This window comes from Corylus avellana, chromosome 4, assembly GCF_965113065.1.
Source record: "Corylus avellana chromosome 4, dhCorAvel1.hap1.2, whole genome shotgun sequence".
NCBI classification, from domain to species: Eukaryota; Viridiplantae; Streptophyta; class Magnoliopsida; order Fagales; family Betulaceae; genus Corylus; species Corylus avellana.
In genome coordinates, this window is record NC_142493.1 from 2,614,001 (window position 1) to 2,686,089 (window position 72,089).

The 72,089-nt window shown below is 35.9% G+C and overlaps 5 protein-coding genes and 2 pseudogenes across 6 annotated transcripts; 5 read left to right on the forward strand and 2 right to left on the reverse strand.

The window, feature by feature from the left end:
• Window positions 1-3,152: 3,152 nt before the first annotated feature.
• LOC132177213 (SUMO-conjugating enzyme SCE1-like) lies at window positions 3,153-7,549 on the reverse strand (annotated as a pseudogene).
• Window positions 7,550-14,795: 7,246 nt separating this feature from the next.
• Window positions 14,796-16,420, forward strand: LOC132179253 (scopoletin glucosyltransferase-like). Its single transcript, XM_059591934.2, has 2 exons — window positions 14,796-15,965; window positions 16,169-16,420. Exons 1-2 carry the CDS (start codon window positions 14,799-14,801, stop codon window positions 16,418-16,420), a joined length of 1,419 nt encoding a protein of 472 aa, XP_059447917.1. The 5' UTR covers window positions 14,796-14,798.
• A 5,529-nt stretch (window positions 16,421-21,949) lies between these two features.
• Window positions 21,950-23,793, forward strand: LOC132178958 (scopoletin glucosyltransferase-like). Of its 2 annotated transcripts, XM_059591544.2 has the most exons (3): window positions 21,950-22,543; window positions 22,676-23,343; window positions 23,429-23,793. In XM_059591544.2, exons 1-3 carry the CDS (start codon window positions 22,132-22,134, stop codon window positions 23,693-23,695), a joined length of 1,347 nt encoding a protein of 448 aa, XP_059447527.2. In that variant the 5' UTR covers window positions 21,950-22,131; the 3' UTR covers window positions 23,696-23,793. The 2 variants fall into 2 exon arrangements, with proteins under 2 accessions (XP_059447527.2, XP_088371434.1); XM_088515308.1 differs by having other exon boundaries at window positions 21,950-23,343.
• A 4,732-nt stretch (window positions 23,794-28,525) lies between these two features.
• LOC132179252 (scopoletin glucosyltransferase) lies at window positions 28,526-37,268 on the forward strand. The gene is made up of 2 exons (XM_059591933.2): window positions 28,526-28,926; window positions 35,810-37,268. The coding sequence occupies exons 1-2, from the start codon at window positions 28,670-28,672 to the stop codon at window positions 37,017-37,019; spliced, it is 1,467 nt and encodes a 488-aa protein (XP_059447916.2). The 5' UTR covers window positions 28,526-28,669; the 3' UTR covers window positions 37,020-37,268.
• A 14,136-nt stretch (window positions 37,269-51,404) lies between these two features.
• LOC132179594 (scopoletin glucosyltransferase-like) lies at window positions 51,405-53,077 on the forward strand. Its single transcript, XM_059592333.2, has one exon. It carries the CDS (start codon window positions 51,474-51,476, stop codon window positions 52,929-52,931), a length of 1,458 nt encoding a protein of 485 aa, XP_059448316.1. The 5' UTR covers window positions 51,405-51,473; the 3' UTR covers window positions 52,932-53,077.
• A 3,125-nt stretch (window positions 53,078-56,202) lies between these two features.
• On the forward strand, window positions 56,203-57,972 carry LOC132179663 (scopoletin glucosyltransferase-like). Its single transcript, XM_059592418.2, has one exon. The coding sequence runs from the start codon at window positions 56,315-56,317 to the stop codon at window positions 57,794-57,796; it is 1,482 nt and encodes a 493-aa protein (XP_059448401.1). The 5' UTR covers window positions 56,203-56,314; the 3' UTR covers window positions 57,797-57,972.
• A 529-nt stretch (window positions 57,973-58,501) lies between these two features.
• On the reverse strand, window positions 58,502-63,235 carry LOC148586140 (uncharacterized; annotated as a pseudogene).
• Between the last annotated feature and the right edge of the window lie 8,854 nt (window positions 63,236-72,089).

Sequence of the window (72,089 nt, forward strand, 5' to 3'; positions counted from 1 at the left end):
ATTTCGGTCTCTCTTCGACGTGCGTGTGGCGGTTCGACACTCGCGTTTTTGTAATCAATTAAAAAATCAAACCATGTTTTAGTGTATAGGAATGTGTGTATGAAAGAAGAAGGAAAATGAAATGGGTCTGCGAAGAATAAGAAGAAGTTACAGAAAAGTGAATAAAAAAGTTAAAAGAAAGAAATGGAAGAGTTAGAAGAAGTGAGGATCATCAAACGTTTGATAGGGATGGGGCCTAGATCTCAAGGCAAACGAGGCAATGTCTGGAATAGCCTTGGAAAATGAAAAAGGAAAAGCTAAAAAAGTTGGACTAAGGGTACTCTTACAATTTACAAAAATGCCATTAAGTTTTACTTTAATTTTTATCTTTTGTTAATTAATATTTGACCTCTTATTTAATTTAAGTACAACATACTTTAACAGTTTTACAAATAATTATTTATCACACACTTATACGAGCGCGCTCACGAGTTTAGCTAAGTCGAGTCAAGCCGAGCTTCTTCATTTAATATTCGAGCCAGGATTTGTGTTCATGAAACCCTTCATTTAATATTCGAGTCGAGCAAGAGCCGAGCTTATGTGAGCTGAGCCCGAACTTGCTGCCCTAGTCGCACGTGATCATTGTTCTGTCAGTCAAAGCGGCTTTGACTCACGGAATGGCCGAATTGCAAATGTTTGGCAAGTTCAGGGGGGGGGGGGGAGGTGGATTGCAAAAATTGAAACATTGGAGGTCGAATTGAAAATGACCCCAAACTTTGGTAGGGTAAAGTGTAATTTTTCCTTAAAATAAATGGTCCACACCATAACAACAAATAAAATAAATAAATATAAAGGGTGGCCAAAGGGTGAGCATCTCCAAAGAATAGGCAAATGATCTATAATAGTTAAATTTGACTATTATGAATTATTTTTTGTGTTGAGTAGAGTTGATACTTTAACATTTTTTTCTTATAGTGTGAACAGTAAATAGGCTCTTTTGTCTATTCACTATTCACACTACAAAAGTTTTTTATTATTTTCTCTCTCCATTTTTTTTTTTTTTTTTTTCACTCTATCTCCCGTTCTTTCTTTTACACTCTCAACCACATAAAAAAAATATTTAAAGAAAATAAAGAGTAAAATAGAGAATATGTTGGAGTATATATAAAAAATGAATACCTTAAGTAGAAATTTATACTTTTAAAGTAGCTATTTGACTACTCCTACCGAAAGTGCTCCAAATGGGTAGCTGTTGCCGACTAAACCTTTTCCTTTGTGTGGTTCATCCGCACAGGAGGGGCAATTCAGCCACTCCTAAACCGATCAATGAGAGCGACCGAACCATCCCCTAGAGACAACCCTAGCACCCTTCGGCCACTCCTTATTTCTTGTTTTTATTTGTTGTTACGATCTAGGCAATGAACGGTCCAAATAAAATGTGGTATTAAATTATTAATCTGAGTCCCAAGTGCAAATTATTAATCTGGGTTGTGAAAAAAGAAAAAGAGTTATGGAGAAGAAGAAAAAGAGTGGCTGCCTGAAGGGTTTGAGAAGAGAATGAAAGGAAAGGGAGTAATCATAAGAGATTGGGCGCCCCAAGTGTTGATTCTTGACCGTGAAGAAATTGGAGGGCTTGTGACTCATTGTGGGTGGAATTCCATATTGGAAGGGGTGGCTGCAGGAGTGCCCATGGTTACATGGTCAGTGTCTGCTGTGCAGTTTTACAATGAGAAATTGGTAACTCGTGTTCTCAAAATTACCAACTATATCTGTAGGGTATGAAATTTTATAAAACAATTAGGGGTATAAACGTTATTATCTCACTTTTAATGTTTAAAATCTGAAGAATGGGTTCAAATTGAATGCAATTGAAAGTTTGTGGGTTCAAATTGAGAGGTTTTAAAGTTTAGAAAGACTTGTCAAATCGCATGGTAATTTAGAGGTTTAAAGTGAAGTTACCCCAAAAATTTTATTTTCTTAATGTCTAAAAATAGCATGTAGTTTAATGGTTCAAGTTAATGAGACAAATGGGGTGATGTTCAAATTATCATGAGTAATGATGGAAAGCACGCCTGGCGTGCATCAACAGTGATGCACGCCAGGCACAAAATTTTTTTTTTTTATTATTTTATTATTATTTTATTATTTTTTTTTTTTAAAAAAAAAAAAAAAAAAAAATTTTTTGCACTGGCGTGCGTGGGCGTGCCACGCACGCCGCGTGCTTTGCATCATTACTCAATTATCATAGGGTGATTTATTAAAATCCCAAGAAAATCCCCCACCTAGCTGCACGTCATCTTGAGGAATTGCTAAGAGCTTTGATTATTTTTATTTTTATTTTTTATTTTTGAAAACCTAGTCCAAGAAACTCCATTATAATCCCATGGCTTACTTTACATTAAATTGGCATTTTTTAATCACAAATCAAATTATTAAGGCCTACACCAGAAGGAAAAAAAGAAAAAGAAAAAAGGCCTTGCTTTCTGACAAATATGACGTTTCTGTTTTCTGATAAGTGACAAAACTGACTTTTGAAGTTAAAAAAAATTCTAAAACATAATTTAACAAAAGTATATCAAAGCTGAAACACAAACATCAAGCTAAAATGAGCAAACACACGCAGAAATGGATAGAATAGAGTGGAATAGACCAGAATGTTGAGTAAAATTGTGACGTCACACATTGCTTGGGTATGGAGATGAGGATGTGCTTAAATGTATACTACACTCTTAATGACAACAACGCATTTTAAAGCCGTGATGGTTATGATCCCAGCAGAACTCTGCAGTTAAGCGTGCTTCTGCTGGAGTAGTACCAGGATGGGTGACCTCCTGGGAAGTCTAGTTTGGGGGAGCCAAAAGCGGACAATATTGTGTGTCATTGGGGTGGGATGTTACAAAAATAAAACAAGGAAATCAAGTGTTTCAATTTACTTGCCAGTGACAAAACTGACTATTGAAGTTTTTTATCCATTTCAGCCAAAATGGAATGCAATAACAGCAACTCCACTATAAGATATGCATTTAAGGAACTAACCTATAGCTATGTGTAAAAGACAGCTGAGAATCCCTCTAATGAGGTTGTCCGATCATAGAAAGAGATTTAAGCATGTAATTAATCTGGAACCAGTTAAATATATAATTTAACCATATCCAGCAAAAGCAAGCATAAAGCTAGACAAGAAGGGGAAACTGCTTGGCCTGCTGCCGCACCCTTCTTCTGTACTCAGTTAGTTCCTGCAAAACGGGACCACAGAAGCAACAATTCCACATTAACAAGACTCAAAATTTTGGACAAGAAGTCTAGAATTAGAGATTTGTGGTTGGAAAAACCTGGATCAAGAGCTGGTAGCCATCGGCCTGTGCTGGATCAGCAGGGTTGGGTTGGTCCAGTAAATCCTGAATACCCACTAGAATTTGTTTTACAGTAATCCAGGGTCTCCACCCCTGAAAACAATATCAAGAGATCATCAGTCAACTGCAATTTTTCTTAGTCAAATGTGTGCACTAAGAAACACAATCTGCAAATACATGCAATGGCAATGTTGAGTACTTACACTCTCCTCATTCAGGATTGACAAACACACAGTTCCAGAGGGGTAGACATTTGGGTGGAAGAAACCTCGTGGAAACTTGCACACTGGGGCCTTCTAGGATAGTCTTCACTGAATTGGATGGTAAGAGGAAAGTAGCTCCCTTCCCAATCAGTCTGCAATGTCAGGAAGATAGACGCATTTATAAAAAAAAATGAGGCATCAAACCAAAGCAATTACACAATAAGATTATATCGGCCTTATACTTCAAACAAATTAAATCTTCTAGATTCCTAAAAGCTAGAAGAGCCTTTACTTTGCTTTCACTTAGCATTTGAAATAACCTTTAAATCCATAGAAATGGAAAATCATTAAATCACATAGCCTCAGACAAAAGGAAAACCTGATAATTACCATTAACAACCTCAACATTCAAAGTAAAAAAAATGTATCAATAGAAATGTTTGTCACATAATTACATCACCTCTAGTTCCTTATCTCAACCCTAGTACCTCTGCAAAAAGTCCTCATATAACTTCCTGTCATGTACTAAATAATCTCAAACAGTTCCATTATATTGTCGAGAACACCATGATGTCCAGCTTCTGAAACATATCCAGTCCCAGTTTTACCGACTTACTGAAACTCCCAACCACCAAACCCAAGCTTACTTTGGAAACTCTTCAGATAGTAATGGTACTAGAGCTTGCTGGTAGAAATCCACCTTCCAAAAAAGCAAATGAATCCTATTTTAAATAAAAACGGTGTAAACAAATTAAAGAGTTTTAGTTTAAGAATGATTTGAATTGATTCCCAAGAATGTTATGGGAGCTCTGTATTGGTATTTATAGAACGTGTACATCATATTGACAGTTGTTACAAATATACAATTGTTATCTAATCGTATCTTCATCACTTGAATTTGGTTTATCTTCATCTTGAGTTTGAACTGCTGCCTTTTGATCTGCATTTTTCTTCTTGCTGTTGCTGCTACGGTGGTGATCCTTATTAGGATCAGGTGGTTCGTTATCCATCGTATTGGATATTGTCTCAATACACCCCTCAACATCAAACGGGAGGTTAAGAGAAGTGGCCGTTGGCGATGGTTTAGTAAGTGTATCGGCAATCTGGTCCTTTGAGGAAATAAATCGAATAGTTAGCACCCGAGAGGAGACTTGATCTCGCACAAAGTGATAATCAATGGAAATGTGCTTCCTTCATGCATGGAATAGAGGATTTTCCGTGTGGTAGGCTGCACCTATGTTGTCACACCAGAGCACCGGTGATTGAGGAAGGGAAACCTCAACGGCCATGCATCCAGCCTCAGTGCTGAAGTGGGAAACGGTTTTTGTTTAGAAGAACTCCATGAAATGAGATTATGCCAAAGAATAAACAATAACCGCTGGTTGAGCAAAGGTCATCTAGGAAACCAGCTTAGTCTGCATTAGAAAAGGCTTGAAGATGACATGTGGAGTTTCGACGGTTGCATGAAGAAACCATGAATGATTCACAGTTTGTTTTAAATAATGCAAAATGCATTTTTGTGCACTCCAACTAAGTGTTGTTGGGCGATGCATGAATTGGCATTCTGTCCTACAGCGAATGCAATGTCAAGCATTGTGATTGCAACATAGTGAAGAAATCCAACGACACTATTATAGAGTGTCTCATCAAAAAAATATTCACTCGTGAATTGAGAGAGTGATGTTGATGATGACATGAGAGAAGAAACCCCCTTAGCACCAAGCATGTTACTTTGACGCAGCACCTTGGTGATGTAGCTGCGTTGGGATGGAAAAAGGCCTTGCTGATCAAATAACGCCTCAACACCAAGGAAATAATGAAGAGTCCCCAGATCCTTCAAGGCAATTTCCTTCTATAGATTGCAAATAAGCTAAGATTGACAAAGAATCGGGCCCAGTTAAAAATATATAAACATAGATTAAAATGTATATCGGAGACCAGCCATTGTTGTACACAACTAGAGAGGTGTCTAATTTAGAGCCCAAGAAATCCCAATTCCAAAAGTTGAGTGCTCAGCTGTGAAAACCAAGCCTGAGGAACTTGTTTAAGGCCATAAAGTGCCTGCTGTAAATACAGGATCAGGGAAAGATGGGTGAGCAAAGCCCGGGGATGAGTCATGAAAACATTTTCTTCAATGACTCCATGAAGAAAAGCATTCTTGACATCAAGTTGACGAATGAGCCAGTTTGAAAAAATGGCAAGGGACAATACCAATTGAATAGGAACCGGTTTAACAACAGGACTATAGGTCTCCTCATAATCATCCTTCTTGTTGATGAAAACCATCAGCACTTCATTTTATTCGAAAAACCCACTTACAACCCACCAAATTCATGTTAGGCCGTGGAGGCACAAGATTCCAAGTTCCATTTTGCATGAGGGCCACAAATTCTTCATTCATGGCCTGTCGCCATTCAGAATGCTTGGAAGCTGAAAAAAAACAAAAGAGGTGGGCTCAATGGAGGAGGGACCTGAAGTGGAGACAGTGAGAGCCTTTGGCTTAGGGTACTGTATGAAGCCATCAAACATTGGCTTTGGTTTGACGTTCTTATTTCAAGCTCTGGTGTGCATTGGATGCACTGGTGCAGTTGGAACAACTGGACAATGATCAAGAGGGGACTCTGGACATGATCCAAGGAACGAATCATGAGAAATAGCAGGTAAGGTGTTTTGAAGAAAAACCACAAAGAAACAGAGGATAGAAAAGGAGGAAGAAAAAAAAAATTGACATTTAGTAGGCGCGCTACGATACCATAAAGGGTTTTAGTTTAAGAATGATTTGAATTGATTCCTATGAATGTTATTGGTTTTTATAAAACGTGTACATCACATTTTTTATAAAGTTGCCTGATTACCTATAAAAAAAAATAATAATAATAAAAAATAAAAAAAAAACAATTTTTATCTAATCATAGCTTCATCATTTGAATTTGGTTTAACTTCATCTTGAGTTTGAATTGTTGCCTTCTTATCTGCATTTATCTTCTTGCTATTGCTGCTACGGTGGTGATTCTTATCAGGATCAGGTGGTTCGTTATGCATCCTATTGAATATTGTCTCAATAAAAATGAATACCCATTATCATGGAATCAACAAAAACCCTTGTTTAACTATTTGGGTCGGCTACAAAAATTATGCTTCACAAATCAAATCTATCCAAAAGCGTGTATTTTCTCACATCAGAGGCCATCATGCTATTGCCATCCAATCTCCATTAGTACTCGACCCACATCCATATATCCTTTTGCAAGCTAGATTACCTAAAGCATATCACTCCCATGTCCTTGTTATATATGTGTGCATTTACTAATCTTTGTCCCACAAGACAAGTTCACCAAACCAACTCTCTTGCGATCATGTCAAAACACCATAGGATGTAATTCAAAATTAAGAATTAGAAGGAACATTGCACTTAGTGAAAGCTCAAAAAATTAAAACTAACAAAAAGCAACGGACGAAAGGTGGACAAGAAATCAAATATTATATCATCACCAATATAAGCACCCAGTAAATAAAGAAATTTCACAACCCTTTCTTTACAATTTGCATTAATGGGATATTCGTCAAACTTGCAAAGTTCCCAAATTGCACAATAGCATCAAGAAGAAAATAAATAAAGGGACTCGCCCCAGGCTTGCCAGGGATGATACACTGCCAGATCATGAAATTCGCAGACCCGTCTGCAGCGGTCTCCGGCTTCGCCACAAAGCCCTAACGATGAATGAATTGAACGAATGAGTAGATACCAAAAAAAAAAAAAGTAAGGAAGAAAGTCAAGGGAGCGTACAGACATGGGGTGATTCTTACGGATTTTCGCTCCTTGAAAGGACGGCCACGCACAATACTTCTAGACATTCTCTCCCTCTGTTAAGGGATTAACTTCTCAAGTTTATCTTGAGAAATGAATCATAAGAAAACAGTGGCTGATCACTTAACGAAACAAAGCTCTCAGATAACGCACTCAACTCCAACATGCAAGAGGAAAGGGGTATATATATATATATAGAATCACCAAGTGCTCAGTGTTGGCGTCTCCAGAGATGAGATACTGATTCTGCCTTTTCATAAAAGCAGTACCCCTACAGCGATGAGAGAGAGATAATGGAAGTGGGTGTTTACAGGTGCATGATAGCTTGCATATGTGATGAGAGTTTTCCATTATCGGCTTTGCGACAAACTACATAATTAAATCTATATAGCTGGCTCTGCAGAGATGGAGAGAGAGAAGCTGTCTCTCTCTCTTATCTTTCTTATCTTTATTTTCTCTTATTATTATTATTATTATTATTATTATTTATTAATGAAATTTTAATTAAAAAAGAAGAAGTTAAATACCTAATACTCTTAGGGTTTCATTTCTTTATTTTTTTTTCCTTCATATGGTTTGATTTTTATCACAGGAAGTCCATGTGCTTTTGATAAAAACCAAATTGGCCATTCCATTCATTGACCGTTAGTTGACTTAACGGAAGTCCACGCCAATGACACGTGGACCAATTAAAAATTTTTCACTTGGCATAAGTGGCCACTTCATTAGTGATGACGTAGCCACCTAATTAAATTTTTTATTAAACAAAATTAAAAAAAAATATATATAATTTTTCCAAAAAAAAATAAAAAAAAATGTGGGGCCACCCCCACGGTGCCAAAGGGGTGGCCGAGCCACCCCCTTGGTGCCTAAGGGGGTGGCCGAACCACCCTTAGTGGGTACCGAGCCACCCTTATGGAGCGAAGGGGGTGGTTTCGGCGGCCACCCCCATGGCCAAAGGGGGTGGCTTGGCCACCCTGAAATGGCCTGTAGCCACCCCCAATTATTGTTCTTTTTTTTGAATTTATTATTATTATTATTATTTTTAAATTAGGTGGCACTGATGATGTGGCCACTTATGACATGTGTCAAATTTTAATTGGTCTACGTGTCAGTGACATGAACTTCTGTTAAGTCAGCTAATAGTTAATGGACGGAAGGATCAATTTGATCTTTATCAAAACCACATATACCTCTTGTGATGAAAATCAAACCCTAGAAATAAAAGAAAAAAAAATAAAGAAATGAAACTCTAAGTCGGTTTGTAGTATTTAACCAAAAAAAAAAAAAAAAAAAGACAGCCGGAAGATAAAAACCAAAATTAAAACAAAAAAACAAAGAAAACGCCAGGAGTACAATGAAGAAAAAAAAAATAATAAAAAAAGATTCTTAGAAAAGAGTGAAAGGAAGAAGACAATACTAGTTGGAATAGGATCTTCTCCATTTCATTTGAAATGGAAATGAGCCATTTATATAAAATAGCGGGATTAAATTGTCTAATTTTTTTAAATTGAGGAAAATTTTATCCTAATTTTATCACCCTTTTGCTTAAATAGATACTCTCCATTTTATTTTTTTTCCCCATAATTATACCAAAATCAATAGTTTTGTGGAGTAACGTGAACGGTGGCCTTCTACCACTACAAAAAAAACTGGATTTAGTGACGGTTTGGATAATGTCGGTTTAAAAACCAACACTACAAGGTGTCAGTTTCTGTTCAACTGTTATCATTTTTAATTTAGTGTCGGTTGAACAGTAACTAACACTAATAATAGTGTCAGTTTACTGTTCAACCGACACCATTTTTAATTTAGTGTCGGTTGAGCAAAAATCGACACTAATAATAGTGTTGGTTTACTATTCAGCCGACACCAATTTCAAATTTTGAATTTTAAACACAAATTCAACCCAAATATATTTGAATCTCTAATTTGAACACAATCTTTTTTGGGTTTAAAAGTTTAACACACTATCATCACATTTCACGTTTTTTTTTTTATTTTTGACTGGATCTAGTACTGATCACCTTTTTTTTCCTGCATTTTTCTATAGGCTGCCGTTCATTGGGTGCATGTTTCTTCAACATTTTTTCCAAGCCAAAGCAATCAAGAGGACACTGGATGTTTGTGAATTTAAGCGCATTCTAGAAGTGAAGCTTTGTGCTATCTCCTTGGAATCCATGGTTGATTTTGTGCGTGCCATTTTTGGATTGCCAGCCGCAAGAGCCAAAATCACACGAAGAAGAAGCCCAACAGAGAGATTGATGCTGGCGTCAACAGAGAGAGAGATCGAGAAAAGAGAGGGAGAAGAAGGAGAAACGAAGAAAAAGAAGAAGAAGCAGATCTAGATCTGATTGACATTAAAATGAAAAATAATAATAATAAAAATAAAATAAAATGTAAAAATTTAAATAAGAAATCAACAAATAAGTAGAAAAAATAATATATATATCGGAATTTTATAAATTAATGATTTTTTTAAAAAAACCATCACTAATTAAAAGGTGTCGGTTTGGATAAACCATCACTAATTAGTGTCAGTTTTGCCTAAACCAACATCTTTTCCCGATTTTCTTACCTTTGTTTAGCTACTCTTTAGAACTGTCACTACAAAACCGTCATTACTTTTGTAATGACAATTTTTAACCCTAAATCATCACAAAAAACCATCACTTGGCTTCATTATTTTGTGCAAAAAAAGTCACAACATTCCTAAAATGGAGTGACTTGTTGCACATAGCCTGTCCCCACAATATCATTTTGGATGCCGGGTCCCTCACATGACAAGAAATTTCAGTCGCAAATTATTATGATGTCTGAAAAGCCGTGTTATGGGATGGATGTCCTCTGTCTTAATCGGCGGTGAGGGTAACTTTTATTTATTTATTTTTTGTGGCAATTTTTTTTTTTTTTTGGTCTTATATATGATTAATATAAGAATACAAATTTCTTTTAAATTAATTTGGAAAAATTCTTTTTCAATCTATTCTTTCAAATGATTAGTGTTATATATAAAGACTGTTAAAATATTAAAAAAAAATATGTGAGAGATGACACTTAATATTTATTACACTAAATTAAAGAAAACTTCTTTCAAATCAATTTAGAAAAAATTTATGTCTTCTTCTTCAATGCTTTAAACAAATGTAAAGTTTACGTTACATTTGACCTAAAGACAATGAAAGTTCTTGTCTTTTTTTCTTCTTCTTTTTTTTTTTTTTTTTTTTTTTTTTTTTTTTTTTGTGAGTGTAGTGTTTTTTCTTGAAATGGATTTGGGTGTTCTTTTTATTCTGCTTGGTATCTTTAGTGTTGGAATTCGGGAATGAGAATTTTAGAGTTTAGAAAAGATTGTAAAGATAATAGCAAATAATTTGGTGTTTTTTTGTTTTTCAGTTTTTATGTTTTACACTGATGTGTCATTCCCTTATTAAAGGGCCCAAAAAATCTAGTTTATGTCATGTTCTTATAAAAGTTAGTATCTAAATAGTTTTTCTCATTTTTTTTTTCTACATTGAATTTTCAGACTAAAACTCCATTTAATAGCATGAATTTCGTCCAAAATAATAAAATCTATTGACTTGTGGGTTAAAAAACATATGGGTATTTAAAATCAATGAAAGAAATTATCTTTTGAACAAAATACGTGGCCGGTTTTTTTTTTTTTTTTTTTTTTTTTTTTTTTTTTAAAAAAGACGCAAAATTGGTTCAAAATATTATATTTTACACAATCAAAAGAGTAATTATAGATAGCCTACTTGTGTTCTACTTTTGTCATACTAAGAATGATGTAGCTATTAAAATTATCATTAAGCTTGTGATTGATTATTATTAAATTTTGATCAAATGGTGATTTTAATAGTCACATCATTCTTAATAAGATACAAGTAAGACACAAGTAGTCCTTATAGAATTACTCAAATCAAAGATTAAACTCCAAAACCACAAAAACATAATTAAATATTAAACTTCAAAAGAATTCATCTTTAGTCATTTTTGTGAAGATTTTCTTTCAAAAATTCGAACAAATTGTACCAACGTAAAAATTTGAAACCCTAAAACAAAAATCTCATAACAGAAAAATAAAATTTGGAGTGCAAAAATAAAAAATAAGTTACTTCGAGGATTCATGGGGCAAACCAGTACAGTGCTGTCACGAGCTGAAGGAAACAAGGCTTAGAGAGGAGAGCTATGTCAAGGGCTGAAAGAGACAAAGCTCTAGGAAGGAATGCAAGTTGATAAAGCAAAAGGACACGTGGCACAAGCTGAAGAAGAAGTGGATGAATGCTGAACAGTTGGATTGTAGTTTGAGGAAGTTGAGCAGAGGTGTCATGTGTCAATCTTCTGGAACCGGATCCTCTCCAATCCATTGTGGACTGGAGAGTGTCTAGTTATTGGCTAAGATCTCACTAGAAAGATCCTAAAATCATAAATGGGACATCTGTCCCATTAATATAAATAATAATAAAATATTACTTATATTTTAAACATAATTAAAAATAAAATAATAAAAAATATAATAAATAAAATAAAAAAGTAAGGAGTGGCTGGCCACCCCTGAGGGGCAAAAAAAAAAAAAAAAAACAAAATAAAAGTAGAATCAAGGGAGTTTTGAGGGTGGTTAAGCTATTCCAAAAGTCATCTTTGGGGATAGTCGAATCACCCTCGTAGTCCAAAAGAAGTAATCAACCACCCTTTTATGGGATTTTAGGGATGGTCGAATCCCTTTCAAGGCTGCGAGCCACCTCCAAAATGACATTTTTTGGGTGTGGTTCAGCCACCTCCTTAAAGTGTTCAACTCTTGAGAAGATGGTCACCAACCCCCCCCCCCCCCCCCCCATATTTTTCTTTCTCTTTTAATTTTGTTAGACTTTTAATTTTATTTTGTTTTTGTTTTTGGAAAAACAATTAGTATGTATCTATTATTATTATTTGTTTCTAAGAGTAATACTACATACCATATTTTCTATAATACTTAAGAGGTAATCCCAATTCACCCTTTGACATTATTATTATTATTATTATTATTATTTAACAAAAATTGATCCGACTATTGGTAGCAACTCTCGCGTTATCTCTCATTGGCGTTCCATTTTTAGCCCAATACCGTATACATTATCTAAATTGCATGAGACTCTTTTAACTGTTAAAAGCATGAGATCAAATTTCTTAATTCCACTTTTCCTCATAGTAAGTTTAAGAAAAATGCTATAAACCTCATTTTTTATCTCATAGTACTAACTTGTCAATCTTAATTAATTTTAAGTTGATTGAGAATAACACGTCAACAATATAAAATAAAAATATAGTTTCTAACCTTGCTCTAGAGCTAACGCACTTAAAGTATTCTTAGCAGCTTCACCAAATCACTGGAGATCAGTCAAGCCATGACAAAAGTGAATTGTTTTTTTGGACAAAGACAGAAGATGCTGTTTTAGACGACAAAAAATGATGCCAATTTCTTCCAGGCTTCCATAGATCTACAGTGGAACCAAACACTTCTAGAAGAATTAAAGCTTCCCTACTCGTGAACCATGTTACCTTTTTTTGTCTGTACGTAGTCGGCAAAAGAATTGACCCATACTCAAAAGAGATCTCTGCCAATGCCATTCATCTCTCTCTATCTTTTTTTTTTTTTTTTTTTTTCAAATCTACGGACCCTACAGGCTACACAGGCTACTGATACAATGATAAATTTAAAGAAAATATGATTAAAGCCGAATAAGGGATGAAGGAGAGATGCAAAGTTACTGTGTTTTCCAGGAATTTGGTATCACAGTATAATGACTCTGATGTATTTAATTTGAGGGGTATCCTTTATGCAAGTATGTGGAGGAATTGAAATTTCTGATGGGGGGAAATGATAGAAAAATTATGTGAAATTTCCATTCACGACAAGTACTTTTCTGTCAAAATGTCAAGTGGTATAATACTTTCCTCTGCAGTGTTAGCCTGTTAAAGGGAGTCAAGATTTCATTATGATTAGAGCATCTCCAGCAACAAGGTTAAGCTAGCTTTTAAGTTAAATAAATATAAAAGTTTACTGAAGCACCTGTCAGCAATTTTTTATGATTTCAAACGGTCTTATTTTATTATTCTTTATCTCCTCTCTTTTCCTTTCTCTCGCTGGTTCATCTTCTCACCGAAATACATTCATCCCTCAGCACACAAATTTTTTTTTCCTCTTCTTCTCTCCATTTTTTAGCTTCATTAGAGTGGACGACGCCGGTGGGGCCTAGGCGTTGAGCACCCTCTCAGAACCACATCATTAAAACCGCACCTCCACCAAGCCATGGGTATCGTTCACCATGAACAAGAAAATGGAGTTAAAGAGAGATGCAGGCTTGGTTTTGTAGCCCATATCTCCAACCCACCACGCCAAGAGAGACGAGAGATGGTCTAATCTAATTTAATTTGATCCCCCATTTTGTGGTCCGATCTGATTTCCAGGTGTTGATTTGTCGGTTTGGTTTTGCTAAGAGAGAAGAGAAAAAGAGGGGAAGATTTGATTTACAGTTGTTGATGGTTTTGCTGAGAGAGAGAGGAGAGAGAGAGAGAGAGAGACAAGAGATATTTTCCCTGATTTGCTGGTTTTCCAGAGAGAGAAGTGAGAGAAAAAAAAAAAGAGAAAAAAATTAAAAAACAATATTTAAATAAAATAAATTGTAAAATAGACAGTTTGCTAGAGTTCATTGCGAAAAAAAATAGTAGCTAAACTAAAAATTTGATTTTAAGTGGCTAAAATAGCCATCAACTGCTGGAAATGCTCTTATAAGATCAAAAGACAAAGTAAAAATCAAAACCAAATTGAAAATGAATTGTTCTATTTCAATTAAATATTTATTGTGTAAGGAGGAAACTTTTTGGATAATCCTCTTAATACACACTAACCGTGAAATATATGAGATGATTCATTATTAGTCTCTAATCTTAAAGTAAACATATCTTAATCTTAAACTGTTCAAAATAAGCATTTTGTCTGAGAATCGAACGATTGGACATCAATTGTTCGCTGTCAAATGAAACAATACGTACCCACCAAAAATTATTAACAATGGCCGATCGAGGCTCCCGATGAAAAGAAAAAGAAAACAACCCATGATTTATGTGATCTGGAGGGTAAGGGATCACTCCATTTGTCACGAAATTACCTCCATGCATGTTAGTACAATACAATATTCTTCTTCCTCATGTTTATATAAATAAATAAATAAAACTAAAACCTTGCAAGTCAAAAGGCAGTCGGTTAAGAAAGATTCGCTATATTTGTTCCATGTGACATTTTTTTTTTTGTTTTGTTGCGTTTTTTCTGGGCTATTCCATGCGACATTGATTCACTACCACTCGTTACTCATGATATCCGACAAAAAGATCCGCTATACATTTTAGTGTTTGTACGAGAAATCTGTTGAGATGAATATAACGCATAAAGATTAATCCGAAGAATTTCCGGGTGGGATGGGCAGCGAAAATTCTCAGCTTGGCATACTCTTCTTCCCTTTCATGGCCCCTGGCCACATAATACCAATGACGAACATGGCTAAGCTATTCGCAGCGCGTGGCGTGAAGGCAACCATTGTCACCACCCCTCTCAACGTGCCTTTCGTCTCCAGAACGATTGAAAGAATCGAAACTTGCGGCGGCGCCACCGCCAAGGTTGATATCCAAACGATCAAGTTCCCGGTTGAAAAGGCCGGCCTGCCAGAAGGATGCGAAAACTTCGAATTCCTGCCTTCCGAAATGTTGAGCAGTTTCCTCAAAGCCCTTGCAGTGCTTCAAGAACCATTGGAGCAGCTACTCCATGACGCTGATTGCCTCGTCGCTGACATGTTCTATCCATGGGCAACCGATGCTGCCGCTAAATTTGGAATCCCAAGGCTTGTTTTCAATGGAACCAGTTTTTTCTCCATCACTGCGATGGAGAGTATGACGCAATATTATTCCGAACCTTTTCTCATTCCTAATTTTCCTGGAGAGATAAAGTTGACGAGTATGCAAGTACCGAGCTTCATTCGGGAAGAGGTTGAAACTGACATGACCAATGTGTTGAAAGAAGCTGCAGAAGCAGGCATGAGGAGCTATGGGATTGTTGTAAACAGCTTCTATGAGCTGGAGCCAGCTTATGCAGATCATTACAGAAACGTTTTGGGAAAGAAGGCATGGCATATAGGGCCGGTTTCAGTATGCAACAAGGAAGGTCAAGATAAAGAATCCTCTGTTGATGAACATGAATGCCTCAAGTGGCTTAATACAAAGAAACCCAATTCAGTTGTTTATGTATGTTTTGGAAGTATGGCTTACTTCAATGATTCTCAACTGATGGAGATTGCAATGGGTCTTGAGGCTTCTGGGCAGCAATTCATTTGGGTTGTGAGGAAAGAAAAGAATGGTAGTGGAGGAAAAGAAGAGTGGCTGCCTCAAGGATTTGAGAAGAGAATGGAAGGAAAAGGTCTAATTATAAGAGGTTGGGCACCCCAAATTTTGATTCTTGATCATGAAGCAGTTGGAGGATTTGTGACTCATTGTGGCTGGAATTCAACTTTGGAAGGAGTCACTGCTGGGGTTCCCATGGTCACATGGCCTGGGTTTGCCGACCAGTTTTTCAATGAGAAGTTGGTGACTCAGGTACCATCGTTAAATCATCACTTATCTCAACAGCTTAAACTCTCACGTGTAATATTTAATTTAATGTAGGGTGAATGACGGAGACAGAATTTCAAACTCATGATCTATCTGTTCTAATACCATGCATGTTAAATCACAGTTTATTATATAAGCTAAATTTATAGAAAATGATGAAATTAATTATTTAATTTATATTGTAATAGGTACTGAAAATTGGAGTTGATGTTGGTGCTGAGCGATGCGTTGATGGAGTTGATGAAGTGGGGGAAGAAAGTATCAAGAAGGAGGCAATAGAGAAGGCAGTGAAGCGAATTATGGTGGGTGAAAAGGCAGATGAAATGAGAAGCCAAGCCAAGGCACTCGGAGAGATGGCAAGGAGGGCTGTGGAAGAAGAGGGGTCATCTTATTCTGATTTGAATTCTTTGATTGGAGAATTAAAGTCACGTTGCCCTTGAAATGCAAGCAAATTAACAATGATATGCCTTTTATTTTAATTATCCTTTACAACAATTTATCCTTGTTGGTGTTTGTTTGTTGTGTTTGCTTGTTATACAATCCTCATTTGGTAGATATTGTCCTAAGATATTGGGATTAATATTCCATTTTAATTTCTAAGCTATTTGGCTAATTAAATTGTCGTATTTTTTCTTTTTTCGGAGCAAAGGAAAGTACATTCCATTGTGGACAAAATTCCTAACAATTTTATTGTTCAGATTGTTAGTAATTTAGATAATAAATGTGATGAAATTTTTATGGGGTCCACCTGCTTAAACAGGTCTCGGCCGCCCACTTGCTGGGAAAAGTGGGAGCCTCAAAACAAACCAGATCTTGTGGATTGGTAGGTTTTTATTGCTATCTGTCAGTACAGTTCAAGTAGGGTACGTAGTTGGAATGTGAGCGTGGAGCCCAACATGTTTTGTGCAATGCCACATTGGACTAGCTAATTATATGCCTTTGTCAGCGGTCTTATTCACTTGGAAAATGTTGGGGGTAGTATAATTTTTATTGCAAAATTAATTATAAGTTGATGTTCGTGTTAGGTTATAATTGGTGAAATAATTAATAGTGCATGGTTGACCAGATTTTTTACATAATTATTTTATTTTATTTAATTGTCGACTATTACGTCACTTTCTAAAAGACTTTATAGTAAAATTTGTAGTACCACTAGCACTATTCTATTTACTTTCTTGACATAGTATGGGCTAAAGTAGAATAAGATGCCCATGATTTTACGTATCTTTAAAGCATGTTAATGTAGGTGAGAATATGTATGACATTTTGTAAAATATGTGAGAATTTAATATTTTAAAGATACATATCAATTTAATAATAGACTGAATTGAAGGAATTCTTTCAAATCTTAGTATTTGGTTAGATTTTCCATTTTGTTGATTGGGTCTAATCTTGAAGGACTTGAATAGCATTGAGAAAATCGTCTTCAATTATTATTCCAATAAAGAGACTAAAAGTCTATGGAGTGTGTTTCGAGGCTATAGGGTATTTCAGCTACCCCAAAAGATGATTTTAGGGGGTCGCCAAACTACCTCTTTGGGTTGAGAGAGTGATCGAATTATCCTTCATCCTTAAAAAAGGTGATTGACCACCCCTATATGAAATTTGAAATTGACCATCTTTTGGGAGTAACCAAACACCTTCCGAGTTTTGAGGGTGGTTAAGCTATTCCTAAAGTCATCTTTTGGGATAGTCAAATCACCCTCGTAGTCCAAAAGAAGTAGTCAACCACCATTTTTTGGGATTCTAGGGATGGTTGAATCCCCTTCAAGGTTGTGAGCCACCTCTGAAATGATCTTTTTGGGGGTGTGATTTAGCCACCCCCTTAAAGTGTTCGACTAGGTCTGAGTATCGGTCAAAATGGTCCGGTTTTGGCTCTTATCGATTATTAACCAATAATTTTCGGTTAAACGGTTTATTAACCGATATCGAACCAATACGAATTTTAACCGAAATTATCGGTTATAATGGTACACGGTTAAATGGTTCGGTTAATCCGGTTAACCGATTTAACCGTGGGCTTTATATTGATTTATTTTGTTTGGCCAAAAATGAGTTTTTTTTTTTTTTTTTACTTTTGAGAGCCCAAATACTTTTTGTTGGACTAAAATAACTTATTAAAAATGAGTTGTTTTAGGGCCCAAATACTTTTTGTTGGGACCCAAATATTTGTTTTTGGGCTAAAAATTGAAGTTTTTTTATATTGATCTACCACAACTTTTATTTTATTTTATTTTATTTTTATTTTATTTTTATTTTTTTTATATATATTATAAAATACATATTTCCAAAGCAAATGGACTAATTAACAATGCTAATTAGACTAACAAAACTAGTTAATGAAAAATGCTTTCACCAAAGGCAAAGAAATCTCATCCAATGCCATCACTAAAAAAAGTTCAAACTTACCCAAACTCAAATTAAGATAAGGTTACAGAGGTATATATATAATCCCAAAACTACGTCGTTTTGGCATCCCTACTTAACGGTTTATATCGGTTAAAAGGTTAACCGATATGAAATTTCTAACCGGACCGAACTGAACCGATAAGCATTCTGGTATAAAAATTTAACCGATAAGGATATCGGTATATCGGTTACGGTTAATATCGGTTTGGTCGAAACCGGTACATGGCCGGTAATCGGTAACCGGTTAATTTGCCCACCCCTTTGTTCGACCCTTAAGAAGATGGTTCGATCACCCCTTCAACCTCACCTCCCCCCCCCCCCCCCCCCCCCCCAAGTTTTCTTTCTCTCTTAATTTTTGTTAGACTTTTATTTTTTTTGGAAAAAACAATTAGTGTGGATCTATTATTATTATTATTATTATTTTTTCAAGAGTAATACTAGATACCATATTTTCTACAATACTTAAGAGGTAATCCCAATTCACCCTTGATATTATTTTTTTTAACAAAAATTGATCCAATTATTGGTAGAAACTGTCACGTTATCTCTCATTAGCTTTCCATTTTTAGCCCAATACCAAATACATTATCGAAATTGCATGAGATTCTTTTTTTTTTTTTGAAGAAATAACATTCATTCTCATATATCAATCAAAGAAAGAGCAGATTTCTCTTTCAAAATTACATCATAGATGTATTCTGGAGTTTCCTCCAACCAAATCTTATTCGTGAAAAATTGTTTGGCCACATTTGCTAGATTATGGGCCGCTACATTAGCATCTCTATGAACAAAACTACACTTCCATTCCCCAAACCATTGTAGGACTCTCTGTGAGTCTGTTGTTATATGACCAAAGCGAGACATATTAATCTCCGTATCATAGATCGCATTGGTCACTACTTGGGCATCTCCTCTAGTATTATCTTTTGTATCCCCAAGTCCATACAAAAACAAGCAGCAAAGTATGCACCCATTGCTTCGGCTGAGCTGGAATCGGGGGCACCTGCTCGCGTCAGACTTCGTGCTGCAGGAGTGTTGCCCATATGATCACGAACAATGATTCCAATACCCATTCTCTCCTTGCTCACATCTAAGCTAGCATCCCAATCTACTTTTATCCAACCTGCTTGTGGGGTAGTCCAGCATCGAGTTGTCTCCACCAACTCATTTGGTGGCACCATAGCTCAGAGTCGGTTTATGGTCTGAAACTCTTCCACGGCCACCCTTGTGTTACGAACTACAATGTTTGGATGAGTAAACGTACCTCCATGTACCACTTCATTTCTTCGAAATCATATTTGTCTAGCAATAGCAACAAAATTGGTTAAAGCCTCCTTTCCATGGTTGGTGAATATACCCTCAGCTACTTGAATGAACTTTAGGCCTTGTAAGGTGCTCTTCTGAAAACAGCGGTCACTCGCTCCCCAAATATCCCTTGCTACAGGACATCCCCACAAAACAAAGAGCCGTTTTTGCGAACTCAATTTCTAATGGTGCTGTGATTCCATCAAGAACTTCCACTGAGAACAAACTTCCTTCGAACACCCCGAGCCTTCCCTCCAAGACTCTCTCTCTCTCTCTATCCCATACATGCTGAAACTCTATGAGAAAAAGGTTTTCACCAAGATTTTGAACGAAAGAGTTCCTGTATGTCTCCATCCCCTTATCAAAGTTGACCTAATTAATAATCTCCTTGCTAACAATCCGATCAGCGACAAGTTTCTCGACGAGACAATCCTTTCCCGTCCTCACGATCCTCAACATCAAACTCTAGACCTTCCCCTTTAGACAGCGAGAGATTCTCCCATAATTTCGCTAAATCCTCCGCCATAGCACCGAACAAACAGAACCTCCATGACAAAAGAAAAACAAATCGGAATACCTCCACCATCCCAAGAGACTTGGAAACTTTTTTCTTCTCCTCTAGGTTTTTCTAGAGAGAAAACCCTTATCAAATATGGGCTTGTTTCAGTTGAGTAGCAAGAAATGCATGAGATTCAATCATTCAAATAACCGTTAAAAGCATGAGATCAAATTTCTTAATTATGTTTTTCCTCCATTTAAGAAAAATGCTATAAACCACATTTTTATCTCATAATACTAACATGTCAATCATAATTAATTTTAAGTTGATTGAGAATAAGTTAAATAACACGTCAACAATATAAAATAAAAATATAGTTTCTAACCTTGTTTAAGTAGAAAATTAGTAAACCCTCTTACCTTTTTTTCTAGAGCTAAAGCACTTAGATTAGATATTCTTAGCGGCTTCACCGAATCACTAAAGATCGGTCAAGTCATGAGAAAAGTGATTTGTTTTTTTGACAAAGACACAAGATGCTGTTTTAGAGACGACAAAAAATGATGCCAGTTCCTTTCGGGCTTCCATAGATTTACTGTGGAACAAAACTCTTCTAGAAGAAAGCTTCACTCCTCGTGCACCATGTTACCTTTCTTTGTCTGTCAGTCCGCAAAATAATTGATAGTAGACGCCCATACTCAAAAGATATGTCTGCCATTCATCTCTCTCCCATTTATTTCTTTTTCGAATCTAGCTACTGATACAATGATAAATTTAAAGAAAATATGATTAAAGCCGAATAAGGGATGAAGGAGAGATGCAAAGTTACTGTGTTTTCCAGGAATTTGGTATCACAGGATAATGACTGATGAATTTAATTTGAGGGGTATCCTTTATGCAAGTATGTGGAGGGAAAAAAAAAAATTATATTATGGCCCCATTCTATAATCGTGTGTCAAAATTAGAGACTTTGCGTTTTTCTCCAAAAAAAAAAAAAAAAATCCATTTTTTTAGTTTTTTGTTTTGTTTAATTTTTTCAATAATTTAATTTTTTTTTTCAAATGATTATTATAATTTTAGAGAGAAAAATGTAAAAGTGTCTAATTTGAGAGTCCAATGTCATTTTCTAGAGTTTGGAGGTGTAAATGAAAATATAATAAAAGTTTGGAGATCTTTAAAATAAATGGTCCACACCATAACAACAAATAAAATATAGAAATATAAAGGGTCTGTAGCCAAAGGGTAAGCATCTCCAACAGCAAATGATCCATAATAGTTAAATTTTACTATTATGAATTATTTATTTGTGTCGAGTGGAGTTGATACTTTAACATTTTTTTCTTATAGTGTGAATAATAAATAGCCTCTTTGGACTATTTACTGTTCACACTACAAAAGTTTTTTTTTTATTTTTTATTTTCTCTCTCGCTTTCTTTCTTCCACTCTATCTCCTGTGCTTTCTTTCTCACTCTCAACCATATAAAATTTTTCTTTTTATAAAAATAAAGAGTAAAATAGAGAATATGTTAGAATGTATATAAAAAATGAATACCTTAAATAGAAATTTATACTTTTTCAATAGATATTTTAAGTACTCATACTGAAAGTACTTCAAGGGGTAGCTGTTGCTCACTAAACCTCTTCCTTTAATTTGTGTGGTTCATCCACGAGGGGATAAAGACCACTTCCCTAAATTTGCTCTTTGTGACATTTTTTGTTTTTTTGTTTTTGCTTTCTTTCTGGACTGCTCCATGCGACATTGATTCAGCACTGCCACTCGTTACTGATCATGATATCCGCCAAGACAGGAAGATTCGCTTAAAGAATCTGAGGAATTATGGGTTACATATATTCAGCTCAACAGAAAAAATATAGTCAAGCCCAAGTTCTTCATTTCCAGCTAGCTTTCCTCGTTATCATCAATCATCATCTTTGTGAGTTATGGGTAGCGAAAATTCTCAGCTTCACATACTCTTCTTCCCTTTCATGGCCCCTGGCCACATGATACCAATGACGAACATGGCTAAGCTATTCGCAGCGCGTGGCGTGAAGGCAACCATTGTCACCACCCCTCTCAACGTGCCTTTCGTCTCCAGAACGATTGAAAGAATCGAAACTCACGGCAGCGCCACCGCCAAGGTTGATATCCAAACGATCAAGTTCCCGGTTGAAAAGGCCGGCCTGCCAGAAGGATGTGAGAACTCCACCTCGCTGACTTCCCACGAAATGGTGAAGATTTTCATGAAATCCCTTTCGATGCTTCAACAACCATTGGAGCAGCTACTCCATGACGCTGATTGCCTCGTTGCTGACATGTTCTTTCCATGGGCAACCGATGCTGCCGCTAAATTTGGTATCCCAAGGCTTGTTTTCAATGGACACAGTTTTTTCTCCACGACTGCTTGGGAGAGTGTGACGCGATATGAACCTCACAAGAAGGTTTTATATGATTCCGAACCTTTTCTCATTCCTAATTTTCCTGCAGAGATAAAGTTGACGAGCATGCAACTGCCGAGTTTGTTTGGGGAAGAGGTTGAAACTGACTTCACCAAGATGTTTAAAGATGCTGAAGAAGCAAACATGAGGAGCTATGGGCTTGTTGTAAACAGCTTCTATGAGCTGGAGCCGGCTTACGCAGATCATTACAGAAAGGTTTTGGGAAGGAAGGCATGGCACATAGGGCCGGTTTCAGTGTGCAACAAGCAGGAAGCTCAAGATAAAGCTCAGAGGGGGAACGAATCCTCTGTTGATGAACATGAATGCCTCAAGTGGCTTAATGCAAAGAAACCCAATTCAGTTATTTATATATGTTTTGGAAGTTTGATAAACTTCGATGACTCTCAACTTGTGGAGATTGCAATGGGTCTTGAGGCTTCTGGGCAGCAATTCATTTGGGTTGTGAAGAAAGAAAAGAATGGCAGTGGAGGAAAAGAGGAGTGGCTGCCTCAAGGATTTGAGAAGAGAATGGAAGGTAAAGGTCTAATTATAAGAGGTTGGGCACCCCAAGTTTTGATTCTTGATCATGAAGCAGTTGGAGGATTTGTGACTCATTGTGGGTGGAATTCAACGTTGGAAGGAGTCACTGCTGGGGTTCCCATGGTCACATGGCCCATGTTCGCTGAGCAGTTTTTCAATGAGAAGTTGGTGACTCAGGTACCATCGTTAAATTATCATTTATCCCAAAAGATTAAGTTTATAGGAATCGATGAATTTAATCATTTAGTTTATATCATAACAGGTACTGAAAATTGGAGTTGAAGTTGGTGCTCAACGATGGATTGATGTTATTGCTGAAGTGGTGGAAAATAGTATCAACAAGGAAGCAATGGAGAAGGCAGTGAAGCGAATTATGGTGGGCGAAGAAGCGGAGAAAATGAGAAGCCGAGCCAAGGCACTTGGAGATATGGCAAGAAGGGCTATGGAAGAAGAGGGTTCATCTTACTCTGATTTGAGTTCTTTGATTGAAGAATTAAAGGTATGGTGCCCTCGAGATGGAACCAAATGATGTTTGAATATAGGTTTCTATATATATTCGGTTTGATACAATTTCCTTGTCACTATAGAATATTTATCCTTGTGCTTGCTGGTTATTCAATCCTTATTTGGTAGATATTGTCCTAAGAATTTGGGGTTGTTATTCCAATTTAAAGTCTAACTATTTAAGTATTTAAATTGTTATCTTTTTTGTTTTGTTTTTTTTGTTTTTTTTTCCTCAAGTAAATCATGGGGTGAGGATTAAGGACTCGGATCTCCAACAATTTGTTGCTTGAATGGCTAACAATCTGGATCCCAACTACCCTTTCAACGAGTAATGTTAGAAGTCGTAATATTAGAAGTTACTCTTGTATCCCATAAAAAATGACGTGGTTTCTAAACTCATCATTGGCCGTACGATTGATTATTATTGAATTTTTATTAAATGTTGATTTTAAAAGTCACCCCATTAATTTTTATCAAATGGAGTGAACCATGTTGCCTTGTTTTGTCTGTCCGTCAGCAAAATAATTGATGGTAGAAGCCCATACTCAAAAGAGATGTCTGCCATTTGTTTCTTTTTCAAATCTACTGACTCTACAGGCTACTGATACAATGATAAATTTAAAGAAAATATAATTAAAGACGAATAAGGGATGAAGGAGAGATGAAAAAAAATAGGGGAAACTTCAGTTAAGCTCCATAAACTTTCACCTGATTTAACAAATTTCCCTCAAACTTTCAAATGTCTTACTTTGTACTCCTGAACTTTCAATTAGTCTCAATGTGTACCCCTCAGCCAAATTTTAAACGTTACATGACGTTTATACCCCTGACTTTTGTATAAAATTTCAACTTTACCCTTAATTTCAAAACGTTTTTTTATTTAAAAGAACGAAAATTATGGATATTTTGGTATTTTTAATGGCTAAAATTGATGGAGGGGTCCACATTGAGAACAATTGAAAGTTTAGGGGTCAAAATTGAGAGATTTGAAAGTTTAGGGATAGTTTGTCAAATCGCGTAAAAGTTCAAAGGATTAAAGTTAAGTTTTTCCAAAAAAAAATAATATTTTTGGGTAACTTCACTGAAGGTCCTTGAACTTCCATTCGATTTGACAATCCCCCCCCTAAAAAAAAAAAACTTCAAAATCTCTCAATTTAATCTCCTGAACTTTCAATTGCATTCAATTTGGACCCCTCCGCCAGATTTTAAACATCACCTGACGTTTATACCCCTGAATTTTTTTATAAAATTCCAACTCTACCCTTAATTCCAAAACTTTTTTATTAACAAAAAAAGAAAAGAAAGAAAATCAAGGATATTTTGGTATTTCTAAACCCAAAATTTTATGGAGGGGTTCAAATTAAGAACAATTGAAAGTTCAGGGGACTAAATTGAGAGATTTTGAAGTTTTTTTTTTTTTTTTTTTTGGTTGTTAAATCGAATAGAAGTTCAAGGGCCTTCCGTAAAGTTACCCCAAAATATTATTTTTTTGGAAAAACTTAACTTTAATCCCCTAAACTTTCACGCGATTTGACAAACCCTCCCTAAACTTTTTTGGTATTTCTTGTTATCAGCTTCTTCCATAATTTACAAGCATTGGTTTCATCGGAAATATGATGGTAGACTTTGTCATCCACCCATTGCTGAATGAGACCAACTACTTGTAAATTTAATTTCTTCCACTCTGCATCTGAAGTCTCCTTTGGCTTGGCTGTGTCACCTTCAATTGGAACATACATATCTTTATAGTAAAGAATGTCCAACATCTTGCCTTTCCAAAGCAGCCAATTGCTGTCATTCATGCTTATCATTTTGCTGCTTGTACCTTTCATTAAAATTGCACAACAATCTTCAAATAAAAACGTCGGTGAATGGTACCGTATTACTGTCAACCTGGCTCTGATACCACTTGTTAGGGATGGACACACCCTTGAATCAATGAATGTGCAAATTCCACAGAATAATAATGGAATGATAAATGAAAGATATCAACACACAGTATTTACGTGGTTCGGCAGTGGGCCTACATCCAATGGACTAACTCCAATCAATCCACTATAAACAACTTGTTACAGTGGTGTTTACTCAAGTTATGCAAAACTTGAGTTAATACAGGAGTAAGATAATATAGAGAGAAACAACCTCTGTTGAAACTAATATACACTCTCAGTGGTGTATTAAAACACTCTTTTCTTAACTCTCTCTGAAGTATACCTGAAGCTCTCTTCTCTTGGCTTCTCTTCTCGTGTGTTGTTGTTAATCATCATCAATCATCATATTTGAGGCATAAGACCCCTTGGCTATTTATACCCAAAGTTAGAACCATCTAGATGATGAACTTGGCCCTCAAGTTAGAACTATCTAGATAAATGAACTTGGCCTCCAAGTGAGAACCATTTAGATAATGAAGACAAATTGAGAACCTTCTAGATGGTTAGAGAACTCTCTAGATAAATCTTTGTAGATAACCTTCTATATAGATGGAGAACCATCTAGATAAATCTTTGAAGATAACCTTCTAGATGGATGGAGAACCATCTAGATAAATCTTTGTATGACTTGCCCTATTTTGTTTAATCAAAATCTTATCTTAAGGAGGGAAAAACCTTGTTGGCAGCCTACAAAACTTCCTTCGAACACCCACAACCTTCCCTCCAAGACTCTCTCTCTCTCTCTCTCGATCCCATATATGCTCAAACTCTATGAGAAAAAGGTTTTCCCCCAAGATTTTGAACAAAAGAGTTCATGTATGTCTCTATCCCCTTATCAGAGTTGACCTAATAATCTCCTTGCTAACAATCCGATCAGCGACAAGTTTCACGACGAGACAATCATTTCCCCTCCTCACGATCCCAATCAAATCTTGATCCTCAACATCAAACTCCAGACCTTCCCCTTTAGACAACGAGAGATTCTCCCATAATTTCGCTAAATCCTCTGCCATGGCACCGAAAAAACTGAACCACCACGACAAAAGAAAAACAAATCGGAATACCTCCACCGTCCCAAGAGACTTGGAAACTTTTTTCTTCTCCTCTAGGTTTTTCAAGAGAGAAAACCCTTATCATATATGGCCGGGTTGTTTCAGTTGATCGAGTAGCAAGAAATGCATGAGATTCCACTTTCAAGTTTAAGAAAATCCTTATTAACGGTTATTTGAATCTCATGACTTGACCAAATCACATCGGTCAAGTCATGACAAAAGTGATTTTTTTTTTTTTTTTTTGACAAAGACAGAAGATGCTGTTTTAGAGACGACAAAAAATTATGCCAGTCGGCAAAATAATTGATGGTAGACGCCCATAATCAAAAGAGATATCTGCCATTCATCTCTCTCCCATTTATTTCTTTGTCAAATCTATCGACTTTACAGGCTACTGATACAATGATAAATTTAAAGAAAATATGATTAAAGCCGAATAAGGGATGAAGGAGAGACGCAAAGTTACTGTGTTTTCCAGGAATTTGGTATCACAGCATAATGACTGGTGAATTTAATTTGAGGGGTATCCTTTATGCAAGTATGTGGAGGAAAGAAAAAAAAAAGGGTGATATTATGGCCCCATTCTATAATCGTGTGTAAATTAGACACTTAGCGTTTTTTTCAAAAAAAAAAAAACCATTTTTTAAGTATTTTGTTTTGTTTAATTTTTTCAATAATTTAGTTTTTTTTTTTTTTCTTCAAATGATTATTATTATTTTTTTAAAATTTAAGAGTATTTTAGAGAGAAAAATGTAGAAGTGTCTAATTTGAGAGTCCAATGTCATTTTTCAAAGTTTGGAGGTGAAAATGAAAATATAATAAAAGTTTGGAGATCTTTAAAATAAATGGCCCACACCATAACAACAAATAACATATAGAAATATAAAGGGTAGGTAGCCAAAGGGTAAGCATCTCCAACTGAATAAGCAAATGATCCATAATAGTTAAATTTAACTATTATGAATTATTTTTTGTGTCGAATGGAGTTAATACTTTAACATTTTTCTCTTATAGTGTGAATAATAAATAGGCTCTTTTGTCTATTTACTGTTCACACTACAAAAGTTTTTTTATTATTATTTTCTCTCTCCTTTTCTTTCTTTCACTCTATCTCCCGTTCTTTTTTTTTTTACTCTCACCCATATAAAAAAAATATATTTTTTAAAAATAAAGAGTAAAATAGAAAATATGTTAAAGTGTATATAAAAAATGAATACCTTATATAGAAATTTATACTTTTTCTGTAGCTATTTTAACTACTCATACCAAAAGTACTTCAAGGGTAGCTATTGCTCACTAAACCTCTTCGTCTGTGTGGTTCATACACACACGAGGGGGCAATTCAGCCACTCCTAAACCGATCAATGAGAGCGACCCAACCATCCCCTACTTTTACGAACAAGGAATGAACTGGAGAGGATCCAGTTGATAACTAGGATCTCTCCTTAAAGATCCTAAGGCCATCAACCCGCCATGTGGCGCAGTAAAAAAATAATATTATTTTATTATTTTACTTTTAAAAATAAATAAAAAAACAAAATAATTAAAAATTAAAAACAAATATAAAAAAAAAAAAAGAAGGGTGGCGCCACCCCCATGCCCCAAAATGTGGTGGCTGGCCACCCCCTGTGGCCAACATGGGGTGGCCAGCCACCCTTCTTTTTTTCTTTTTTTTTTTCATATTTGTTTTTAATTTTTAATTATTTTATTTTTTATTTATTTTTAAAAGTAAAATAATATTATTTTTTTTACTGTGCCACGTGGTAGGTTGATGGCCTTAGGATCTCGAGAGATCCTAAGCCATCAAATGAATTGGAGAGGATCTTATCCTACTTTTACAACCCTAGCACCTTCGGCCACTCCTTTTATTTCTTGTTTTTATTTGATGTCATGAGCAAGGCAAAGAACGGTTCAAATAAAATGTGGTATTAAATTATTTATCCGAGTCCCAAGAAGCAAGTGCAAATTTTCCTTTGCTTCGTCTTCTTCAGCAACTCATTCTCTGAGAAGATCAATATGGATAACGGGAACCGTCAGCTACACATTTTCTTCTTACCCTTTATGGCTCAAGGCCACATAATCCCAACTATAGACATGGCCAAACTGTTTGCTTCGAAGCAAGGTATAAAAGCAACCATAATTACCACTCCTCTCAACGCGCCGCTCTTCGCCAAAACAATTCAAAGAAGCCAAAATCTGGGTGTCGAAATTGGAGTTGTTGTTATCAAATTCCCTTGTACGGAGGCTGGATTGCCTGAAGGATGTGAGAGCTTCAACGTGATGGTTTAAAGGGTGATCACACCATAACTAGTGTGGTCATTCCCATAGCCAATCACAACCTTCCATGGAGGTTATGATAGAGTGACAAGTTGTGACTCTTGATGAAGAGTCATATTCAAACTCTATAAATAGAGTTTGATAATGAGATGAACGTACGTTATTATTCATTCTCTCATTTTTCACGTTGCTCTTGTCCTCCATTGGATATCCACCCTAACGGGAGATTCCTACAACATAGATCATACGTTCAACAAATTTCTACAGTGGTATCAGAGCGTTAAGGTTATGGAAGACAAAGAAGAAAAACAAGATTCTGATGAAGAAAATAGAGAATACATGAGGGAAATTCTGCAAACCATCAACAGACAAAGTCTGGGATTGGCATCTTCTGTGGCATTTTACAATTTACATTTGATCATTTCGAACCCACATGAAGAATTACTCAAAGTTACTGTTGGTGGATCAAAATTTACAGGAGATTTTGAAACTTTGAAGAAATGCTATTTACTGGAACAACAATACTGGAAGGAATTCTTTGCAACTCCATTTGATGCATCTCCTTCGGTGGATCTTCAAAGCCAAAATTCTCCTCCTCCCGGTTTTGACGTCGTTGGTGAATCATCCCCAACCAAAGGTGCGGTTTCTGGTTCTTCTTGGAAAGAAAATAATTTTTGGGAAGAAAATAATTCTAGGGTTGATGAAATTAAAAATTCTGATTTTTTAGAAAATAATTCTGTAATTTTTTCTGAAAAAAAATCGCTGTTTTGGGAGTTTTTCTGGAGATAAAACCACTGTTGATCAAAACTACACCGTTTTGATCAACAGTGAAAGGGCCAAGGACCCCCCTGTGCCAGGCATCTCAAACGGCGCCGTTCCATTTAATTGGAACGACGCCGTTCAAGCGTCTGACCCAGGGGCGCGCATTACAGCCCCCCGGAACGACGCCGTTTCGGCGTCTCCAGAGGGGCGCGCCCCATCATCTCCAAACGACGTCGTTCCCCTTCAAAGGAACGACGCCGTTTCGTTCTCAGCAGAGAACGTTTATAGTCCCATTCGGGATGACGTCGTTTCATACCGAAACGACGCCAAAATTCGAACTCTCGAACAGGCGCGTAAAAAACGACACGACGTTGTTTTGGATAAATCCAAAAACGACACCGTTTCGGATTCTCAAAACCCGACCCAAGAAGTGACCCGAACCGGGCCCAAGTGGAAGCATACGGCCCGAAAATCTGTACTGAGAGCCCAAGCCCAAGCAAAAAGGGCCCAAGCCCAATCGGATCAAGCCCATTTTCAGCCCAATCCAACCGGGTCAGAACCGACCCGAGACCCGATTTGCAATCAGGAGCCCCGATTTGACCCAGAGGTCCGATCCGACCCGGAGCGCCGATCCAGCCCGCGTTTTCAACCCGCAGTTCAACCCGCCACGCGCCAGACCTGTGCAGCGCGTGGCAGGCGCGTGGCACACCCGAAGACCCGGCCCGCCCAATTCCGGTTGGATCCGACCCGGTTCTGCTCAACAGTATCGAAAATTCCACCATTTTCGACCTCCAGGGTTTTCAAATTATAATTCCCAAAAATATAATTGGGAAAGGGGTGAGTCTTCTCATCAAGGTCAGAGGCAATCTAATCGGAGGTTTTTTCGTCCGTGTTGGCTGTCACCTACAGAGCATAAGGAAGTGGAGTTCACAGTACCAGATTTAGCTCAATCCGAGATTTCAAGTGATAGACTCTTGAGGGGTCCACGTCCTTTGAGGATCATAAGGACAGTTGAGCAAAGTCCAAGGGATTTGTGGCCAATGGGCAATAATCGATACACACTTCCACCAAGAGGTGACCAGTTCATACCGGTAGTTCCAAACCGTCCGTATTACAGGGCTTGCATGAATGATTATCAGGCAAGGCTGACCTATCCTAGAGACGACTGATCTAAAAATAAAAATAAATAAACTTATCTATTTTTATTTGTTTATCGATTTGTAATAACGTAGAAGTACATTTTTAATTTTTCTGTTGGTGTGTATGTATGTAATATCTGATACATTACAGTTATAGTAAACAAATATTAGTATTTATATTAAGTTTATCGTATCCACATTATAAAATGGCTATTAAAAGCGGTATAGATTCCTCAAAGGTCGAAAGCCTTAATGGAATCAATTTTAGAATGTGGAAACGACATATCTCTTATGTACTGACGCATGAGAGAACTTTACACACTCTCACATCAAAAAGACCTGAAGTAGAAGATGAGAAAAATGATGATGCTGTCAAGAAAAAGGAAAAATGGATGGAAGATGACCTAATGGCAAAGGCCACTCTCCTCCATAGCATGAAAGATAATATCATCCCACTCTTTGAAGGATACGAGACTGCTAAGGAAATAATGGAAGCATTAGAGGAAAAGTATGGCCCTAGGTCTGATACTCACATACAACTATTATTAGATAAATATAATAGTGCACGTATGAGTGAGGATGACTATGTGGGCGATTTTGTAAACCAAATGGAACTCATTGCAAAGGAACTTGCATCTGTCGGACATCCAATATCCGACAAAATGCAAGTAACCACAATACTTAATGGTCTTCCTCTATCTTGGGAACATGTGGTAACATCACTAACCCATAGTGGAAAAGAAATATCTATAATTTCCTTACCAGTTTTGCTTGTATTAGAAGAAGAAAGGATGAAAAGAAGAAGGAGAGAAGGACAATCCAGCAACCTCATGATGGCTCAAATCAATACTCAGACTTCACGTGCTCCAGCATACAAAGGCAAGCCAAGAAAGTTCAAAAAGAAATGGAAAGGTAAGCCGAAAGGTAAAAATAAAATCAAAGGAGCATGTTACAAATGTGGAAAAATGGGGCATTTCAAGGCAAATTGTCCAAAGAACAACGGTGACAAGAAACAGAAAGAAATAGCAATGACCATTACTGAAGTGATGATGGCAGAACCGACTTCAAATTCTTGGTGGATAGACTCGGCAGCAACAAGACATATTACAAGAGACCGAGAATTCTTCATAGATTTCAAAGAGAAAAAGGTCGGAGAACACAGAGTGTACATGGGCAACAATACTTACAGTGATGTGCTAGGCGAAGGAAAATGTAAGATTTCTGTTAAAGGGTCTTCCGTTGTTTTACATAATGTTTTATATGTGCCAAATATCCGGAGAAATCTAATATATGTTCCCGTATTAGATAGCAAAGGATATGGGATTAAATTTAAATCTGGGAAGGTCTATATTTGTAAGGGAAAATTATCTGTTAAAGGTGTAAAGATAGACAATATGTATTTACTCAAGGATGATAATAAAAATCCAATTTCACAGTATTCATATATGTCTGAAGATAGTTCTTTCTTATGGCATTTAAGATTAGGCCACATTAACAAAAATAAAATGAAAAGAATGAGTAAGAGTGGATTACTACCTAGAATTAATTCTGAAGATTTTAATATATGTGAATCATGTATTAAGGGAAAAATGATTAGTAAATCTTTTTCAAAACACTGGAAATCATCAGAATTATTAGAAGTAATTCATTCTGACATATGTGGTCCTTTAAGAACTAAAACACATAGAGGAATGGAATACTTTATTACCTTTACAGATGATTATTCAAGATATGGACATATCTACCTTATCAAACATAAATCTGAAGCAATTGAAAAATTTAAAGAATATAAATTAGAGGTAGAAAAACAATTAGGAAGGTTCATAAAAAACTTGAATAATGATAGTGGAGGTGAATATGAAGCCATGGATTCCTTCTGCAGAGAAAGTGGAATAAGACATTTATATACAATGCCTTATAAGCCTCAACAAAATGGGATTGCAGAAAGAAGGAATAGAACTTTAATGGATATGACAAGATCCATGATGGCATATGCTGAGTTATCCACTCATTTTTGGGGTGAGGCTTTATCCACTGCAGCATATATTTTTAATAGAATAAAAACCAAATCAAAACCTCTTACCCCTTATGAATATTGGACAGGAATAAAACCAGATTTTTACAACCTCAAAGTGTGGGGATGTAAGGCACATGTACTTATTCCAAAACCCTTAAGGGATAAGTTAGAAAGTAAAACATGGGAATGCAGATTTATAGGATATATAGAAAACGGTAGTGGATATAGATTCTACCATCCAGATAAGGGATTAATAGAAAGCAGGGATGCTGCATTCCTAGAAAACACCAATCAAATTACTCCCATGGATGAAATAAGACTTCTACAAGAAGAAGATTCTGAATGTCAAACACCACAAGTTACTTTGAAAGAAAAAGAACATAACACAGACATTCAGAATAGTGGGAGCAAGAGAAAATCCAAAGATCCACCTAAATTGGATTTAGATGATCAAAACAGTGAGAGTAAAAGACAAAGACGGCCATCAACCACACTCAAGGATCATTATGTGCTAAGTACAGATGATATAAATTTGCAAGAAGATCCAGCAAATTTTAAAGAAGCTGTAAATAGTCATGATGCTGAAAAATGGATTAAAGCTATGGAAGAAGAGCTTGAATCAATTCAGAAAAATGATGTGTGGGAACTCACGGAATTGCCAAGCCAAAGAAAAGCAATTGGATGCAAGTGGGTTCTAAGAAAGAAGTTCAAAGCTGATGGAAGTCTTGAAAAATATAAAGCTAGATTGGTGGCTAAAGGGTTTACTCAGCAACCTGGTGTAGACTTCGTTGACACATACTCACCTGTGGCAAAATTCGCTTCAGTGAGGATTATCATGTCCATTGTAGCATTAATGGATTTGGAATTACATCAGTTAGATGTTAAGACAGCCTTTCTCAATGGAGAATTGAAAGAAGAAATTTACATGCAACAACCTGAAGGATTTTAGGACACTGGACATGAAGAGAAAGTCTACAAATTAAAAAGGTCATTATATGGACTTAAACAATCTTCGAGGCAATGGTCTTTGAAGTTCCATCAAGCAATACTAGAAATTGGTTTCGAGGTAAGTCCACTAGATCACTGTGTTTACATATGTAATGAAAATAATAAATTAACTATATTATCATTATATGTAGACGATATATTGCTAACAGGTAACTGTCCAGATATGATAAATAAAACAAAATCCTTTTTGTCATCCAAATTTGAAATGAAAGATATGGGTACTGCTACCTATGTCTTAGGAATAAAAATTTCTAGAAATAGAAATTTAAAATTATTATATTTGGATCAAGAAAAATATCTGGAAAAGATACTTAAGAGGTTTAATATGAATGAATGTAAACCTCTAAAAACACCTATTTCAAGAGGTCAGTACTTGAATAAATCAATGTGTCCTCAAAATGAGACAGAGATTCAAGAAATGGAATCTATCCCCTATGCCCAAGCTGTGGGCAGTCTCATGTATGCAATGACAACTACAAGACCTGATATTTGTTATGCGGTAGGATTAGTAAGCAGATATCAATCTAATCCAGGGAAGACACATTGGCAAGCAGTAAAACGTATATTTAGATATTTACAAGGCACTAAAAACATGGGCTTATGTTTTGGTATAAGTGATCTAGAAATTAAAGGATTCACAGATGCAGATTTTGCTGGGGACGCTGATGATAGAAAATCAACAAGTGGATATGTGTTCTTGTTTGGTGGAACAGCTATTTCTTGGTTAAGCAAGAAACAAAATTGTGTTGCAAAATCCACTATGGAAGCTGAATATATATCATGCAGCACAGCAATAAGTAATGCAGTGTGGATTAGACGCTTTGTAGAAAGTTTAAATTTAGGTTTAAACAGTAAGCCAGTCAATATGTTTTGTGATAACAAGTCTGCTATCTCTTTAATAAAAAGTGGAGCACAAAGCTCCAAAGGCAAACATATTGATGTAAATTATCACTATATTCAAGATATAGTGGAAAGAGGGGAAATTAAAATTGAATATATACCCTCAACAGAGATGGTAGCCGATCCTATGACCAAAGGATTGTCTTTGAAAAAATTCAAAGAGCATGTAGCTACAATGGGATTAAGAAACACCTAGGTGGTAGCTACATATATGTTTAAGCACAAGCGGAAGGATTCAGGGACGCCTGAATGAACGATTTTGTGCAAATCTGTTTCTAAAAGGGGGATAATTGGTCAGGTAATAGACAGAAAACACTTAAGAAATAATATTACAACTTTCATAAATGTAAGGTTCACCGAGAGACATTATGTTACAAGTTGGTAATATATATATATGATCTTATAGTGTAAAAGACACTGATAAAAGGTATCAAGGAAACACTTGATTAAAAATATCAGTGCAGGTCAACACATAGTTTTGTGTATGGCTGAAATCGTCAATTGTGGAATAGGTGTGAACCGGTGTTCCTTACCACAGAGAATTGATGTCATTCGTTTAGTTAAAAACGAAATGAAGTCACCTTAATATATTAGCAGTATGAAAAATATATGGAAAAAGGTGCGATTAGATAAGATGACAAAATTGTATACACATTGTAAAATGTCATAATCTAATGCCGATCTGTAAATTAAACAGATGAGAGTTGACATGAATAAAAATTACATTTGGTACCAAGGTGATAATGTTCAACTAGATTACATAATGTTAAAGTGTGATCAAGTGGGAGATGATGGTTTAAAGGGTGATCACACCATAACTAGTGTGGTCATTCCCATAGCCAATCACAACCTTCCATGGAGGTTATGATAGAGTGACAAGTTCTGACTCTTGATGAAGAGTCATATTCAAACTCTATAAATAGAGTTTGATAATGAGATGAACGTACGTTATTATTCATTCTCTCATTTTCACGTTGCTCTTGTCCTCCATTGGATATCCACCCTAACGGGAGATTCCTACAACATAGATCATACGTTCAACAAATTTCTACACAACGTGGCTATTTCGCATGGACTGGTACCGGATTTCTTCAAAGCAACCGCCATGCTTGAGCCACAGATTCAGCAGCTTTTACAAGAACATGCTCCTGATTGCCTTGTCGCCGACATGTTCTTCCCGTGGGCTACAGACGCCGCTACTAAATTTGGTATTCCAAGGATTGTTTTCCAAGCGACCGGTTTCTTCCCCGTATGTGCTTTAGAGTGCCTCAGACTATACGAGCCTTACAAGAACGTGTCATCAGATTCAGAACCATTTTCCATTCCTAATTTGCCGAACGAGATCAAGTTGACAAGAGAGCAGCTGTCGGATGACTTCAAAGAAAATGTTGAAAGTACAGAATTTGGAAAGCTTTTTAAAGGAGTTAGAGAATCAGAGGCTAGGAGCTATGGTGTTGTTGTTAACAGCTTTTACGAGCTTGAACAGGACTATGCAGATTACTACAGGAAGGTTATGGGAAGGAAGGCGTGGCATATAGGCCCCCTTTCAGTGTGGAACAAAGATACTGAAGATAAAGCACAGAGAGGGAAGGAAAACTCTTTAGATGAACATGGGTACTGTTTAAAGTGGCTTGATTCGAAGAAACCTCATTCGGTTGTTTATGTTTGTTTTGGAAGTGTTGCAGCCTTCAATGACTCTCAGCTGATGCAGATTGCAATGGGTCCTGAGGCTTCTGGACAGCAATTCATTTGGGTTGTGAAAAAAGAAAAGAGTTATGGAGAAGAAGAAGAAGAAGAAGAAGAAGAGTGGCTGCCTGAAGGGTTTGAGAAGAGAATGGAAGGCAAGGGAGTAATCATAAGAGGTTGGGCGCCCCAAGTGTTGATTCTTGGCCATGAAGCAATTGGAGGGTTTGTGACTCATTGTGGGTGGAATTCCATATTGGAAGGGGTGGCTGCAGGAGTGCCCATGGTTACATGGCCGGTGTCTGCTGAGCAGTTTTACAATGAGAAGTTGGTAACTGAGGTGCTTAAAATTGGGACCAGTGTTGGTGTCCGACGATGGGTTTTTGTGGAAGGGGACAACATTAAAAGGGATGGAATAGTGAAGGCAATGAGTCGGATAATGGTTGGGGAAGAAGCAGAGGAAATGAGAAGCAGAGCAAAGGTGCTTGGGGAGCTGGCAAATAAGGCAGTTGAAGATGGCGGATCGTCTTGCTTGGATTTGAATGCTGTAATTGAAGATCTCATGGCGATTGGTTCTTGATACTTGGAAGAAAAAATATGCTTGTTTGGTAGAATCCCGTCTGATGCAAAGTTACTGTGTTTTTCAAGAATTTGGTATCATAGGATAATGACTCTGATGAATTTAATTTGCAGGGAAATTTCCATTTTACGTGTAATGACATGTGCTTTTCTGTCAAAATGTCAAGTGGTACAATACTTACCTCTGCAGTGTGAGCCTGTTAAGGGGAGTTGAGATCTTAGTATGATTATAAGATTGAAAGACAAGGTCAAAAACAAATTAAACCAATTTGAAAATTAACTGTTTTATTTCAATTAAATATTTCACGTGTAAGAAAACTTCTTGGATAATCTTCTTAATACACACTATCCTTGAAATCTTTGAAATGATTCATTATTAGTCTCTAATCTTAAACTAAGTCTTAAACCCTAAACTATTCAAAATAAGTATTTTGTCTGAGCATAGAACAATTAATAGGGCATCAATTGTTCACTGTCGATGAAAAAATACCCTCCAAAAATTATTAACAGCGCGAAGAGTCTCCCGGTGAAAAGAAAAGGAAAACATCTCATGATTGATGTGTTCTCGAGGGTAAGGGATCACTCCATTTGCCTCGAATTTACCTCTATGCATGTTAGTACAATACAATCTTCTTCCTCATCATTATAAATTTTAAAAATAACAAAAAAACAAAAACTAGAACTAAAACTAAAACAAAAAATACCTCTTCTTAGCTTTTGTCCAAGGAATAAAGGACTGGAAAATTATTGACTCCAAAAGAGTCGATAAAACGCCCATCCCTCGGAAAGAAATTTTTGTTTCTTGTAACCCATCTTTGTTTAGTGTAATGAGGTATTTAAAAAAAAAAAAAAACAAGGCAGTCGGATAAAGACCACTTCCCTAAATTTGCTCCATGTGACATTTTTTGTTCTTTTGTTTTTGCTTTCTTTCTGGACTGCTCCATGCGACATTGATTCAGCACTGCCACTCGTTACTGATCATGATATCCGCCAAGACAGGAAGATTCCCTTAAAGAATCTGAGGAATTATGGGTTACATATATTCAGCTCAACAGAAAAAATATAGGCAAGCCCAAGTTCTTCATTTCCAGCTAGCTTTCCTCGTTATCATCAATCATCGTCTTTGTGAGTGATGGGTAGCGAAAATTCTCAGCTTCACATACTCTTCTTCCCTTTCATGGCCCCTGGCCACATGATACCAATGACGAACATGGCTAAGCTATTCGCAGCGCGTGGCATGAAGGCAACCATTGTCACCAACCCTCTCAACGTGCCTTTCGTCTCCAGAACGATTGATAGAATCGAAACTCATGGCAGCGCCACAGCCAAGGTTGATATAAATAAACTCATGTTCATCAGACTTAGGCTTATATAAATTGATATTATTTACGCTCGGTTATCAGGCTCGGTTAGCCGAGTCTGAGACAAATACCGAGTGTTATCCTCAGGAATAATAAACATACATGAATAAATATCCTATTTGATGTTCTCCGATATATTGTTGACATGTGGACCCTCGGTAAAAGTCCACAGTGTCAGATGAACATGAACAATTCGATGCCTATAAAAGGGGGGTCACCTTTTACTATTTCGGTAACTTCTTTTTACTCTCCAAAACTGAATACTTTGCATATCTTTTCTCTGATCCATAGTTTCCAAGTTCAATTTTCTCTTAAACACTGTGACTAATTTAGGCATCGGAGCTTTCTCTGGCCGGACAACGCCGGCAGCTTTGATCCCTTTTTCTTTGTCTTCCATACTCAGTTTAACCTTCGGTTGATTCCTTGGCTATACAGAACCCCTCCATGTCACCATTCGGAAAACTGCTCAAACAGTTTGGCGCCGTCTGTGAGAACAATTTTTATCGGTTCTTACTAATCTCATATATTCCGATATGGTGAACACACCCCCACACCCCAGCACATCTCCACATCTTATCCCAATCATCCAACCAGATGTACCCGGAACCTCACACGATCCAAATCCACAAACAGCCATCATGGTAGATTTCATAAAGCGAGTAGCCGAATCTGTTGAGACTATGAGAAAGCAGAATGAAGAGATCGTCTCTAGGCTGCATCCTAGAGAAGATTCGACACAAAAGAGAAGACGAGAGGAGTCCTTTAGGGATCCACCACCATCAGTTCGGCATCAATCAACCCAACAAGACGTTGGAAGTTCAATACGAGGAAATCCTCATACTATTCAGACCAAAGCAAACACTCACCGACGAGAGCACTCCAAGAGTTCATAGCTTGGTGGTAAGTCACACCGTGGCGAGTCCAGTCACGCCAAAACCCACCATAGTCATTCCCAGTGTAGCCATTCTCGTCATGCTCAGTCACATCTTGACAAACCTGCGGAGGCTGCCATGCATAAAGACGTTAAAGATCTCCAGGAGAAGTTTGAAAAGATGGCTTTCTTAATTGAAAATGGAGAAAATTGGTCTGCCACCGAGGATTTAATGCAACATACCAATCTACCTTTTACTGATCGGGTGATGAGGTTTCCCATGCCTGGTAGTTTTAAGGTTCCTCGGATTGGCGAATATGACGGAAGTGGAGATCCGTCCGACCATATGAAAAGTTTCCGAGCTCATATCATCCTTCATGAAACTCCTGACGAAATCACTTGCCGAGCTTTTCCTTTAACTTTAAAAGGAGTCGCCAAAGAGTGGTTTGGAAGTCTGAATCCTAAATCTGTTGATAATTTTGATTATCTTGGGCATCAGTTCTTAGGTCAGTTTCTTACCACTCGAAGAAGAAAGAAGAAGAAGATCGATAGAGCTTAGAGAGTAACAATGGCTTCTGCGAGGTAAAATGAAGAACGAAGGAAGGAGAAGAAGGCTTTTTAAAGACTTTTTTTGGGAGAAACCGAATCGGCGCATTAAAAAGCCCTAGGGTCTAGGGGTTCGTCGAACAGGCGCCTTTTCGTTTCTTTCTCGGTGCAGAAGCTGACGCGTGGCTATTGCAAAAAGCATAAAACCACCGAGAATCCGGCACATGGCTCTCGAAAGGCAGAGTTAAGCATCCTAAACGCTTCAGTTTTATCTTTTGAAATTCAAAAATTTCAAAAATTTGAATTTTAAAAGCCAACTCGCATCATTCTACTAAAAGACAAAAACCGAGCTTATAGAAGGCTGATTTATGTCTTATATATATATGTGAAATTTCTATATTCTGTTAGAATAAAGAAATTGGGGGGAAACTGTTGGGTCATAAAACAGCTGAGTTAGGTCCATTAAGCTATTCTTCGGCCCATCCCTAAAGCTCGGTTATTTTTACTGTTCAAAATAAACTCATGTTCAGCAGACTTAGGCTTAAATAAATTGATATTATTTACGCTCGGTTATCAGGCTCGGTTAGCCGAGTCTGAGACAAATACCGAGTGTTATCCTCAGGAATAATAAACATACATGAATAAATATCCTATTTGATGTTCTCTGATATATTGTTGACACGTGGACCCTCGGTAAAAGTCCACAGTGTTAGATGAACAGGAACAATTTGATGCCTATAAAAGGGGGGTCACCTTTTACTATTTCGGTAACTTCTTTTTACTCTCTAAAACTAAATACTTTGCATATCTTTTCTCTGATCCATAGTTTCCAAGTTCAATTTTCTCTTAAACATTGTGACTAATTTAGGCATCGGAGCTTTCTCTGGCCGGACAATGCCGGCAGCTTTGATCCCTTTTTCTTTGTCTTCATACTCAGTTTAACCTTCGGTTGATTCCTTGGCTATACAGAACCCCTCCACGTCACCATTCGGAAAACTGTTCAAACAGTTTGGATGTGCAAAGTATTCAGTTTTGGAGAAGGCAACGAAGCGAATTATGGTGGGCGAAGAAGCGGAGGAAATGAGAAGCCGAGCCAAGGCACTTGGAGAGATGGCAAGAAGGGCTGTGGAAGAAGAGGGATCATCTTACTTTGATTTGAATTCTTTGATTGAAGAATTAAAGTCATGGTGCCCTGGAGATGGAACCAAATGATGTTTGAATATATGTTTCTACATGCATTAGGTTTGATACAATTTCCTTATCACTATAGAATATTTATCCTTGTTGGTGTTTGTTTTAGTTTGTGCTTGCTGGTTATTCAATCCTTATTTGGTAGATATTGTCTTAAGAATTTGGGGTTGTTATTCCAATTTAAGGTCTAACTATTTAACTATTTAAATTGTCGTCTTTTTTGTTTTTTTGTTTTTTGTTTTTCCTTTTCACTGCAAAGGAAAGTAAATAATGGGGGTGTGGATTAAGAACTCGGATCTCCAACAATTTGTTGCTTGAATGGCTAACAATCTGAATCCCAACCACCCTTTCAACGAGTAATATTAGAAATCACTTTTGTGTCCCTCAAAAAATGACGCGACTTCTAAAATTATCATATGTCTTATGATTGATTATTATTAAATTTTGATCAAATTGTAATTTTAAAAGCCACCTCATTGTTAGACTGACAAAAGAGTGATTTCTAGAATTACTCCCCCTTCAACACCTCCTCTCTCTCTCTCTCTCTCCTAATTTTTCTTACACTTTTTATTTTTATTTTTTTAAAAAAAAAAAATTGATTTTTCTAAGAGAAATGATACACGAAGTTTCACTTTTACACTTCTAATTGCTTACTCTCTATTCTCTGAAGAGTCATGAAGAAATTAATAATAAAATAGAAAATAAAGATAATAGTGGAACATATAGAAATAGAGACAATAAATTTTAAGTGGTTTGATCTTTCACCTAAGTCCACAAGGATAAAGCTCAAATGGATAGAGTTGCTCTTATTGCTTGATTATCTTACAATACATAAGACTTAGGAGAATTGATATAATAATCAAATCAATCAAATTTAATTATCATTGAACTTAATTACAATAAATATTCTTTATATAGGTTAAGAGCCTGTTTGAGATTACGTTTAAGAAATCTAAAAGTGCTTTTAACACTTAGAAAACCTGGTTGAATAAACAAAGTACTCGTTTGGTAAAAAAATTAAAAGCCCTTTTAAGGGTCCAAAAAGCCTAAAAATTGCCAAAACGCACTTTTAACAAAAGTTTAAAAATGAAACTTTTGCTCAAAAGCTTTTTTTTTTTTTTACTTAAAAGCTTAATTTCTCAAACACTATACCAATCAGGCTCTATGTTACATAGAGTATCATTTTAATATATTTCTTTTCCCTAACATGTCGGTTGCCACTGTATCCACAACAATTTTTTTTTTTTTTTTTGTAAGTACAACATATATATATATATATATATATATATATATATATATATATATATATTAATTCCATATGTTTAGTCTTTCGGAATCCAAGTAATAATTGAACCCTCTGATGTCTTATTTTATGTCAGATCGATGCCAAATCTTTCTTTCTTTTCTCTTTTTTCGGTATTGAATTATTAGTCGGCGGCATGCCTCCAAGGGATGGATCCGGATCATCTCCGGCCTAAAATGGATTGGAAAATATTCGGTTTATAGGTAGGATTTCTTCTCAAAAGTTTTAGGGCCATAAATGAAACACGTGTCCCACTAATAAAATATATATATATATATATATATATATATATAAGATTAAAAAAAAAACAAATTAATAAAAAAAGTAAGGGGTGGCTAGCCACCCCATCTTGACCATAAAAGGTGGCCGCCCCCCCCCCCCCCCCCGCCCCCCCCCCATTTTAGCTAGGGGTGGCCCAATGGCCGGTCAAGGGTGGCCAAACCACCCCCATGGCCTATGGGGGTGGTTCGACCACCCCCTAGCTAAAATGGGGGTGGCATGCCACCCATTGTGGCCAAGATGGAGTGGTTAACCACCTCTTATTTTTTTATTATTTTGTTTTGTTTTTTTTTTTTTTATCTTAAATAATATTTTTTATTAGTGGAACATGTGTTTTATTTGTGGTCCTAAGAAAAGAAATCATAGTCACAAACTAAATACTCTCCAGTTTATTTTGGACATGAGAGTATCTGATTCCCCAAGGGATACGTCCATGATGCAATTGATTTTTTTTTTTTTTTTTTTAAGAGACAGAAGATATTGTTTTATTAATGCAACTAGGCATGTCCCAAACAAAAAAATTATTGATGCCGGTCAGTTCAATGGATAAATATATTTTTGGTCCCATGTGATTTGAAGTTCTTAGGCAAATAATTTTTAAATTTTTAAAAATAATTAATTACTCTCAAGGGTAAGGGAAAAAAAAAAAAATTGATCCCTAGCTATCGTCAGATAACTTACCATGTCGGCACCAATCGTGACACGTGAAACTGAAGATAAAATAGAAAAGGGGACGGAAAGCTATGTAGATGAACATGGGTACTGTTTAAAGTGGGTTGATTCAAAGAAACCTCACTCAGTTGTTAATTATATTTGTTTTGGAAGAGTTGCAGATTTCAATGACTCTCAGCTGATGCAGATTGCAATGGGTCTTGAGGCTTCAGTACAGCAATTCATTTGGTGCATGTGAAAAAAGAAAATAAAGATGGAGAAAGAGAAGAGTAGCTGCTTGAAGGGTTTGAGAAGAGCAACTACAAAAAACATGCAGTTTATTGACGTGGCAAATAGTAACTATATTTGCCACGTCAATAAATTTTGACGTGTCTAGGTAGACATATAAAAAAAAAACATTTTTGACGTGTTAGATTTTCACACGTCAAAAATTTTTGACGTGTTAGGTTGACATTTTAACATGTCAAAAATTTTTGACGTGTCATTTTTGCACGTCAAAATTTTTTGAAAATTTACAATTAATTATAATTAGGTATTAACTCATAGCAAAAATATGTATTAAAAAAAAATGTAATGATTTAATTTTAATGGGCATGAAAAATAATGTAGTAATTTAATTTATCATATTAGTATAAATTAATTGATATATATGTATACATATATATCACATGCATGCCAATTAATATCACATATATATATCAAATGTATACCAATTATTACACTAAACATAATCATACTATTAATGTATGCCAGGAAATTATCATGCATCTATATGATATTAATTATCATATGCATGCATAATCATACTTTTGTATACCAATTAATTGATATAATCAACCATTTCATTAATATTAATTTGAATATGATATTAATTATCATGCATAAATCGGTCTAGTAATATTAATATCTAGAATATTAAATTATTTATTCTCTAATTAGTTTTAAGTATATTGTATGGATAATGCATGTGTTATATAAGATGAAAAAATGATCATATAATAGAATAAATAAATTATATATATTAAAATTTAAAACTTTAAAAACTTAAGTTGGTATTTTTGACGTGTCACATGTCATTATGAGACACGTCAAAAATTTTAATTAACTATAATTAAAATTAATTACGTTGTAAAAAATTAAGATTTGAATTGGTATGAAAAATTAATTTTATCATATTAATATAAATTAATTGGTATATACCTATATATCACATGCATGCCTATTAGTTAGTATCATAATCATATACTATTGTACAATTAATATTATTACATGCATATGAATCAAACATTTTATTCATATATGATATGATACAAAATTATCATGCATAAATCATTCTAGCTAGTAATATTAATTAATTAATTAATGTCATAAACAAATAAATTTTATTATCTGTACATTTAGAATATTAATTTGTTTATTCTCTAATTAGTTTTAAGTATATTGTATGGATAATGTGTTATATAAGAGAAAAAAATGATTTAATAAATGATATAAATTAAGTAAATAAATGATATAAATTAAAATTTTAAAGTTTTAAAATTTTAAAGTATTAAAAAATGAAAAAAAAAAAATGCTCTTGACGTGTCACATGTGGATACGTCAAGAAGTTTTGACGTGCCACATGAGTTCTCGACGTGCCATGTGGCACTTCAAGAAGCTTCTTGGTGGCACGTCAAGAGTCTCCTCAGGAAGGCGCATTCAGCTGCCTTCCCTTTCTTTTCCTTTTTTTTTTTTTTTTTTTTTTTTTTTTTTTTTGTCTTCTTTCTTCTTCCCTCTCTTTCTTTCTCTCCCTCGCGCAACTCAAGCTGCAGACCCAAATCATCCGCCATTTTTTTTTCTCGATTAGCCCCCTGCAACATTTCTCTCACCCGCGTCCTCTCTCTCAGCCTGGCCGTTCTCCAGGCCTCTTTTTCACGTTGTCTCTCTCTCTCACTGGCGCCCGTCATCGCCGCTGCTCCCTCCGGCGACCACGCCTTCTCCGATCGACTCTCGAAAATCAGGTATATATATACCGAAAATATATATATATATATATATATATATATATAAACTAATTTATTCATTTATTTATATAAATATGCAATTTACAGTGTATATTATTACATATTGTTGGTGTAGTTATATTAGCAAATTCTTTCTACATGTTAGCTAATTAATTTATTTGCTTAAGATATATCTTATGTATTACTTGTTTGACATATATGTTTTGTATATGGTGAAAATATTGTTTAATGTATTTGCATGCATGCATGCAAAATTACGTACCATCATAGTTTGAAATTAGTTTTTTGTACAGGATTTTGCATTTAGATTTAGACTCATATTTTGTGTAGGTTTTGCTTTTGCACATTATCGTAACAAAAAAAAAAAAAAAAAGCACAAATAAGAAATGCATATCTATTTTGGTTGTTAATTTATGTTTAGATTTTGTAAATTTAGAATAAGTATGTAAATGCTAAGAACGAAAAAAGAAAGTAAAAAACAACTAACATAGGTGGCTGGATTTATTTTATCTACACTTCCCATACAAATGCATAAATGTTATAATAAACGGAAAAAAGAAAACCAACATTTAACCTAGCTAGCTATATCTAATTTATCCAGGGTCCCCATATATAAAAAAATTAATTTAGGTCTTACAAATTTAGATTATGTAAATATCATAAAAAACGAAAACAAAAAACTTGCAGCAAATAAAATAGCCACATATATTTTATCTAGGGTCCCCATGTGGCACGTCAAATGTTTTTAAATTTGGACCTTAATTTTGTTTAGGTTTTGCAAATTTAGATTATGTAGATGTTATAATTAAAACTCAATGTATGTGTTTATTTGTTAAAAATAAACAAAAAATTGAAACGATGTACTTAAAGAAATACACTAAAAAAAAAAAAAAACATTTAACTAACTAACTTAGATTTATTTTATTCAATTATGGTTCCAATAACTAAAGCTATGGACAAGAGTTGGATGACAAAGTCTAGGGGTACGAGGGAATACAAAGACGGGTGTAGATCATTCGTGAACTTTGCAGTTAGGAACTGTACAATTCCTGATGGAAAAATTCACTGCCCCTGTAAGGTGTGTCGTAATAAGCAGCGTCACTCGTCGGGTTTGGAATTTGACCACTTGACAGGGGGTAAGGGAATAATGACTGCATACAGAACTTGGTATTAGCACTGGGAGAAGCCTGTTCGGTCTCCTGTTGTAGTCTTTACTTCGACTACCACGATCACAGATCAGGGTATAGGCACAATACAAGGTGAAAACATGCAGTCAATGTTGCGTGATCTATTCGGCATGCTCAGTGTCATGGAAGACAATTGTGAGCCTGAAGTGGCGGTGCAAGGGAATGAAGAAACTGTGAATGAAGAAGCCGACGATGTTGACGTAGTAAAGTACTATAACTTGCTTAAGAAGGCAGAGAAGCCACTTCATGATGGGACCAAACATAGCAAGCTTAGTGCTACTGTACATCTGTACAATTTGAAGTGTGTTGGCGGACTCAGTAACGCAATATTTTCATCTTTTCTTGAGTTCATCAATCAGTTGCTGCCTCCTAGTGATGAAGCTTTGCCGATTAATACATATGAGGCGAAAAAGTTTCTAAGGGACATGGGCCTCAGGTATGAGAAGATCACAGCGTGTCGTAATGATTGTATGTTATTCTGAAAGAACAATAAGGATTTGGATACATGTACTGTTTGTGGAGTATCTAAGTGGAAGGATGAAATTCAGTTTGATGAGGATGGTCAACCCATATCATCGATTAAGAAACGCCCGGTCAAGGTGTTGCGGTGGTTTCCACTCATACCACGACTACAAAGATTGTTTATGTCAGAGCATACTACTCCTTATATGAGGTGACATGCAGAAGGCCGGACGACAACGTCATAAGGGCCGGGAATTATGTTAGGCTACGGATGAATGGGCGGATATACCTCCCCGTGCGAAAGAAGATGTATGGGACGCATTGATGGTATGGTTAAATTCTTTCTCCTATTTTCGCACGTGTATTTCAATATTTTAAACGTTATTAATGTGTAAAATTATACGTCTAATTTTTTCAACTTATGCAAACTGAGTTCTACATCCCGCCTAAGTACGATATCGAGGCGATTAAAAGGGACGCGTTCAGAGACATGGGCATGAAGCTGAAGAGTTGGAGACACTCTGTAAAACGCGCGTTAAAAATCATGCCTGGCGATACTCCAGACGCAGTGAAAGAGAGAATGGGTGAGGCTGCCATTAGGGAATACAACGCCGAGGACTTGAATGTCTTGTTGGCAAAATTGTGCGACCCGAAGAATCAGATTGGCGAAATGGTGCGACCCGGAGTGTAGTGGAATTAATTGTAATTGTTTAGTTTCATTAATTGTAATTGTGTTAGGCCTAACATTTTAAGAGTGGTATACATTTAGGAGTTTGCTGTCTACATGAATGCATTGCGAGCAAAAAACAACACACATCACTGCACCAGCTCGATGAGCTTCGCTAGGGGGACACATCAAGAGGTATTTATATATATTTACCGCATATATATATATATATATATAATCGGTTGTTTAGGTCTATGTTTTTCCTTTTTTTTTTTTTTTTTTTTTGTTGTATTGATTTTTTTTCTATGCAAACCTTATCCTTGGGCACTACTCTGACTTGAGCGCAAAGTTACATCTTGACTCACACGAAGAAGGGTGGTGGCTATCCAAATGAAGTGGTCAGGGAGAGATGCGTAAGTACTCAAGCATATATATTTTGATAAATTATTTTTGATTAACGTTCCTTATACGAGATACTAACTTTTTTTTTAATGTACAGGAGAGGATGAGGGAATTGATACCCATTGACCCTGCAAATACTAAGACCGTGACAGAAGGGACGGTACGGTGGACACCTAATGACGCGTATGTTCAGGCGCACGGAAATAAGCCTGAGTATGCTGGCAAGGTCCGCCAGGTGGGTCCGAATGTGCTGTCAATGCGGGGCAGCATACATTCGTACTATACACAGTCCCAGACACGGTCTCAAAATTCTTGAAGCTCCTCATTCTCACAGATGACGGATAGAATTAGAGAACTTGAAGAGGAGCGGGCACAACAAAGACGTGTAATGGAAGATGAGTGGACAGAACAATGACGTGCAATGAATGAGATGGCGAGGCAGATTGAAGAACAAAAAGCCCTTATAGAAGAAAAAGATGCTATGTTTGAGGCCTATTTCCTCCAGCTCGAAGCCATGTTCAGATCAACGTCTGGATCTGCGCCCCACAGAGGTAATGATATATTTTATGTTGTTTTTGTAACAATTGTTAACTGTTAGAAACCCCTAGTTACAGCGGTCCATTTTAGAACTAACGTATATTTGCATCACTGTATAGACTAATTTTGAATTTTTGTATTGATTATTATTGGTTCACAACTCATTTGCAGGTAATGCAGATTAAGAGTTGGGGAATGACTGTGTTGAGTTGGGCGCCACACGTCATTCATCATCACTGTTTGTTAAGTTCTATATACATACTATTGTTTATTGTTTTGTTTATAGTTAGATCAAACTATATGTTTGTTGAGATTAATTGGAACTTATTTCTAGTAGATAGTCAATAAGTGTTTTATTATATATTTGTTTTGCCTTGTGTTGGAACGTGTTTTTGATGTATATATATGTTTTGTTATGTGTTGTGTTGGAATGTAGTACGTGTGTTGAAATTTTATTTAATGAAGTTATGTTGGAATTTCATACGTATTGAATGCATTGGAAATTTGATATGTATTAGATATTGGATATGTATTGGATATTGGATATATATATTGGATATTGAATATATATTATTGGATATTTGATATATATTATTGAATATTAGATATATAAACTTGGATATTGGATAGGATATTGGATTGGATTAGATATTGTATTAGATATTGGATTATGTATTGGATATTGGATATTGGATTATGTATTGGATATTGGATATTGTATTGGGTATTGGATTATGTGGATTATGTATTGGATATTGTATTGGGTATTGGATTATGTGGATTATGTATTGGATATTGCATTATGTGGATTGGATTGGATTGGATTGTATTAGATATTGGATTATATGGATTATGTATTGGATATTTGAATCGGATTATGTGTTGGATATTGGAATCGAATTATGTATTGGATATTGGAATCCGATTTGGATATTGTAATTGTATTTGGATATTAGAAATATTGGAATATTGGAATTGGAATTATTGTATTGGAATATTGTAATCAGGAATATTAGAATTGTCATTTCTTATTTTATATATATATATATTTGACGTATCAAACGACGTGACATGTCAAAAATTCATGCATAAATTTTTGACGTGGCAGTTTTGTCACGTAAAATTTTTTTTTGATGTGGCAACAAAGCTAGGGCTGGCAAAATGGGTAATCGGGTAGACCCGATTAGGACCCATTAAGACCCGCGACCCGATTATCTGAAACACGAACACGACACGATCCGTTTAGCGGGTCTAACACGATTATAACACGGAAAATATCCGGGTAACCCGACACGACCCGCTTAACCCGTTTAGCATCACCGGGTCATATCGGGTAGACCCGACCCGACCCGACTCGTGCGCTAAATAGGTAACATGACCCGACCCGAGCCGTTAAAAAAAAAAAAAAAAAAACCTTAATCAAAATTGGGAAAAATAATTTAATAAAGGGATCTCTTAGGCCAATGGACTAGTCAAATTTATCATAACCATCCAAGAAGAAAAAAAAGTTTTAAAAGATAATGTTTTAATATATAAATAATTATTTAAAAGATAATGTTTTAATATATAGACTCACATAGAAAAAGTAACGGAAAAACAAGGAATATGCCAGTGAAGTGAAGACTGTGAAGTCGTGAAGTGAAAAGTGAAATGAAGCCGTGAGTGAGTCGGTAAGTGTTAGGGTTAACTTAGTTAGAACTTAGACATAGGTTTTTTTTTTATAAAAAAAAATAAATAAATAAAAAAATAAATGGGTCTGGCGGGTCACCCAAGACCCGCCAGACCCGATTGACCTGATAGACCCGATTGACTCGCCAGACATGACTGACCCGCCAGACCCATTTATTAAACGTGTCTAGCGGGTCAACCCGCCAGACACGAATTTAATCGTGTCTTAATCGGGTAGACCCGATTAAGACCCAACCCGATAAGTCCAAACCCAATACCTGTTAACTTCGTGTCGGGTTCGCAGGTCGTGTCAAAATTGCCGGCCCTAGGCAACAGTGCCACGTCAAAAAAATTTTGACGTGCTAAACACTGCCACGTCAAAAAAAAAAAAAATTGATGTGGCTGTGTTGAAACGTCAAAAATTTTTGACGTGGCACTGTTCCCACGTCAAAAAAAAAAATTTTGACGTGTCGTTCCCAACACGTCAAAAATTTTTGACGTGGCACTGTAGACACGTAAAAAATATGAAATTTTTGACACCCTCATTTTAACCGTTGAGAAACGTCAAAAGCCGCACGTCAAAAACTCCTAGTTAAAAATTCACACCATTTTTGTAGTGAGAATGGCAGGTAATGTTATTAAATCACCACTCACTCACGCATATAGGAAAACGTTAATTTAATTATTTAATTTATATAAAATATTTAATTGAAATGAAAGGTAACTGAAGAAGACAAGGTTTAAAGTTAAAATATTTGCTCTAAAAATTAATTTTTACTGTTATACCATTCGAAAAGCGACCAAAAAGAGAAAGTCGGTTCTCGGTTCGGGAAGTAGGAATCGGCATAGCCCAAAAGCGGGTCTTTGGGCTGTCAAGGATAGAATAGATATGTATGCACATTCATTCCACAATGATCTTCCAGAAAGTCAAGAATATATATATATATATATATATATATATATATATATATATATCTATATATATATATATATATCTATATGCACATGCATTAGCCCAGAAAGTCACTAAAGAAACGGGTAGCCTGTAGAGAAGAAGCTTTGGTGTGGACGCAAAGAAACATATAAATCTCACTTTTATTATTATTTATCATTAGAGCCAAAGAAAAGCCTATATCTACCTATTTTACATAAACTGGTCAAACAATAATCACATATATATCCAATGCTTTGTTATTAGCCTTAATTAAACTAAGCTTTCCTTCTTCTCTACCTGTTCTTCTTCGTCAATCGTCACCATTATCTGTAATAACTCTATACTTCAACAAATTTCTGCAGCAACCGCCATATGGATAGTCAAAGGCGCCAGCTTCACCTGTTTTTCTTGCCGTACTTGGCCCAAGGCCACATGATCCCCGCCATAGACATGGCGAAGCTATTTGCTTCGAAAGGTTTGAAAATAAGCATAGTCACCACTCCTCTCCATGCCTCCCTACTCTCCAAAACAATCGAAAAGGGAAAAACTTTGGGGTTCAAATTGGATGTTCTAATCATCGAATTCCCTTGTGTCCAGGTTGGTTTGCCCAACGGATTCGAGAGCTACCACATGGCCACTTCTCCTGATTTGCGGCAGAAATTCTTGAAGGCCACCACCATTCTGGAGCACCCACTTGGAGAACTTCTTCAAGAACATCGCCCTGATTGCCTTGTGGCCAGCGTGATGTTTCCGTGGGCTACTGTTGTTGCTAGGAAATTCGGCATACCAAGGCTGATTTTCCATGCAACCAGTTTCTTCTCTATATGTACCTCTGAATGTCTTAGGCTATACGAACCCCACAAAAACATTTCATCAGATTCAGAGCCATTTATTATCCCCAACTTCCCTAATGAGATCAAGCTCACGAGAAAGCAGCTGCCAGAATTATTTACACAAAAAGTTAATGATGCGGGTTTAATGGAGTTGTATAAACAAGTTATAGAAGCAGAGCTGACAAGTTATGGGGCTATTTTTAACAGCTTCTATGAGCTTGAGCCGGCTTATGCAGATTATTACAAGAGGGTACTTGGAAGGAAGGCTTGGCATATAGGCCCAGTTTCACTTTGCAATAAGGAAAATGAAGATAAAGCACGAAGAGGAAAGGAAGCCTCCATCCACGGCCATGAGTGTTTGAAATGGCTTAATTCCAAGGAACCCAATTCTGTTGTTTATGTCTGTTTTGGGAGTATGGCAAACTTCAATGATTCTCAGCTAATGGAGATTGCAATGGGTCTGGAGGCTTCTCAGCAGCAGTTCATCTGGGTTGTGAAGAGAGAAAAGAATGGTGGAGGAAAAGAAGAGTGGCTGCCTGAAGGGTTTGAGAAAAGAGTGGAAGGAAATGGTCTGATTATAAGAGGTTGGGCACCCCAAGTGCTGATTCTTGATCATGAAGCAGTTGGAGGATTTGTGACTCATTGTGGGTGGAATTCAACGCTGGAAGGAGTGGCTGCAGGGGTGCCCATGGTTACATGGCCTGTGTCTGCAGAGCAGTTTTACAATGAGAAGTTGGTGACCCAAGTTTTGAGAATAGGAGTTGGTGTTGGGGCTCAACAATGGGTCAGATTTTTGGGAGATAGCATAAGAAGGGAGGCCATAGAGAAGGGGTTGCTTCGAATAATGGTTGGGGAAGAAGCAGAGGAAATGAGAAGCAGAGCAAGAGAGCTTGGGAAGATGGGAAACAGGGCTATTGAAGAAGGGGGATCCTCTTACTCTGATTTGAATGCCTTAATTGACAACCTGAGATCACACAGCTTTGCTGTTGAAGAGTAGGATTATTTCTCTTTGCTTTTTTTTTTTACTTATATTTTCCTGCCACTAGGGCTTGTTTGCCAGCTTATGTCGTTGAGTTATTTTCTGTAATTTTGGCTCTTGAGCAATTGCTTGTATTTCTGTACTCGTTGGTTTTGCAAGAGATTTAAAATTACCCAATAATAACTAAGTTCTGTTTGTAAAATCCCACCTAACTATTTAATTTTCGTAGAAGAGTGGAGTTTGTTTTTGAAATTGATTCAAACCCATTACAATGTAATAGAACTTTTTTGTTGGCATTTTAAGATATGTACTTGAATCTACCATTCATACATTTCATCTTTGGATCTTATGAACATGTCTATTTCATTGAGTCTCTTTCTTTGAATCAATACAAAGGTCATTACACCTTTTGTGCCTGTCAAATTTGGCTCAACAAGAAAAGAAATGGTCATTGGGGTTTTCTTTTCCTCAACCAATTCACTTGTGTGAGTCTTGAGATTGATCTAACATTTTGCTATCAGTTGCTTGGACAAAGATGGATTGAAGGTAACTTGTCCGCAAAGTCAAATGAAAGTGGAATTAAAGTATGGTATCTAACATTTTTCTAAAATCTAAGGGATGAAAATTAGGTATGTTTTAATATGACCTGCAAACCTAACACAAACTCAATATGAAACTAACAAGTAAGGGTTTAAGGGTCTGATCCATTTAATTTAACGAGTTGAATTATAATTAACATATATACTCTTATACTCATATCTCGACACGATCTAAACCTGTTAAAGCTAACACAAATTGTTACTCTTAATAAAAAGTATAAACTCAGGACCAATATATATATATATATATATATATATATATATATAACCTTTAATTTGTAAAATATATAAGATAAATTAAAATAAAATCATCCTACATCAGTCAATCAAAGAAGTGAAGCACTCCCTTGGCCTCCAAGTTTGTCCCATAATAATAAATATGTGGTTCCTAAGAGGAAGTTCAATTGGTTAGGACCACGTCTAATGAAGCGGAGGTCACTAGTTTGAATCATCATCCTCTTTTGTGCGGACATATAAAAAAAAATAATAATAACAATAATAAATATGTGAATACAGGAAAAGCCGTTAGTTTACTCCAATTATGATTACTCATCAAGTCACCTCTACTTGTCAAACAAGAATCGAAGTGTTTCAAAGGTTGTTGGTGTGGAACCAAATCAAGCTGTCATGTCAATATTGTCCTCTCGTAAGGGTAGAACTTCAAATTGGACTTTGGTTGAATAATGATTTCTTTGAGTTGTCATGAAAAACTTATAAAATGTGGATGCTGGGGGACCCAACCTTAATTTTCACAATTAGGATCGGAGACTAATTCGAATCGAGTATTTAATGTACAAGTTTAGTTTATTTAATTTTTTGTGAACACGAGGTAAGCTTGAACTTTCTACTGAACTAGTTAATCTGTTTAAACTCTATTTATTTATTTTTCAGCCAAACTCGAGCTTGATCATGAGCTACCCAATTAATTTAATTATTTCCTATATAAAAAAGTAAATGTTATGATTGTTCAATTTTTATTTTTATTTTTTCAAATTATTAGTTATTTAATTGTAGTTAAGATTTATTGTTTGAGTAATTAGAGAAATTAAGTCAAATATTAAATAATATAATCTCAATTTGTATGTTTATCTTATAGTATACACACACACATATATATACATACACATAAACCCACTTATATATACACAAAAACACTTATATCTATATTCAAACTCACAATTATAATAATTCAACTGATATATATTACATTATAAAGAACATGTATTTTTATTTTTAAAATACTTAACATGTTCTCATTACAAAGTTAAAAATAATAAAAATGAAGTTATACGAGCTTATACGAGTTTGTACGAGTCGAGTTGAGCTTATTTGAGCCGCGCCTAAATTTATATAAGCCTTAATTTTTTGTTCAAGCTCTGTTCGTTTAATAAATGAACCGATCCTTAGCCGAACTAATCTGAGCTGAGCTCAAGCATATTCACGAGTAGCTCTGCTCGCTTACAACCCTATCCATAACATATGACTAGATGTTTGGTTCAAATTACACTTTCTTGTTTAAGATAAGATAATAGAAGAGAGGGTGAGGTCTTTGAACTTAAAACCCATTATCTAATTGTAGAGTCAAGAAATTTCACGATTCTCAAGTGTTTACGTGGCTTAAGTACAATTTTAATTATATGTATATAAGTGTTTTGATATTCTTTCTTTTAAGTCGATTTATAAGGGTGAATTTTACTTATAATTTGTATCATTTAGTATCAGAACCATCAAGTCGAATATATGATTAGATGCAACTTGTTGAGTATGAAATCAAATGAGTTACGACTTTATGATCAATTCACAAAAGAGGCTGCGTATATATTAAAATAATTTGGTACTATATATGGGCATAATTAAGTCATTAAATACTAGAAGTATGTACAATGGACAAAAGAAAAAAAAAATGCTATTATAAAGTCAATGTCTATAAAGTGAGCAAGGGTAATTGTAAAGCTGTTTGCAGAATCCAAGTCCCAAACTTGACAATGACTTAACATGGAACCAATTACATTTACATGTGAACCCAACTTCACCATTTCTTTAGCCATTAAAGTGGTCGCATAACTTTCTTTAACAAAAGGGATGGTTTGGCCACGTTTATTAGGTGATTTGGGGTAATCAAACCATTCTATTAGTAGCAGAAGTAATTCGACCACCTCGAATCAATGACCAGTTTGATGGTTGACGAACTATCCCCTCAACTTTATACATTTGGCCACCTTCAATGAATGATTTAGAGTGATTGAACCATTATCTTTCGCCACCTTATTGACAAGTTTAAAGATGGCCAAGCCACCCATAGTCAAAGGTGGTAATTCTATACATCAAGGATGGCGTCATAATTGGTCTCTTCGGCCTATCCTTCTGATTCTTAAAAAAGAAAAAAAAATTCGGTAATTCTACTTCCTTACTAATTACCGCCACTCTCTTTTGACACTTCAAAAACTACTTAATTTTTTAGAAATGATTCATCTTAATATATTTTTTATCTCATCTTACAAATTTAATAAATCAACGGTTAGATTTATGAACTCAGTAAATTTTATACAAATTCAACAGTGAATTCATCTCTTCGCTACTACGAAAATGGTTAAAAAATAAATGAATAATTCTATCATTTTTGCGTTCATCTGACACGAATAATCCATGTAAAATATCTTGCATCCGGACGATTCTCGGGGGATCCCTTAAATATATTCTCTTTGCTGCATAACCAGCGGCGTTTACTTTTTTCCTGAGCCTGAAACCACCGTTCTAGCTTCCATCTCCTTCAAGGCTACTCCAGTATTCTTCTAGGCAGAAATGGCTTCTGAAATTGATAAGCTTCATGTCCTATTCTTCCCTCTAATGGCGCAAGGCCATATCTTACCAACCTTGGACATGGTGAGGCTCTTTGCAGCCAGAGGCGTCAAGACCACCATAGTCACCACCCCTCACAACGCCCCTCTCTTTTCCAAAACCATCGAGAAAACCCAAAACTCCCCCTCCAAAATCACCCTCGAATTCATCAAATTCCCTGCAAAAGAGGCCGGCCTCCCCGACGGCCTCGAGAATCTGGATTCAGTTACCAACCCAGAACTCCACCGCAAATTCTTTTTCGCCCTTTCCTTGCTCCAACAACCTCTTGAAGATCTCATACAGGAACTCCGCCCGCACGCGCTCGTCGCCGACATCTTCTTCCCCTGGGCTACGGATACAGCATCCAAGTACGGAATTCCGAGGCTGATCTTCCACGGAACTAGCTTCCTCTCCATGTGCGCTATGGAAAGCATAAAACAACACAAACCTCACAAATCTGTGTCATCCGACACCGAGCCGTTTGTCTTGCCTGGCCTGCCGGACGAAATCAAGTTGACAAGAATGCAATTGGCGGATGATCTTCGGCTAGAAGTGCTGAACGACTTTACAAGGTTGCTGGGTAGAGCTGGAGAAGCGGAAAAACGAAGCTTTGGCACGCTTGTTAATAGCTTTTACGAGCTTGAACCGCGTTATGTTGATCATTACAGGAAGGTTATAGGAAGGAAGGCCTGGCATATAGGTCCGCTTTCTCTTTGCAATAAGAATCCTGAAGATAAAGCCCAGAGAGGAGGAAACGTTAACGCGCCCTCCATTGATGAGAATGAGTGCTTGAAATGGCTTGCTTCCAAGAAACCCAATTCGGTTGTCTATGTATGCTTTGGAACGGTCTCAAATTTCCCACCTTCTCAGTTGCAGGAGATTGCATTAGCCCTTGAGGCTTCTGGGCAGCAATTCATTTGGGTTGTGAGGAAGGGAAAGAATGATGATCATGGGCGAGAAGAAAACAAGGAAGATTGGTTGCCTGAAGGGTATGAGAAAAGAATGGAAGGTAAAGGACTGATAATAAGAGGGTGGGCACCCCAGGTTTTGATTCTTGATCACGAAGCAGTTGGAGGATTTGTGACTCACTGTGGCTGGAATTCAGCGCTTGAAGGAATCAGCGCTGGGCTGCCGATGGTGACATGGCCGGTTTTCGCTGAACAGTTCTACAACGAGAAGCTGATTACCGATGTTTTGAAGATTGGAGTTGGTGTTGGTGTTCGGCAATGGGTTAGGCTTGTGGGTGATCGCATCAAAAGGGAAGCCATAGAGAAGGCAGTGAAGGAGATCATGGTGGCGGAGAGAGCTGAGGAAATGAGAAGCAGAGCTAAGGTGCTTGGTGAAATGGCTAGGAGGGCTGTTGAAGAAGGAGGCTCATCGTACTCTGATTTGGGCTCTTTAATTGAAGAATTGAAGTCGTATTCCTCATCAAGCAAGCAAGATTAATGATTATGACGGAAGACTTGGGAATCATCTTTCCCAGAAATGGTATCTGTAATCATACTCTGATTTATTTTATCTTTTATGGGCGTAATTGTTATTGGATAGGAATCTGTAATCTCTTATGTGTGAGCTTATTTAAGGCAACATTCTATGAATAGAAAGGCATTCCAAGTTTTATCCCTCAAATCCTCTGTTTGGGAGAGACGTAAGATCCTCTAATATCCTACCATTTTAAGCAAAATAGGCAACAAGAAAAGGTTAGATCTTGCTTATGATGCTATACATTATCCCATTATTCCCATCTCCTGAAGGGAGACCATGTCACATAAGCTTTGAGGGACGGGAGATAATGGGGTCATAGCACAAACATATTCTTGTCATGTTTAATTCACTTTGATTATGGAATGATTATGAGGAAGGCTGTGGGCAAGATGCTAACATTCTCTTTTCAAACATTTTTCGTTTTTGGATGAGTGAAATTTTTTTATAACAATACAACAATTACGAAGTCTCTCCAGTAGGAAACCAACTGACAAACAACACCAACTATACAAACACAGCCAACTCTCAATCTTCTGAGGAAAAAAAGCCTAAGAAATCAACAAAAACAAAGGAGCCACTATAAACCCTCAAAACAGAAAACAACAGAAGCTAAAACCCATGAAAAGCAATCGAAAAGAACCAACACACTCCAGAACCTAGGCCATCTCACAAGAAGACAACCAAGAACAAGGCCCCAATGGGAATCTTCTGAAGACTCAGCAACCAGGAGACATACAGCATCTCTGCAATTGCAACAAACACTCCTGCCAAATTTTCTAGCAAACAACAAGAGAAGCAAAGTCAATCAACTCAAGATCTGTTGATGAATACCCCAATTCAAACAAAGTACTATATTTTCAGCACTAGCTTTGAACTTCCCTTTACTCACCAATTAATCGGGACTTCACTAGTCACTTCCCATCAGATATTTTGAAGAAGCTTCTCTTCAGATATCAAGCTATTTCCAAACTTCATATCATTGTGAAACTTCCAGATATTATACACACAGGATACCCAAGCAAGCCTGCAAATCGAGGCTAAAAAAGTTTTCCCCTTCCAAATCCACAACCCCATTCTAACAATTGTATACCAATCAGTAAGTAATTACCACCCGCCAAAGCCTCTTACTAAGACCACACTCAAAAAAAATAGGTGATCCCTAGTTTCAATGAGATTTCGACAGAGCAGACATTTAAAGTCTCCAGAAACGCCCCCATTTCAACATTTTATCTCCACTAGACAAGCTGTCTTTAATGGTAAGCCATAAAGAAAGTTGAATATATATACGGGTTAAATCCTATTTTGGTACTTGTGCTTTGAACCATTATCAAAAAGTATCACACTTGATACCTGGGTTCATCAAATTATGGGAGTTAGTCCCTCCGTCCATGTTTCGGCCATAAACTTAAGAGAATGTCACTATAAGACCTCTCAAAATCCGACAAACAGGGGCGGAACTACCTCTGCCCAGCCCCCCAAAAGCCAGGAGAAGGATCCTCTGGGATCCATTTAGTTACTTTTAGGGGGCATTTTTGTCGAAAAAAATGTAAAAGGACAAAATTGTCCTCCTAAAAATAACTAAATGGATCCCCTTCCACTACAAAAAATGGATTTTTTCCTAACAGACAGTTTTTGACGTGTTAGGTAGTCTGACACGTCACTAAAATTTACTAACGTGTCATTATTGACGTGTGTCGGGCGTTAAAATTATGGGCGTAAAAAACGGTAATTTTTTGACATGTCACTTTTAACACGCCAATAATTTTTGACGTGTCAAAAAGTGGTACGTCAAAAAAAATTTCTGACGTGTCATTTTCTGACACATCAAAAAATTTCTAACTTGTCAGAAAATGCCACGTCAGAAAATTTTTTTGATGCGTCAGAAAATTTGTAACGTGTCAAACGTTATGACACGTCAGAAAATTGTGACGTGTCATAACTTGACTCGTCAAAAAAAATGGTCAGTTTTAAATTTTGGTTTTTTTCCTCTCCCTATATATTTTTTGAATTTTTTTAGGGTTGTACCCGAATTTTGGATTATAACCTGATATACAATTTATCCATCGATCCATGCAAATAACATAATACATATCCATCGATCCATGCAAATAACATAATTCATATCTATCAACGTCGATCACAGACATACAAAGTTCGATGTACATCTAACAAACTATCAACCAAAACCAGCTTCAAGACACAAATAAAGACATATACACCAAGTGCAAATGGCCAACCACAAAAACTATACACTAACCACAAATAAAGACATATACACCAATAAAACTATCTTTGTTATCATATATCTAACTACTAACATCAAGAAAACTATCACAAATACAATTACATCAACAAAATAACTTATGTACACCAAGTGGGAATGGCTAACCATTTGTTCAATCCAAGTCATCATCGATATCAATAGCATCCTCTCCATGATAGCCACTAGCTACAAATGATAAAACAAATAATCACCAAACAATATTCTAGAATATTATCAAGTCTTAATCATTGAACAACGTTACTATGTAAACAAAGGTCATCATACTCAACAAATTCAGATTTATATCTACACCCCCAACATATTTTCGTGATCAAATCAAATAAACGTCACATTTTACAAGGACCATAGTGGTCCATCTCACAATACCAAACTCTTCAAATGCAAAACTCTAACCCACATCCACCATCAAACCAGTTATGATATAAACCAAATTCAACAGGATTTGCAACATCATTAATGAGAATCACTACAACATTTTCAAACTCTAAATTTAGAAGTGCACACACACACACAACACACACACACATATATATAGGGACAATTCTAAAACCACATTGACCATTAAAAAATGCCATTACCTGATCCATTATCGATCGACGATCTCACAATCGCAAAGGGTTGGAAGCTCTGTCTGGCACTCCCTTGTATTGAGTCACCTCGGGTGCGGAGCTCGACCGCATCATTTCCTTGAGCTGGCGAAAACGGGCCTCAAACATTGCTGTCATCTGAGCTTCCTTTTCTGCAAGATGTGCCGCCATTTGAGCCTCATTTTCAACCAATTGTGCATCTTTTGCAGCCACCTGCTCTGCCACTTGCAGAGCTACCCGTACAATTGTCTGCTCCAGCTCTGCGGCCAATTGCGCATATGTCTGCGCCCGCTCTACGGCCAACAAGGCATCTATCTGTGCCTTGTGCTATGCCCTCTCCGCCTCAAGCACTCTGTCAAGAAGTTCTTGTGAGACTGCGGAGTGCCCGGTGTTTTATGACCATGCCTGTGACGGTGTATAGTATGAGTGTATGGTATCCCGCACAGGTAGAATATTCAGTCCAACCTACCGAACCCTACCAGCGTATTCAGGCTTATTTCCGAGCGTACGCATCATTCGGCGCCCACCTGACCGTCCCCTCTGTTTCGCTCAACGATGCTGTAGGGTCAGTGGGTATAAGCTCCTCCATTCTCTTCTGTATGTTACATTAATTATTGGGTTAGTGGGTCATACAACTGTTAATCACAAATAAATTATTACACATATATAAGCAAAACAACATATGAAAGGTGAGAAGCATACACATCTCTCCTTTACTATGTCATTTGGATATCGACCATCCTTCTTCTTGTGTGTGCGGGTGTAAGACTATGCTCGTGTAGGAGGAGTGCCCACACTTACGGTCTGCCGAAAAATTAGAACATATATATATAATACCAAATGTTTACATCTATAAGTATAGGGTAAATTACACACATACCTCCTTATGTGTCACCCTGGTGTAGCTCTTTGACTCAGTGCAATGGGGCGTATTGTTCAATACTCGCAAGCTCTTCATATACGCAGTATACTCCTATACAATTAACATTCTTAATATGTTAATACTAACACAATTACAATTAATGAAACTACACAAAATTATAGTGTAACTCATGACCTACCTGGTTTTTCTTGCTACAACATTTATCCAACAAGATCTCCAAGTTGACGGCGTTGTACTCAGAGAGCCTTTCTTGCCCCACTCTCGCCCGTACGATGTTTGGAGTATCGTCCGGCTAAATGGCAAGAACTTTTTTTTAACTCGTGCCTCCAAGCCCTCAGCTTGGTGCCCATATCTTGAAACGCGTCCTTTTTTACGGCAACCATATTGCACTCGGGCGGGACGAAAAAGTCTACATGCACAAGTTCAAAATTGATAAATTAAAAAACCAAAAATATATGTGTATATGTGTATACATATAAATACACATACACACACACACACACACACACACACACATATATATATATATATATATATATATATATAACTTAGAGCGTATATATACATGCATTAAGAGTGTTTGACATAATAAAATACACATTCCATCAAGGCGTCCCATATATCCTCTTTCGTACGCTTCGGAACCTTCGTCCAGTCGTCCCATATTCAGACATAATTTCCGCTCCTTACGACCTTATCGGTCATTCGTCTAAACCTATAGTGCTAAATCCGACAGGCTGCCGTGAAGTATTGTACTCGAGTACAATCCTTTTTCCAGCGAGGACCCCCGGCAACCTGTGCGAGTCAAGAATGGTGAACTCCTCTAAATAGGTGTTTCCATCTAGATCGATACCTAACAGATTAAAAATTACCGATGTAAGTTATTTCGAATTAAATACTAACTACAAATAATTAAGACTTATATGTTTGTATTTTGGGCATATACACTTACTTATCGTCCAGACCTAGTAAGGGCCTAACCGGCCGGCGGGAGTAGGATCACTGGGCTATGAGTCATCCATGGCACCTGTCCCACCAGTCATGTCTTGCGGGGTTTGTGTCTCACTGTTGTCCATATTTGCTTTGTATTTTTTTAGAATGTTTAGAATTTTATGATTTTTTAGTTGCATTGAAATATAATTGATATCGCACCAATAATATTAGAAATTAATGCTTTGATAATCAAAATTCACAGGTTTCTTCTTCTTATTATTTTCATTTTAAACTACTCACATGAGAACAAATATTTTAATATGTTTTAATTTATAAGGAATTAATTAAAATTAAGAGTCTTTATGGATTTTTACTTTTTCATTTGTATGATTTACTCCAATATTTTTTTTGGAATTTTTTGCTTTTGAAAGCAAAATAAGACACAAATTTATTTTCTTTCAAAAAAAAAAGACACAAATTTATTTGATTGTTGTCCATAAAAGGAATAAAAAAACTTTCAAAATACCAAAGAGATAATTTCAAAAACTTTCAAACTTTCAAAAGAAACTTTCGTCCATACCTGCGCTAGGTTGGCCATATAGCCGCTCCACATGGCCATGAGAACTCAGCCCTAACTCGCCGCACGTTGGCCAGCGAGTTGGATGAAATGATGCATTCGTGTCGTACGGAGACGAATCAGGCCGGTACCCCATCTTGGCCAAGCCTGTCGGACAATATGGATTATGGACAGAAATCTCCCCTTCTACATCACCTGGAAGTAATGGTCGATACCCGTCCTGCTGCCTTATAAGCTGAGCAACGTCTTGTTGCTCGTTGTCATCAAGGTGGTCCAATGGAGACCTATGCGACATAGATTGCCGAATTGAAGACGAAGGCCTCCGTGCTCTTGTCTTCTTCCTAGTACTCATGGTAACCTACAAAAAACAGCACGCACACAATTAATTACGTATACAATATATGAAATATTCACTACCATATGTACATGACTCACATATTAAAAATAAGATATATACCAGATTTTATCCAATGCACAACTTAATTAATTGTGTTGGTATAATGTGTAGTGAACAACTACCAATCAATATATATATATATATATATATATATATATATATATATATATATATATATATATATATATAACTTTTATTCAATCACCCCTCTCAACTCTACTTAATTAAGTCTTAATCCAGTTAAATTGGGACTAGCTCTCTAAAACTTCATCGATTGATTTGGGTTGGTCACAAGCATTCTTTCCTAACATTCTATCCCATCTAAAATCACACTATTTATCGCTTCCCACTTTTACTTAATATCATCATTGAACATGAAAATTAAATCCACAATTTTTGTACAATTAAAAGACTTCTAATGACAATCAATTGAATGGCATATATAAGAAGCCACCATGCTTCTTAATTAAGCAACTAAGCTCAATGTGAATCAACTTTTGGTTCTCCTGAAAACTTAGACAAAAAAAAAATCCACCTACTAGTTATGCCACAATAATTTAACAAATGGTCGACTCGCATTAACAATGACACCCCAACTACATCAAATATACTAGGAATTTTATTGGTCACTCCCATGTAATTGGTTAAAGAGCCCATAAAGCCGGGAGTGGCTGTGGGATTAAGTCAAACTTCATTTGACTTTGAAATGCATCAGGTTCTACACTTCCCTCGGGGCTGCCACATGGATGTTTTGATGCGGTAGCTTGCTAGTTTTATACCAACCCAAGCATAATATATAAGCTTGCTTCTTTGATATAAAGACATGCCTCTCATATAAAGCATAGATATAATAACATAAATAGATAAAGACACCAGTGGGCCAGTGGCATTATATCGCCAGATAAGATACAGCTAACCAACTCAAAAATTCAACCACCACAAAAAAGTTTCCAAAGAAATTACACAAAGTCATAACCCATCCTGTAGAAGGTGATCCAGAAATACCAAAATCTCCCCAAAAAAAAGAAACTTGACCAAATTTACCGATAACCATGGAAACCCCACAAACTCCAATCAACACCCAGAACATTAAAAATCGCAAACAGCACAATGTCCTGCAACCTGAATGCCATGCAGATTAGAAACCCTTCCAAGGATTTTCTCTTAGCACCTCAATAAGCAAAAGATGAACCCAGACATTATAACTTCCAAAAGACCAATCTAAAAACCAATCCACAATAATCAGAACCAGAAAACACAGAGAGACAGAAGAACCAGCAAATAACAATGCTCAGAACTAATGACTACAGATTATTCTACAAATTAAAGGGAATGCTTTAGGAATTTCACATTACAATAATCACACCAAGATATATAAATTTAAAACATATATATATATATATATATATATATATATATATATATATATATAAATTTAAAACATATATATATATATTACATACCCAATCGGCGGAGAATGAAGACAACGACGGCGAGGACGAACGGAGACGTACGGCGTCTGGCCGTTAGAGAGAGAGAGAAAGCGAGCGGTTAGAGAGAGAGAAAGAGAGAGTGAGCTGGAACAGGCAAGAGAGTGAGTGAGTACTGTGAGATGGAGCGGGTGATATGTGCGGCGACAGCAGAGGAATGGGTGGCTGGCAGTGAAAAAATGGTTGAGAAGGGAGGAGTTGTGAGCTGCGCGTGAGAGGAGGAACTGCGCGTGAGAGGAGGAAGAAAGAAGAGGGAAAAGGAAAGAAAAAGAGCTGGCATAGGGATCCGTGGCCAGATTTGAATTCTTGACGTGTCAACATGTGACATGTCAAGAATTTCTAACATACTACAAGTGGCACGTCAAGATTTTATGATGTGCCATGTGGCACGTCAGAAAAAGGCTGACGCACCACATGTGGCACGTCAATAAATTTTAACGTGTCACATGTAGCATGTCAAAAAATGGCTGATTAATTAAAATAATTACCTAACTTAATTATTACCATAAATAGCTATATATGTTTTTAACCTAGCTAATTAATTATGGTAAGCTACTATAATTACGGTAAGTTAATTATTTAGTTAACTTACCATAATTAGTCCAGTTTTTAATTATAGTAATTACCATAATTAAAACACAACTAATTATATATGGTAAGTACTTAATTATTTAATTGCTAGTAAAGTTTTATAAAACCTAGCTAGCTAGCTAGCTACTAATTAATTATTTAATTTTTAAAAAGAAATAAATAAAAAATGCCTCTTATATCACTTGATTTTTTGATAGTCCATGAAAGGTATATATACCCTATATATATACTTAACAGCTATAGCTAGCTAGATAGGTTTGAAGCTCGCTAATTAGTTCAACTAACATATATAGGTACCCTAACTATATATATATATATATATATATATATATATATATATATATGAAAGGTCTAATTAAACAAGTAGGATTAATTTCGAAGTAAAAATAATCAATGCATGTGGAGGAAACAATAAAATTAATTACAATAATCATTATGCACATAGCAATTAAATTTTGTTATTAATTATTAATTGTTATGGATAGGAATTTTTTTCAAACTAGTATGGAGAAAATCTAGATTAAATTTAATATACATTTTAAATGTTTATAAACACTTGACACTATTTTATATCGGTTGGAAGATATTTAAATATCTGCATGCATGTCCAATTGTTATTAATCGTTAATTTTTATTATAACTTTTCTTTTTATCAAATTTTTGTTATTAATTGTTAATCATTATTTTGTTATTAATTTTTATTAATCGTTAATTTTTTTTATAAATACATAATTTTTATTATTATTTTTTAATGTGTGAAAGAATGACATGTCAATAAATATTGACGTGTGAAAATGACATGTCAATATTTACTAACGTGGCGGAATGGCACATCAATAAGTTATTGGTGTATTAAAATAACACGTCAATATTTATTGACGTGTCAAAATGACACATCAATATTTATTGACGTGTGATAGTTTACCACGTCACTATATTAAATTTTTTAAATATAAGTTTTAAAATTTTAGTTTAATTTAAATTTAGCAACGTGTCAATATTGACACGTTGCTATTTCTTGACATGTGGAATGTGCCACGTCACTAAATATTGACATGACACATTCAATACGTCAATAAAATAATTATTGATGTGCCACTTTTGCCACTTCAATAATTATTGACTTGGCAAAAGTTGGGTTATTGTTTACCTCATCAAAAACTATCCATTTTTTTGTAGTGTCCATTTCATTTGAAATGGAGAGGATCCAAGTCCCCCAAGCCGAGGGGTGGTCTAAAAAAATAAAAAATAAATAAATAAAAAATACCTTTAAAAATTAACTTTTGCCTTCCCAATTTTTTTTTTTTTAAAAAAAAAAATTTGCACCTCCCCCAAACTAAATATTTTAGTTCTGCCCTGCTGACAAATGTTCCATTTACCACATCATTATGCCACATTAGAATTATTTAAAAAATAATAATAAAAAAAATAAAAAATAAATAAATCAGGGCAATCACCTCCACCTGCCACCGATGGGAGAGATCCCACCACCCCGGGTGGGCGGCGGAAATCACCTTCATTTTGAGAGGGACTTAAGGACTAAATAATTGAGTGCCATGAGTGTCATTGCAGAGAGTGGAGCCTGGTAAGCACTCAACCGTCCAATCCTTTTGCAAAACTGCATATATATAAAGTGATATGTTGATTCGTTGAATGTTAGGGTCCTAGGGATATGATGTAGCTTTCTTAAGCTTTCCTTGCCATGTGCTCCTTTAACAAACAAAGCCCAAGTTGCTCTTGGAAAGAGTCCCATATCTAATGGGCCATGTTAGGCTGAGTCTCACTACCAATTGGCATTTGTTTTCATCTTAACCTGTGTTTAGCTGGATCGGTTTCTGGCTCATCTGGTCTTTTATATATATATATATATATATATATATATATATATTTGAAAACGCACTCTCAAATTAACGGGATACATTCTGGGATTTTATTTAAAAATATGCATTTGAATTACGAAATCACATGGCCAAACGCACTCTAAATAGGTAACTCTATTCTACCTTTATGGCTCTATGTGCTAACATTATCGCCCTTGTGACATGGGATTGAGATCCCTTAAAATTTCCTTTAAATTTGAGATTTTCAAATTCATAAATCTCAGCCGTTCATCTAATCTAAGCGTCTAAAATAAGTCATGTTTCAGTATTTAATGAGGAAATATGGCTTAGTAAATTTCTTGAGAATGGCTTCCTCATTAAATTTTCTCTTTAAATACTTAAACATGTCTTATTTTAGACGCTTAAATGAAATGAACAGCTGAGATTTTTGAATTTAAAAATCTCAAATTTAAAGAGAATTTTAGGAGATGTGAATCATGTGACATGCTAACAAATTATACAAGGATTATGGTTGATTGGCTTCGCATCTTAGAAAAATAAATGAAAGGTTAATTGGACTTGCTTATAAGCAGAGCCACGCTAGAAGAACACAGGCAAAAATTGGGGAAAAAGAATTAAAAACAAATCATAGATAAAATCATGAAAGGTATGAATCAAGGAGCTTGACCCATTGAATTTGTAGAACTTGAACGGATTTGTCAAGCAAATTTGAAAGATATGAAATTAAGAAAATTTCTAGTATCAAATGCAAAATGTTCAAACGTGCATGCATGTCACTTGTCTCGTTCCTTATTTAATAAAATCCCAAAACAATCTTAGAAAATGGCCGCAATATGGTTCACCAAGTACCATGTGGACACATTGATTGCAAAGTTAGCAACTTTACTTTAGGCAGAAAAGTATGACATTATTTAGAGAGAGAGAGAAAGAGAGAAAGAGGTGTATGATTGATCAAATCCATGTACTCCACTCCTTTTGTTTTTTTTTTTTTTTTTAAAAAAAAAAATTATATCTGTAAAACACCAATAAGTTGTGAATTTTAGCACATTCATAAACACATAGTAAATTCAAATATTTACTCTTGTTCCGTTCTTATTTCACTCACATACAACTAGTATCTATAAGCTTTTGGATCAGTCTTTATTAAAAAAGAAAAAAATTAAATTAAAGACTAATGGATACTGTCACATCAGCTTAATAGAATGAAAATGAGAAGAGAATTGAGTATTTAATATTACTCATATTCTTTAGCTGCACTTTCAATGATTTATTCAAGAGTAATATTATATGTACAACTTTTTTACAACTTACTAACATATGCCAGCATGTAATTGAAATAACGTAAATTACTAAAAAATAATTTTAATATTCTCTAATTACATACGGTCAACAAATTTGTAAAAAATTTAGTAGCCTTACTGCCCCTTTTGCATCGGGTAGGACATGAGAGCATCATAATGGTACATATCATTTCAATAATCATATAGTCAATCTAGAGATTCCATCATGATTCAGTCCAACTCAATTCAACATTATGGATAACTTTTACCAACAATAAAGTGCTTAGTGTTTGGAAAAAGCATATCTTAAGCAATTGAAATAATATTGTTTAATGGTGGGAAAATATCAACTTTTCTAAAAGCTGCTTCTTGATGGTAACTAAGACAACTTTTGAAATTACAATTTGAATTTTCAATCTAGTTATGGATTCTCATGAGCTTCAAGCATCAACAAGTTCTTATATTAAGGCCAAAATGAATTACAATTCCTCTTACACATTATTCAATATGATAGGAAGAATGTCTTATATGTGTGATAAATTTCTATTACTTTTTTTTTTTGACATGTCTGCACAAGAGGGGCGAGGGAGATTCGAACTAGTTACCTTGGTTTCATTAGGCATGGTCTCAACCGATTAAGCTACTTCTTAGGAAAGATAAATTTCTATTACTTGAAAAGCTAATTAAGAAAGAAGGAATATTGTTATACCAACTTAAACCAAAGAATAATATTGTATTTAAGTTTGACTCATTTAATAAACGGACCCTAATTGCACGTATATAACTAGCCCTTTTCTTGAATTTAATTAGAATTGATGGACAATGTTTTAGGTGGGGGCAACTTCTGATTTTCCAGGCCCAAACTGAAGTTGACAGGGTGTCGTTGCCGGTTGCCCAGTCTCTGTATGTGTTTTTCTCTCTCGCTCAGACACACACGTTGTTGGAAAGAGAAGTTGCGACAAAAATAAGCTGGGGACCAACGTTAATTTACGAAGCCGTGAATAAAACATCTTGAGGACAATAATGTCTCCGATCCCATGATCATTAAGGTTGGGCCCCCGACCCGACCCCATTTATGCAGGCAAGCAGGCTGGATGATTGTATATATGAGTGTTTGTATCCATGGAAATTTGTAGAAGTAGCTAGGAAGTAATGGCCAACTGCATGCCCACTCCCAACTCCCATCTGTGCCTTTTAAAAGTTTGAAAATCCAACTTACACTAACACATAGAATTGTATCTTTTACTTGAAAAAATCTGTCGAAACTAGTTATTGGAAGAAAGAAATATTAATGTTATATATACACTCTTAGTTTCACACTTTTTGATGTAAATCATTGAATTTGAAATAAATCTCTATTAAATTTTGATCCATTAATAATAATTTTAAAAACTACGTACGACAGTGTAAGAGTGAGAATATAAGAATAAGAGTGTATGTAGCATTATTCTTTGAAGAAATTGACTTCCCATTTAAATAAAAGCTTTCTTCCACCCATATAACTCTCTCATAAGAATAAGGCTAAAAACTATGTACATTTTTATCTCACTATTATTTCGGTCTATGATATGGTGGTGTCAATTTATCATTGGATCAATTATTGTTTAAAAAAAAAAAAAAAGTAAACATCAATGATTGATTGATGCTGTCACATCAGCAAAGTTATATAGTAATATAATAAAAAAGGGAGTTTCTAGCATTACTACTTCCATAAAGATCACCTTGGGTTGAATCCTCCACTTAACCATTATAAGAGAGAGAGAGAGGGGAAAAAAAAAACATTATTTGAATTAGAGTAATTCTACATACTTACCCACTTTCTATTGAACTAATATGACAGTTCTCATTAGCCTTTGAATCAACTACCGTTCAAAATAATAATAATAATAATAATAATAAACCAAGAGTTAACGAGCACTGTTACATCAATGTAGTAAAATAAGGGTGAGATGAGTCTACAATATGCATCACTACTCTTTGAATATATATATATATAGTTTAATATGGACAATTTCGAACCCAATCCCTTATAATTGAGATTAATTGTTTAAATTGTGTGCAATTCGACCAACCAATCGTAGGATTCCAACCTTATAAAATATTATTTTCTCTTTGTAAAGGAATAAGATTCAACTTATAATAATATATAGGTATACGTTAATTTATAACAAGATTGAGATTAATCAATCAATATCCCTTCAAACCGAAGTTTGGGACGCTGCCGGCCACCACGTATATATAGGTACATGAACAAATCAATTAGCTTATCCTTAATCATGAAAAGTAAAACCATCCACGTGGAAGCTTAAATTCCTCACTTGGTTCAAAAAATTCTAGGAATTTATTCAACGTGCATGCTTCAATTCGCTACCAACCATCATCCATGGCTTCCAAAAAGGCCGTTAAATCCGGAATGGGTGTGCTTATCATGTCCATGGTGACTTTGGCTCCTCTTGTTAGGTACGTAGTCTTTCTTTCTTTCTTCCATTGATTGAGAAATTGAAACTTTTAAGGTCTCGATCTGCAGCCAACCCCACATATTCTGGTAACTTTGTTCCTTTATTTTCACACTGCTTAGGTTAAAGCTGTCACACCACAACCCAACCAGAAGAACACTCTGTCGCCCTTGTTGAGTGACTGCAGCTAATAGCTATGAATCCAAGTTTAAACAAACTTCAACTCTCATTGTTTGATCGAATATATTGTGTAGAAATGATTAAAGGAAAGTAACATAAAACGGAGTTGTATATTAATTATGTGATTCATAATCATTTCACAGAGGCCGACATGACATGATTTGAATAACTTTTTTTTTTTTTTTTTATTGTTTGATTTTTGTAAATATATAGTTGACATGAAAAGTTATTTAAAATACCTCATATCAATTGGTGTGAAGTGAGAATATACATTAACAGTAGCAAGGTCAGCAGAATATATTTTGAATTAGCAAAACTTTGATAATCGGGGTTGATGTATTGATAATTTCATTTTAGTTTGTGCATTTTGTTGAAACTTTGATTTGGGTATTAAATACGAGTCCCCACAAACTCAAGGTATGCAAAGATTGTTATGCATATTTTTCAATCTTGGTTTGTGATGCATACAAGGAAGGAAGTAAATATGATGGCATACCTGTTGGTAAAGAGGGCGCTCTAAAAGTCAACGAAGAAAATTTGGATGAAAGAATATCCTAATTTTATTTATGGCGTTGTATATGCTAAAATTTATAATCTTTGATGCTCTTGAATGAATTGGCATTACACTTTTTTTAAGTGGAACACCAATGGGTCGTTAAGTTCATTGAAATTGTCTCTCCCCAAACTTAACAATTTTAACATTTAGAAAATGTCAAATAAGGAAGTTTCGATTTTCTTCACTTGTATGTGAATGG

Bases quoted from the DNA above. Each gene is read 5' to 3' on its own strand.
- LOC132179253 (XM_059591934.2), top strand. From the start codon at position 14,799: ATGGGCAGCGAAAATTCTCAGCTTGGCATACTCTTCTTCCCTTTCATG. The intron at 15,966-16,168 runs GTACCATCGTTA...ATATTGTAATAG, and splicing joins ATGAGAAGTTGGTGACTCAG to GTACTGAAAATTGGAGTTGA.
- LOC132178958 (XM_088515308.1), top strand. From the start codon at position 22,132: ATGGGTAGCGAAAATTCTCAGCTTCACATACTCTTCTTCCCTTTCATG. The intron at 23,344-23,428 runs GTACCATCGTTA...ATATCATAACAG, and splicing joins ATGAGAAGTTGGTGACTCAG to GTACTGAAAATTGGAGTTGA.
- LOC132179594 (XM_059592333.2), top strand. From the start codon at position 51,474: ATGGATAGTCAAAGGCGCCAGCTTCACCTGTTTTTCTTGCCGTACTTG.
- LOC132179663 (XM_059592418.2), top strand. From the start codon at position 56,315: ATGGCTTCTGAAATTGATAAGCTTCATGTCCTATTCTTCCCTCTAATG.
- LOC132179252 (XM_059591933.2), top strand. From the start codon at position 28,670: ATGGATAACGGGAACCGTCAGCTACACATTTTCTTCTTACCCTTTATG. The intron at 28,927-35,809 runs CAACGTGATGGT...CAAATTTCTACA, and splicing joins CCTGAAGGATGTGAGAGCTT to CAACGTGGCTATTTCGCATG.